Below are 72,089 nucleotides of genomic sequence, written 5' to 3' on the forward strand. Positions count from 1 at the left end.
TTAGAAGATAAAAAACAGCATTTTAATCTTTCAAACTTTAGATTACTGCTGACACAGGTCTGCTCAATAAAGATAAAAACAAAGAATGTTTCAGAAAAAACAAAATCCTCTATCCATCCTGTTATTTTAAGAGTGAAAAGCACATTTATTCAATTTCTATTCAATTTATTAGTCAACAGCAAAAAAGAGCTAGTCACTGCTAGCTAAAACCCGACATGTGTTATCAAATTTGCAGCCGTGTGTGAGCTGTTGCTGTATGATATGCTGCGGACACCTCGGCTGAAAATATTACTTGGCCGGCGTATTTAACGGTAGTATTGTTATCTGTGCTGCCCATTAAGGTATGCTACACTAATATTATGTACTCAATCTTTGTTTAGCACTGTGCTGCAGCAAGTTATAACTTAAATGTTAGCCGAAAAATGTGTAAACTGATCAGAAACTAGCTTGGGTTGCCATAGCACCGGCCTTGCGACTACCGAGTTCGCGCGGCAGAAATTTTCCTGTTTAAAGTCACTTCTACCTCTTAAATTCATATAATTGCGGTAAAAAACGAAAGACAAACCAACACCAAGTTAACTTAGGTAGTTTTAATACAAGACGTTTCTTTTTTTCCCAACACAAATGTGAAGGATAGCCTTGTTTTTGCCCAACTTCCAAGTATAAATTCGATGCGGAAAATGTCCACAGCTGAAGCTATCACAGCTTGAAACTAAAAAAAACACTCTCTCCACTTTAAATTTATACTGAGTATTACACTAGGAAATAAATTTTAGCATCCCTTTCATACTAATTTTGATCAAAGATCTGTTTCAACACAACTGATGACTTAATCTCCGTCAAACCTTTTATGAAAGTCACAGTTCTTTACATGAAATACATAAATACATTCGTGAAACACACAATATGAAGCTTATTCCGACTTAAATAGCATTTTATTGAGTAAAGCTTAAGCTAGCCAAGCTTTGGCAGAAAAAAGTGCGACATACCTCTCCAAGTGCCTTGGTGAAAAAGGCGGAAGGAACGTTCAGCGTGTTTTTATACCCTGATGGAATTACTGTATTCTAGAATTCATCTGGACCAATCAAATTCAGACGCAACCTTTGTTTCCCTGACGTTAAAATAATAATAATTTATTTATTCTTTTTTTTTTTTATATATATTAAAATTTTTGATAAAAGCCTAAATCATTAACACTCCGATGCATGCTCGTGTTAACAGAAAAAAAAATGTTTTACTTCTGTTTACTTTCTGTTTTCAAATATTTTTTTTAACACACGTCCACTCCGGTAGCTTACGTACGCTCGCGCATTCAGCACGAACACGACTTGTTGTAGAAATTGATCAAATCATTAATTATTATCAAAGAAAATTCAAACCGGAACCTGACTAAGTAGAAAGTTTGATCGGGCAACTCAAATGCAGTGGCGTTTTCTCCCGGAGGCCAAGGGAAGCCATGCTTCCTCTCTTTTTTTAGACTGTAGCTGTGATTTAATGAAAATATTCCTTTTTAACAGTTTCGATACTTCTTCTGTGTTTTGTCACCGTCATCTCTTCCTTATCCCTCTCCTCTAGTTATTGAGCATTTTACAATGTGTAAAACAGCGCCCTCGTAAATGTTCTGTGGCGAATGCGTGGTGAAAATATGATACTGCACGCTGTTGTCCGCAAGGAAGCCAAGCTGAGTTGGCATCCCTTGGTGAAAAAAAACAAGAATGATTAACCAATCAGATGAGGCCGTGGTCATGACACTGCTCATCTGTGATTGACCAAGACTGTGCCAAGGGAAGCCACCCCGTCTTTGGCCTCAAACCAATCAAATCACAGTATCGTCATCATCGAGCCACTGAATGAAATCAGGGAGGTTAGCACATTAGCAGTGTGCGTGAAGCGGCCGGTTGTGTGTCTAAGTGGGCGGTTGAATGAATTAATAAGATGTTTAAGCTAAGTCAAGAGGACAATGTACATGTGTGAATGAGTGAGTGAGGGTGGGAGAGCTAAAGGGCGTGTGTCGGTGTTCAAAGTAAGTAAAACGAGCGCTCTCTGGGCGCTCTAACAGGTCCGTTACATGAAATAGCGATACAAACTGCAACATAGCCTTTTATGTACCCCACTCCCTAAAAAAAAATACAGATAACCAGATAACAGGCTTTGTCTCACTTGGCTTCCTCAAAAAAAATCTCCACGCCACGCCACTGCTCAAATGCCGAAAAGTATAAGCGTCTCTCTTTAGGTGAACTCGTGATGAACGAAACCCATCCCGACCGTGTGGGGGCAGTACGGAGCGGAACTTTCTTATTAGTTGTGAGATAATGGTGAGATGAAGAAGAAGCCATAAAGGTATCAACAATTGGAGGCGTGAGGTGAGTTTAATGATATCTTTACTTGGAACTTTAAATACTGGTATTTCTAAATCGTAAAGCGAGGTTACAGCCTGAGCCGTTACTGCCTCTTTGCATCGTTTTACCCTTTAAAGACATGGTAAACACATCTTCTAATCTAGCAATCACTCATCAAGTTCTCCCGTTCAGACAGCAGGAGAGGCAGAACAAATGGAGGTGGGGTTAGAGTCAGGTGAAAGGAAATCCACAAATTGAAGCCAGATCATTTTGCACTGCTTACATAAAATAGAAGGCACAAAAGGAAAAGTTCTTAGCACATCTATTTTTCAGGCAGGTGCTGTGGAGGTTCAGGTATCCCGTAGAGCAATTTCAAAGTAAACACCCGCACACCGTCCGACTTGCAAATAATAGATATTGTTTAATCTGCAACGTTTCCTAGACCTTCATCAGGCCTGATGAAGGTCTAGGAAACGAATAACAGAATTTTTTTTATTTGGTAAACAGTCGGAGGGGAGGAGGAGTTTGTATGTTGAATTATCTTTGACTAAGAGTAACATGAGACTGACCGAACAGTTTCTCTTTTTCTCCTCAGTCCAACTCAGAGCTGTGTTTCCACCAGCTACCTATGGTCCCCGGCCTCAGCCTCGTGATGCCTTCAGGAGCCGTGTATCTCATGGTCAGTACTTGAAGTGAGTGTTTATTGGACATGGCAACAGTCGTGTGGTTTCACATCACTCATTTAAACTTTGGCATCCCAATGGATCAATCAAAGATTCTTACTGATACTTAAAACACTTGTATGCATAATTGTTGTTCTCTATGCTTGGTACTTTCTCTAAATGGTTTGTGCTTGTGTGTTTGTCCAGGTGGGGTTTGGGACAGATTACTTCCCAGATTTAAAGAATGATGTGGACTTCACTGAGAACCTGGTGACCAAGCGATCTGTCTCTTTTCTGCCTGCTTCAGTAAGAAATACTCCTTGTTCATCCATTCATCTGAGTAAACACTTACATTCAGGATAATGGTGTAATTTATTTCATAACTCACCTTATCTTCATCCTGTCCTCCTGCAGGCATTTGAGTATCCAAACTTCCCTCGTGTTGTAGTGAGGGTACCCGAGGAGCTGATGATGGAGGCCTCCCATTGTAGTCAAGTTAGGGGTGTAGAAATGTGAGTCAACACTGTGCTAAAACTGTCACAGCTGTGCACATCTGATGCTCCATCCGTGGTGTAATTTTTGATGAAATGAGCTGACATAATGTTTATATTTTAGACAAACAACCTGTATTTGAAACTAGAGGACAAGGATTAGCCCGAAAAATGGTGGCTGGTTTGGTCCAGTGTGGAACACATCCCTAATAAAGCTGGAAGAAAAAACTTGGTACATTACATTAAACTAAAAAGAATGAGATCCATTTGTGCTGCATACAGTTTACAGGAAATACAGACAGAAAAAAAGCATGGATTCATCCATCCTGCTGCTGCTGCTGCTGCTGCTGCTGCTGCTGCTGCTGCTGCTGCTGCTGCTGCTGCTGCTACTGCTGCTGGTGTAATGGTGTGGGAGAGATTTTCTTGACTCACTTTGAGCCCCTTAGTACCCACTGAGCATGGTGTAAAGTTCACAGCTTAGCTGAGTATTGTTGTTGACCAGCACCTTGTTGAATCTGAGACCAAGAATCAGCCGGACACTAGCATAATTGGTCCTTGGTTTAAAACAAATCAAGTGTAGCGTTAGTTTTGGGCAGGCCACGACATCAAGCTCTAACAGCTTAGCTGTTCAGAGCGGGCGATGTAAACAGCTCTAGCCCAGCCTTCTCCCTGATTCCTCTTCTGGCATTTTGCAACCCACCTCCACCCCAGCTCCTCCTGTCTTTGTATTCATGTCCATTGCTCTGCTCTGTCTGGGGTTTTATATTTGCTGCTGTGCTCCCTGCTTATGCCGTTCATGATGGCTCGTGATGGGCTGGAAGGTGTGCTCTTCCTGCATCAGGCTGTCATTGTTAAAATCAATTAATTAGAAATGTATTAGGTGCTATATTTATCACAGCTTTTGAAACATATGTACAGCAGCTCAAACTTGCACACAACTGCAGCTAAATACATTATTTATTTGCAGCCATTACAGCCTAATGGAGCATAAGAGCATGAATGGAATTAAACAGGCAGTATTTACATGTGAATTAATACGTATCAACAGCCGTTCGCCCTGGCAGGATGAGATTTTTTGACAGAAACTGTCGAAAACATGGACAAGACACAATGGGCAAAGATGTATGTGTGCGTTTTTGTCAACAGGGGGCACCAAAGTCAACATAAAGCCAAAGTTCCTCTCAGCTGCTCTAAATTAAAGTAATTCAAGCTTTATATTAACAATGTTTTTATACACACAATAATAAACCACAAACCTGTGACTGCACAGTGAGATTAACAGACTTGATTATAAGTGATTCAAATTATGATTTATTGATTGTTCCATCAATATATGGTGAGATGTTTTAATAGTTTCTGAGATTAATGTTGAATTTTTAAGGTAAATGTGATGTTTATAAACATGTTTGTATATTTGTGTGTCTATTGATGATGAGAGCTGATCCCTAGAATAAAAAGCTGTTTGTACACTGAGCTGTTCTCCTTGTCTGCAGACTGACTGAGAATATTGTGGCGTGTGTGCGCGCTCTACTGGAAGCTTTAGAGAACTACAAAAGTCAGCCTTGAGGTTTTATGCAGTGATGGCTGATTGGGGCTTTGCTGAAGCTGTGACACTTGCTTCAAAACATGTTTCGAGGCTTCAATGACACACAGTGCTCCAGTGGGACATCTAGTGGTCAATAAAGCAAAGAGCAATCCATGCCTGTTACTGGCTCATGGACTGTTTGGGATTTAATTCACCTGCTCATTCCCCGTAAAGCTACACTTAATGATTGGATGTGTTCAAGTCGATACACTAATGATAATTTTAAAACAACTACGAATAATGACCATAAATAGTGTAAACTATGTTTCTTATTCAGCACATATGTCTGTAACCCCTGTATGCTCCACTTGTTTGTATAAAGAAATGCTTTAATGGTTCTGCTACATTCATAAGAAGTGCTCTTCAAACAAAGACTGATGTCATTATCACATGGGGCTGGTGCAAACAGAGATCCACCCTGCTGTTTGAACTTAGCTTCATGGGAACCCTGAACAAAACGTGACTCAAACAACCCTGACTTTACACCATCATGCCATCCAGAAGAAGCAGTGTTAAAAAAAACAAGATCTACATGAAACCCTTTGAAATTTAAAAGGTTTAAGGTGTTAAAATGCTAAGAGTCCATTTGTGCTGGAGTGACTTAAATACAAACCCTTGATTGAACAGAAATCACTTTATTAACGTTTCACAAAAATAAATCACATTTATTTTTTTTACAACATGAAGTGTCACTTACAGTAGACCTACATTCAGATGTCCGTTTGAATTTTGTAACAGCTGGATTGCAGTCAGAGACTGTTCTTAAAGTAAATCTGTCCACACTGATGGATGTAAGATGCTTGATACGTGAGCATCAAATGCTGTTACACTGACTAAATCATCCCGAGGTGCTGACTTCACACTGCACTCTTTGGTACTTTGAAGAAGTGCATCTGAAGTTTCTGCAGCACGCATCGTTGTGGTAGAACCTGTAGGACAAGGCCGAGAACAAACAGCATCAGCATTTATTACACGACATAATGTGGATCATGAGACAGATCAACAAACCTGTTTGTACGCAGCTCCCTGTCAATCTCCTCCAGAGTCTTGCCTTTGGTTTCAGGAAGCATGAAGTGGAAGAATACTGCAGCTGCCACAGCGATGATCCCATACATGAAGAAAACCCCAGACAGGCCGATTAAATCTGTGGAGACAAAGAAAGAAAATCCACTTAACTCTGGTAACATCTCAAACCAGGCAGGACATATGACCAGTCCTTAGAAAACTGAATCAGTGATTAGTGAATCCACGAGTTGTCCATCCTAACAGCTCATTTTGACATAATTCCCATGTCTTAAAGGGTTTTTAAATTTTGTTTTACTTTGCTAAAACTCATTACAGGCAATAACAGTTAATGTGAAAAGTGACACACATTGCATTAGATCATTCCATGGAAATTTTCACCCCTGCCTGTTGACTCTGTGGCAAATATATAAGTTTTTCAGGCATCTATAAAACCTACAAACGCCACAGAGACAATGAGGAAGATGAATTATTATTTCTGTTTGTTTTCATGTGTTAAAACAGGGGTGTTCAAGTTCTGTCACTAAGTGTGGTCAAACACTCTTGTTCCATCATTACAGACTCATGAAATCTGACCTCACCTGTCCCTCAGGTGTCTTTTGATGCCAGATGATCAGTGATCAGTTTTCCGCAGTGTTATGTGCTGCGTAAACTTTAGCAAACTCTGCTTCTGACCAAGGAAAATGGTTTCCATTATGGGATGATATGGGGAAAATATGTCAGGATTTTTTCTATTTTCTTTTATGTCAGGTTCAGGATCTAGATTTTATCAGGACTGTTTTTATGATGTTTTAAAGACTTTTTTTGACCTGAAAACAACCCAAATACTTCTTATCCTGCTTCCTGAACAATATTAATGCAACATGATGGATATTTTCTGCGCTATTCATAACTTTAATCCTATTCTGTACCCTCCATTGTGTTTTTTGGTACATTTTCACATCAAAATAAATCCATTTATTTAAAGACACTAGCTGTAAGAGATGGTGAGTTTCTTCAGAATGTACAGATATTTAGCTTTATACAAGTAGCCTATGCACAGTCCAAATGTAGTTTAGTAAGATTTTACTAGATATTTTTTGTGAACCTTGACAGAAAATGTAAATATACACATAATTTAGAACACAGTTTTTTACAGATCCAGAATTAATACATCATAAGATGAAAGCTGGGAACCGCATGAATATGGACCTATTCTAGATCTATTCTATTCTTTTCTATTCTATTCTATTCTATTCTATTCTATTCTATTCTATTCATAGTTAAAGGTTGGGAGACATATTTATGTTTAAAGCAACTTTCAGTTTCATGGCTTTGAAAACCATGCACGCAGATGGCACTAAGGACGGAGGGTATGACCCTTCAGATTTACAGTGACCCTGACACCCCCCCTCACCCCCATTCCCTACAAAAGAAGATAACATTGCCAGTAAAACAGAGGTTGGACTAGTTGGACTAATTCATATGATTACAGTGCACATGGAGACTCCGGTGTTTGAGTGCTGCGGCAAAAATTCTGTTCATGGTGTGAACAGATGTCTGACTTTTGGTGCTCTGAGTCAAAATTTTAAACAGGACGCCGGCAAAGTTGGATCTCCAACATAAAATAGTTGCATGAATCTCACCAGCCCAACACAGACTTCATGTTATGTGCCAGTCATGTCAACAGTGGTTATGTGTTTATTGTATATTTGAAATGCTGAGTAGATGTGCTGAAAATAAGCTAATGGGCAGTTTGACAATGGTAAATTTTAAATTTGCTCTCACATAAAAGTAGGCTAAATGTTAAAAGAAGCTTTTTAGGCTGTAGGTGATTTTTCTTATTATTATTTTTATTTACAATGTTATTTTAATAAGCAACTGTTAAGTGAAATGCTAACATTATCCTCCTCGTCTTTGAGTAATTCCTGTCGACAGTGAGACAGACCGTCATCAGTCAAGAGGGTCTGCCAGAGGCCAGCCAGAGTAGAAAAAGATGGCATGAGGACGGAAAGACAAGAAATAAAGACAGAAGAAGCAGGGACAGAACGAAATCTCATCTGTGCCCTTGCTGAAAACTCACCAATAAAATTCAGGAAAGTGAAAGTGACCAGCAGGTTAGCAGCCCAGTTGAAGCAGTTGGTGAAAGCAAACGCTCGCCCTCTGATAGAAGCTGGGAATATTTCACTCAGGAGGAGCCACGTCACTGGAGAGAGAAAGAAAGAAAAGCAAAGAAAATTACTTTCCTGCAGCACAAGGCGTTAAGAAAAAAATTCAACCAACTCCAACAAATGTTTAACCATCTCCAGAGACAGAGGGGTCACCAATTTCCAGCATTGGTATTTTGGGGTTGCAGGCTACAACATTTGGGAACCTGATTACAGACTTTCATCAGCTGAAAACATGTGATTGTTTTAAATCAGTGACCCATAAACATGTTTAGTGAGCAGGTTTTTATAGCAGGGTAACCCACTCAGGGTGAGACAAGACCCCCTGCTCATACATCATCCTCTTAGTCACATAGCTAACATCACATCATCTTTTACATATCCAGGAATATGGCTTTCCACCCCTTTTTTCTTCTTTCTTTTTTGCTTTTAATGCTTCTTATACCTGTTTCACATCTTTCTAATATTGAGAAAAATATACTCACTTGGTCCGAATCCAGTAGAGTATGCACTAACGACAGCCATCATACACAGGAGAATGATCCAGTTTACCACAGGGTTATTGACGTAACGTGAAGCATTTAAAGGAGAGTCCGTTAAGCTCTGTCCAACTTGATGGAGCACATCCTCAGTCTGTGTTTGGGTGTAAATGAGTCCTTGTCCTTCATTAAAAGGTGTTTCAGTGACTGACTGATTAAAAAGAGAGGGATCTGTTCTGTTCAAACCAAGGGTCCCAGAGCTACAGGGCCACTTAGCCTCCATCATGGTCTGTCCGCTCAGCAGTCCAATAGTTATCAGACACAGTGCCATGACTGAGCACCCTGTGATGATCAGAGGTCTCCTGCCCACCCTGTCTGAGACCACCATGGAGGCCAAGGTGGCGATCACTTTGACAAATCCCAGCACCACAGATGCCAGCACTGCTGAGGAGTCGCTGTGAAACCCGACCGAGTAGAAGATGGTTGAGGCGTAGAAGAGCACGTTGGGCTGACCCGTGAACTGCTGGAAGAGCACCAGACCCAGACCGATCACAGTCCGAGTCCTCATGTTGTCTTTACGCTGGAAAAGGTTCAAACTGCTGTACTGAGTGCTTTTGTTTTCAGTGCTTTTGGAGTTCTCTGATTCTGGGTTTTCCTTTATGAGGTCTGTTTCTGTGTGAGAGCGCTCTCTTCTGCTCAGGGATTTCTTCATGCTTGATGGAAGAAAGCAGACACACACCAGCTGAATCAAAGTGGGGGCTATGGCTATTCCAAACATCCACTTCCACCCACTTTTCACGTCAGATAGTAAGTAGTTGATGGCATAGGCTGCCAGGATCCCCACTGTGACTCCAGCTTCATACAGTGTTACCATGAAGCCCCTGCGACCTGGAGAGACCATTTCAGAGACAAAGATACAGCAGGCCATGGAGGACAAACACATGGCAAAGCCCACCATGATCCGACCCACTATCAGTGCAGGGTATGAGGTGATGAGCAGGACCAGGCTGCCCATCAGGATCAAGAAGTTGCTGAAGATGATGGACTTCCTGCGGCCGTGACTGTCAATCAAATATCCTCCCACCAAGGAGGCCAGCAGAGCTCCTATTAACAAGGAGCTGACCAGAGCCTCCTGCTGCACACATGACAGGTTGAACTGTGCCCTGAGCTGCAGCAAGGCTCCTGAGATGATGCCCATTTCATAGCCAAAGACCAGGCCGCCGAATGCCGACACAGCACTGGCCAATATGAGGATGACATTACCTGAAGAGGAAGAAGAGGTGGTTTTTAGAAGAGTAAGAAATCTTCGGTTAACACAAAAAACAACAACTTTTCTTTGTTAATGTTTGAACCATAATGAGTTTATATTCCTGATTAGATCTAAAACTGTAATATCCAAAAATTAAAGCTTAACCAGGGGAACCTAAAGAAGGATTATTTGTTTATCCACAACACTGGATGCGCACGCAATTTGGGTGCAGAAGCACTGTGGAGTATAATGGTTTGGCTTCATTGGCTTCCTCCTTTAACCTCAGCTCTTGTCTTAAGGCCTTCATTTGCAGAATGGTGGTATTGTCTGTTTTTGGGGCTTCAGTCTCAGGTCTCAGGGTTTCGTTAGGTCTTGAGCCACTTGAGAGTGCCGCATGTCTTTTTTTCAGTGCCAAAATGACCCCAAGGAGGTCATCCTTGGTTTTTGATATAATATTAAAACATATCCTGAGTCAGGATGAAAAGAGGGTTCAGGTGTTTCACCTCTTCTCTGAGCTCCCTTATCTGTCTTTCATAGTAGGACCTTTCACTCTCTTCTATCCTCCCCTGTCCTTCTACCCGAGTCACTCGGCCTTCAGTCTTGATGGTGTCAGTTTTCCCTTGCACCTTATTCTTTTTCTCTAAATCATCTCCATCCCTTTGGTATGGGGTCTGGTAGCCTCTTCTCCCCCTTTAATAAAGAGGCAGGAACTCGTCTCTCAATGCTACTTTGTCAGACATTGTTAGTTTTGCTATTGATGATTTAAAAAAAAAAAAAAAAAAAAAAAAAAAAAAAAAAAAAATATATATATATATATATATATATATATATATATATATATATATATATATATATATATATATATATATATATATATATACACATTGTTTTTAAAATCAATTTATAAACAATAAAAACACTTAATATAAACAGACAAAAAACCATTAATCACTAAAATAGGAGCACAGTATCAAGCTGGGTTAAAAGTCAAGAAATAAAATGGGTCTTAAACAAAACAAAATTTTGTCTCTGGGTTTTTTTTCTGTGGTTAGTAAAACGAATGTTTAATACGCACTAAGATTCAGCAGCTTTCAGATTTGCCTCATTAGCGTTTCTATCAGTAGATCCTGAACATGACAGAGCTCCATGTTAATGAGATGCACAGCTGCTAAACAGCTGAAGAGAAACAAGCATTACATTTATTGAGACACTGGATGCAATATCAAAGGTGATATGTGATGTTAATGATTTTTTTTTCAGACTTAACAAGGAACATTAAATATTCAATTTTAAACCTTGTTCAGTTGTTCATCACCAAACACCACGCCTTACTGTATATTTATATTAAAATGTTTCAGTTCATACTACAAAAACTAAATCCAAGTAATTTTATTTTTATTTTTATTTTTGTTTATCTTCTTTTTTGTAAAAATCAAGTTCTTAGACATTACATGAGCCACATTTACCTGAAAAGTTGAGAGAAATGCCTTATTTCAAGATATTAAAAGACACAAATTGACACCTTAAGATGGAGGTGTAGTGTGTAGAAATGGGAATCTTTAGCTATAGCTAACCCTCAAACTCTAGTTAAATTGTTTCTTTGCTCATCTTTAATGGTGGTCCATTTTAAGACGTTACAACAGCCTTTAAGGACAATAAACTCCTGTGATGTGTAATAAGTCTGACCCTCCATTAGAGTAGGATGCTGCTTTTGTCTCAACTCATTGATCTTCTATGGTATTTCTATAAGCATTGAGTTGGCTATCATTGACCTTGTTTGTAGATTCAGCAGTGATATTGAATATATTTATTATTTGCCTATTGCCTATTGGCTCTCAGCCAGTTCGATAATTCGAACAACAGAAGATAATCTTTAGCATTCATGAATATTTTTTGCTTTACTGTCTTTGCATCAGAGCAGCAATCAGCACTTTAACCTTCAGGATCATATTTCTGTCACTGATAAAATGATTTGTTTCAAACTTACCCATGGTCCTTGTTCTGCTATGTGCACATTTTACTCAGACTTGTCTCAGACAACATCCTCTGTGGAAAAAGTAAAAAAAACAAAATCAATGATAAGATTATTATCCTGCAGCACCCTCCTGGTCTGGTCTGTGAGTCCGGCTCAGAAAATGATGAGAGAGTCCAGAAGAGCCTGCCGCAGCCCCGTCGCCCTGACGACCATTCTGTTGACTGTCATGATTTCATTAGGGAGTCCACTTGAGAATGGATCAACAAAACACACAGCTGTGAGCAGCGAGCCTGTTTGGCCTTTTATAAACACCACAAATCCCATCAGCTGATAACAACACAGGAGTGAGGAATTTAGCAGCAGGAGGACTTTGCAGCCATGTGATGAAAAATCAACATCTCAGCTCCTGTTTGAAAGATTAATGAATCCCCAGAAACGCACTGGGAGGAACCAGAAAACGGGATCATTTGATAATGAGCTCATTCAGGTTTTAGCCTGCTTTAGACAGTTAATGCTGAAAATGCTGTAACAACAAACGTCATCAGACTCCTTCATTCAACATCTAAAAAATATAATGACTGCTGACACAGTGAATTAAAACAATGAAAGAAACAGCAGCAAACACTTAACTAGTAGTTTCTCAGAAAACACAGGTGAAATAATGTCTGTCCTCAGGAGGGAGACGTGACTTTTTACCGGCAAAAAAGCTACACATCAAACTATTACATGCTGTGTAAAAAGAGCGTGATACTAAAATAAACTTGTGATATCTGTAAGTTAGTTAATAATATCTTTAAAAAAAACTATAAACACAGCTTTGAATTTGTTTGACTGAGGTCCTTCAATCCCTGATACCCTGAATCTTTTACCACCATAAAAAGTTGTGCAACTGGAGCCAATCCTTGCTATAGTAACTAGAGATTGACCAATGTGGTTTTATCAGGGCCTATACCAACACCAGTTATTAGTAGTCAAAGAGGCTGGTATTTTGGAGAGGATATTTGGATATCTTTGGAGCTGATATTTATTTGGGGTAAAAGTGAAAATATCAACATCAAAGTTTTGAATAATACAATAATACAAAAACTTAAAAAAATTGCTCCCAAAAGCTTTCCATAGTCAATTAAGTTTTCCTAAATTTCAGCATTGAATGTAATTGTATCTTTTACTTATCTTTGTTCTAAGGTACTCAAGTTGTTATACTGTGGGTGGGACAGTGCTGGAGACAGAGTAGTGACTGCAGACAGAGAGGCCCAGCTGCATCAGAGCCAAAAATAACACAGTTTAAAATTATTTTCTCAATGGCCATTGGGTAGCAAAAAAGTCTAATGCTGATATGCCCCAAAATGCGGATAATTGGCCCAGCCAATAACCAATCCATCCCTAGTAGTAATATGGCATAAACAGAACTCTAAGCTACTGTTTATGTCTTACTTTTAATAGAAAATGTCTTCTTAGACGTGATTTGAGTTAAACTCATCAGACAAGACAAAAACATTTCATTTCAAGGAATTAAAAGATATAAAATGAGGCCTAAATTCTTTACCAAGAGTAGATTGGGTAAGATTAGTTTACTTTTTTAGTTTCTTGTGCCAAGACATTATTTCACTACATTTTACAACTATATTTTCTCCTGAGGAGTTCAGATTTGCAGACTCTATCCTCATTAAAAGTGTTGCTTTATTCCTGCTGTTGCAGGATCATCACACTTTATTCTTTTGTATTTGTTTTGTTATTCTTAGTCTTTTGTCGTTTAACCTATTTTGATCTGGTGGTGGTTTTCTTCATTTTTACATCCATTCCTTGATCCTCTGTCATTTCTGTGGCTTTAACCTTGTCCACCTCACGTTTATTTTAAGTTTTTTTTTCTCAACATTCCTGTTAAGTACTTTGTGGCCTTGCTTTTAAAAGTACTTTATATATAAAGTTTATTCATTATATCACCAGATTTTACTTACCCCACTGACAGATGTTGTTTTACTCTCAACCACAAGCTGTATGATATATGGACACAGTCCCTTTGACACTGTCATCTGTCTCTGATACCAAGTATTGCAGTTTTTTGTCAGTGGGGGCCATTTTGGAAATGCTGACTCAAGAGGTGGGCTTTGAGCTTCCTCACTAACAGCTACAGGGTGCCAGAGCTGTCAATCAAGTGAGCTATGTCTCTGATTGGACGGACTTGTGATCTTTTTATCTTCTAAATCGCAGAGTTCCATAAAAATTAACCTCTACACAGTGATTATGTGATAATGAAATTAAGATCCAGTCCCAAGCTGTTTTTTTAATCAGACTGTAAACATGTTTTCCAGTGCTGTAAAGGTCTGCTTTTTGCTTGTTGTGTATGTGGTTTACAGTTTTTCTCCAGGCTCAAGTAGGCACTCAATGACTGGCAGTTTTGAGCGTTTCCATTAAGCTTCATACTTTTGGAATAATGTTTGCCACTTGCTCTTAACAAACAATTCAGATGCCTTTTTTGAATATTGTTCAAAACATAAACACTTAGATTTCAGTTTTTGTAGTGCAGAGGACAACCAGGACATTCAGGGAGACCCACACACAGTGACCATCCAGGTGTGAACCAGGAACCCACATCATGTGAGGCCGCAGCACCAACCATTGCTCCTCCTTTGTATATCTTTTCCGCTCTTATCCTCTTTGCTTTCTTTTTTTTTTTTTTTTTTTTTTTTTTTTTTTACCCACTTCATTTAGCTAACCCTCTTTGTCCCTCCATATCTTAGTCTTTTTGTGTCTTTTTGTCTTTGTGTCCATTATTTGTTTTTAAGCAGTTATTCCCTTGATCACCAGCAGGGGCAGAGCCTTTTAATAAACTTATTTGGGACAAATTAATAGGTCAGTAGACTATGACTCAGTGTTTGTTGTCTCTCAGTATTATTGCTTTTTTTTTTTTTACCAGCCGCTCCAGCAATTCATACGACTGAGTGTCCTCAAAAACACTGAAAGCTACAGAGACTTTCGTGGTTAAGATGTGCTGTTGGTAGGTACCGATGGGGGCTTTATGTAGCAGCCTCTGCCAACAATCGATGAACCAGGAAACAACAAGTTCATTCCCAGGCCTGAGGGACCTTAGTTACAGGAATAAAAGTTAATTGTCGCAGTAAATATTCTAAGTAGGTCATCTACATAAGGCAGCTGTTGCTCAGTGGTTTCTCGGTTAGAGGGTTAGTAGTTTAATTCCAGCTCCCACAGTCCACACGTCAAAGTGTCCTCCAGAAAAACGCTGAAGCTGAGATTCCTTGCAGTAGCGTCTCTCAGTAAGAACTGGTGCACACTTAATGAAGCCTCTTCTGAAGGTAAACAGGTGAATGCATATGTGTGTGAGCTCTTTCAATGAGCTGTAAATATAATCCTTTTACTGTTTATCATTTACACAACAGAAGAAGAAGGCACTTCTGGGTTATAACAAAAAGAATACCTGTGAGATCTCATCCACATGTGACCCGTCACTCTATGAGCTGCTCTTTTTCTCAGGTCATCTGCAGGTGAGGCAGGGTGGAGCCACCAGCTGCACCTCATTCCAGCCAATTAAATACTCCTCAAATATGCAGCTCGGGCATCTCGGCTCTGCCACAATTACAGCATGCCAACCTCTGGCTTCTCGCGTTTCAGTTTCTCATGTTTACTTTTATTTGTCTTCTTCCTGAACAAGTGAGCATGCAGTGTCCTCCTGCCCTGACAGTCCTGACTCCAGCTCCCTGCCTTCTCTGTCCCCACCAGGTCAAACATCCTGCTCTGCTTTAACCTGCTGTCTTTGTTCTCTGGTCTTCAGAGCTTTGGTTCCCTTGACTTTCCTTTGCACAATCCAAGCCTCATTCCCTGGACCCCATCCTCCAACCTCATTTCTACAATCAGTTTTTAAAATCAAACTTTTTAACTGCCTCTAATCGTCTGTACTGTAGTCTGTACATGTGTTTGCCAGTTTCTGGTGACCACAATAAGCTCCTATTAGGTTTAAAGTGTTATAATGCTAAACCAAACAGAGAGACGTGCATCTAGACCATGTCTCAATCCTTGTGCCCAAATGTTGCATTATCCTTTTTAAACAGTGCATTACTAAGCGGATTTGGCAACTTGTAAAGCTCTGACACTTTTAATTCTTTGGAACATGCATTTAGACTGACATTCAGCAACATTTGGAAACTTGTGACGCACTGCAAAAAAATACACTTAGCCCAGATTGAAGCAGCAGAGGCCGGTGTAGTCTGACTTTTCTGACCTAGTTGGTAAAGTTCCAGAAGTCCCAGCATCAAACAACCACGACACAACTCAACAGCATCTTAATGTTAACATTGCCCTTGCTGCCCTATAAACAATGTACTAAAATAAAATATACAGCACAAGGCTGAATGGTTTCACAGGCTCTGGAGTACTCACCATGAAGAGACATCACAAGATCTGCCTCCTACTCCTGTCTCAGGTTCCTCATATTTGCCACAGTTGTTGTCATGGCTTTGAGACGCTGGTATGACATTCCTGTGCTCAGAGAGAACTTCCTGTTTAGATACAAACAAACGTGCTCACAGTCAGCCTGACTATCAAGATACAGCTGTTCATTCTGCAGACTGAAGTTCGAGGGGACATGGTGAAGTCTCTGAAATGCCACAGAAAGCTTAAATGTGAGCTTACAGGACGAGACTGAAGATCATCAGATTAAGAAAACACTTGAGTTGAGATTTTTTTTTTTTGCTTTTTCATTATTTTATTTATATTCTTTAATGAGAATATCTACCTAATTAAATGATTATTTAATATGACTGAACAGTTGTACTGTCACTTTAATATCTATCATTAAAATTAAAAAATGTCTGGCCTCCTCTTTTTATAGTTTGTATCAGAAGATGTGAAAACATAATACTCCTAATGTAAGGAGTCAATGTTTTCTAAAGAAGTAGAATTATTGTGCCTTGATTTATGACAATAAAAAACTCTACCCGCACTAATTGCTTCAAATAACATAAACAAGAAAATAATCATGATGGCTTTTCATTATGTTTGAAACGACAGACTTACACCAAAAGTCTTAGTTTAACTCCAAATGGATCTATCTTCAATAACCTTTAAAGAAAGTAATTACAAAAAGACACGTTTCGGAGTTTTCCAGAGTCAAATGAGATGTTTTCCAGTTATTCAGCAGTATTTAGTCAGCATTTGTGCAGTCAAAAGAAGAAAAATATCAACCTGTGTGATAATCGCCAGCAGTCTGGGTTGTAAACCACAGTTTGAAATGTCATAGATCATTTTCAGTCTGTCAGTCAATCACTGGCACATCTTTATGGAAATGCCTCCAAAAGAAGTCATTGAAAATCTTTTAATAAGCAGTTGAAACAAGCTTTATATAAAACGTCTCAATTATGAGGCAAATACTGGGTCAGTTCTCCCAACAAAGCCCTTCTGTATTTGTGATTTCATGAATAAAAGCTGCTTTTCAAATGATGAAGAAAACATTAAGATGCTTTACTCCAAATAAAGGATTAATACAACAACCAAAAGCTTTCTGAGAAATACTAGGCCAGTGAGTGAAGCTATTAGCCCACTGAACTGTCCATGCAACCGGTTTAATCCTCAAATTATTTATTTGGTTATCATGCAGGAAAAACGTACATAAGTATAGGCTACCTGTAAATTTGGAACTATTTTTTTGTTTCTCATTCTGTGTTTAATTTGGCATTGGACCACCTTTGGAGGGGTTTATAAGTGTTTCTAATAAAAGTTTTCTCCTGTGATTAAATTGTTAACTGTCAGATGTTTGCTGAAGTAGTGACGTCCACGTATCGAAGTAAACATAAAGACATGAACCGTCGCCTAGTGTGTAAAGTAAAGCCCGCGTTACACCTTCAAGTCTGAATCATTTCCTCTTTAATGTCATGAAAATGACTGTTTATTTTCCTGCAGGGTGTATCTTTGTTTCAGGCCTCATTGTCGCCTTATATCAGCTGCAAAACAGCTCGTGCAGCAGTCAGTTGACCCGTTATTCATCGTCCCTGTCTGTCCTGGAATTTAAGCTGCTGTGAAGCAGGACTTATTCGTTACCTCGAACATTAAGTGCACTGAAAACTCTATAATCTCGTGTTAAATATTGGTGTTTAAAATAAAAAGACATTCGGGGGAAAGAAGTGAACTGACCGTAAGAAGCAGAGAGATGCTCCTGGAAAAAGTTGTGTCTTCAGGAAGTTTGAGCTCAGCGACGTGGCAACGGCGTCAGGTTACAAAAGGAGAGACAGACACTAGCGACGTTTGGACACCAGAGGTCGACAAATGAGAGGAATTCATAACTAAAGAAAAGATCAACGGGGGTTTCATGGTTTAAAATTTAATTATGTGTTCAAATGCCAAAGAAAAACAAAATGAAAATAAGTACGTAAATAAATAGATAATCCTATTTTTATCAATGAAAGGTCATCCAACCATTATGTGACAGTCTTCTTGCCCCGCAAAAAGTTAAACAGACATAAAAAAAAATACCAGAAAGGCAATAAAATTTTTACCTTTTTATAACTTAATTTTTAATCACTTCTGTCTGTTTTCTGCCACTCTATGAGGTCCTTACATGGCCTCTAAAAGACAAAAAATGTGATGTGGTTAAGCTGTATGCATCACAAAAAAATAAAAAAAAAACTAACAATACAAAGCAAAGGCTCCACAGTGACACGATTGTTCTGTTGTCTTGATTTTCACAAGAATTTAAAGGAAAAATAAAAAAATTCATCCAGCAAAAAAGAGTGCTGTTTGCAGACAAATTTTTCACAAGTTTAATTAACTTTATTCAACATTAAATCATTTTATGGAGGAAACACTTCATCTCTTGATCCATAGTTGAAAATATGCCAGACGGCTAAGGGGGCTACACACAGTCACATAGAGGTACAGTTTTGTAAAACAACTCAGTCAGTTAGTGATATTAGATAAAAAGCTACAACAGTTTGCTGCTCAAGCTAACAACAGGAAGTTAACGGATGACATGCTTCCTTCTTTATAAGAGTGTAGACTTTTACAAGTGCATGTTTCTTCCCATTACAAACAGTAAGCGTTTTAAACTTTTGGCAAAAAAAGGAAACCAAAGCTGAAGTTAAGAAAAAAAAAGAAGTTTCTCAGGCTTGCACATCAGGCTGGCTGCAAAGCCAGGGAGTCAGTGTTTGGTCCCATGTCCTATTTGTTTTCTCCTATTACAAGTTGCTGTGAGGATTAGAAAAAAGTGTGCTGAAATTCAAAGTTTAGATAGTGACTGAAAGCTGATTGGCTGTGATTAGTGGCATCATGTAACACCGTAATGTGGCCTGGATTTGAACATTGTCAGAGTTGAGGCTTGTTTCACGTATTCTGGAAGACTGTTCCAGACTTTAGGAGCATGAAACTGAAACACAGCCTCACCGTGGTAGGTCCTGACTCTGGGACCCAGCAGAAGACTCCTCCCTGAGGTTTTCAGAGTCTGAGTTGGTTCATATGGCTGTCACATATATTTTGGAGTTAAACCATGGAGAGACTGTTACACAAGCAGAGCTGTTATGAAGTCTATTCCCTGAGACAAACGCATTTGGTCTTTTTAAGTCAGGTTAAGACACTGTTCCTTTGATCTGACAACGTTTTTAATGGTAAAAAGCTGCTGGTGTTGGTGATTTAATGTAGCTGTTAGAGTTCAGGTAGTAGCCCTGGATTTCTAACCTTGTTATTAACATTTAAAGAGAGAGTCTCAAGGCCACTGATAACAAGGCCACAGACTATGCTTTCAGTTCTGTCTAAGTTTAGCAGAGGAAAATTGATCTGTTTAATGTGGTGACATGTCCTCCTGCTGTTAGTAACACAAGTAAAAAAAACTTTAAATTCACCTGTTTCCATCAAAAGATTTTTATTTAATTAATTAAAAAGAGCTTTCATTATTATTTTGTTATTATTATTATTTTTGTTATTATTATTTTTGTTATTATTATTATTATTATTATTATTATTATTATTATTATTAAAAATATATTTCTTTATTTCACTCCATTTTCTTATTGTTATTTGGTCTTTTTTAGTTGCAGGGTCTGAAATTTAATTCAAAGCCTCCCCCAGTGGCACGGATAATAATAATTTATCAACCATCTTTAGGATATATATATCCTAAAGATGGCTGTTATAACATCTCAGTAAATCTAAGGTGTCCTTTTGCCTGCAAATGTGTATGTATTGGAGGTTACCGCTAGGTGGCAGCCTTCCAGAAAGTGAGCACCGGAAGCACGAAGATTAAAAAAAAGTAAACACGGCTCTGGAGGAAATCATGGCGGTCCCGGAGTTTCTCAGCAGAGCAGAGTTAATTAAACAAGGAGCAGAGGCCAGGGTGTACCGAGCAGAGTTTCTGGGGAAGCCCGCGATCGTTAAAGAAAGGTTTCCGAAGCGTTACAGACACCCGGTGCTGGACGAGAAGCTGACACACCGGAGGACCGTGCAGGAGGTCCGCTCCATACTGCGCTGCCGCAGGGCGGGTGAGTGTGACGGCACGCTGCTGCTCCTGCTGCACATTTATGGACTAAGTAACGATATTAATTCATACGGCAGCTGGTTTTAATTTGTCATATTTAAATCAAGTAGAATAAAGACACACTGTAACGAACCCGATTATACTGTCCACTATGAGGGGAAAGAAGCGAGCCCTCTTGGTAGAAAAACACATTTTTGAGGGACCTGATGCACATCAAGTTGTATGAGAGGATTAAAACTGATGCAAAAGTAATAAAATAATAAAAGAGGTCGTTTCATGTGATTAATTGACGGATGAAACATAAAACCCCTTATCTCTGTGCTACAGTCATAATAAAAAATAAAACCATGACTGTATTTTCAATCCTGATAACAATCGAGATACTACCTTCATTGACGTCCTGTCTCTAAAGGCTCTATTTCTATCTTTCAAAAGCTCAGATCCAGTTTAATCAAAACTTAAAAACAGTTTTATGCTGGAAATAAATGACTATACTTAGACTATACTAAGACATTATTTCAGGTAAGGGGGGCTTCTTGACAAACTGTCTCTGCTTTTTTTTCAACTGGTGATCACTTTTACTGTTATATCTGAAGGCTAAAAGAAATAAAGATTCTTTAGCTGCTTCGGTATCTGCTTTGTTTCTGACAGTCTGAATATCTCAAATCACATTGAATCTGACATTTCCTAGTCAGACTCAGGTCACTTTCAAATGTGGTATTGAATCGGGTACATAACAAATTTCTGCGAAGGTGGCTACAGTCTGAACAGCCAGGGGGCAACTTTTACATCATTCTGAATAGGACTGCACGATTATCGCAATCGCAATGTCAGCACATGCAATTCAGATTTTTCTCCATGATAACCAAGCAAGTCCGTAGACTCATCATGACACAACTTTTTTTATTAAATCGCAAGCACAATCGCAATATTGTCCACCTAATCGCAAATCGTACCTTTTTCACAAATCGTGCAGCACTAATTCTGAAGCAGACAGAAACAGAGGCGGGAGTCATAAACTAGTTCAATTCTTTCTCTTCTTTCTTTTTTAGATAACTAGCTCACAGATTTTCCAGCTGCTGCCACACACTTTGTTAACATAAGACCAGAAATGAGACTACTGACTGCTGTCATGTTTGTTTCTGTAAACACTGTTCTGTGTGTAACATCATTGATCAACTGAGCATGGGGGTTACTTCAGGAGTGTGAGCTGTTCACATCCCAGTCCGCAGACAGGTCAGATTTAAAAATGTAAACAAACAATAAACAGGAATTGGGCATCAAGGCCCCCAGTGTGATGACTTTAACAACAAAACTAAGTGGGCTAAGTGAATTTAAGTTAATAAGCTCAGGACACATTTAAACTATCATTCTATACTATATATTATTGTTAAAACACACATAAAAAACAAACAAACAAAAAAGAGTGCAGCTCTACTTTCTTACCTCTATAACAAAGTTTATCTCTGCAAACCCTGGTGTCTGATCGGGACTAGGTACCAGGTGATATTAAATACCAAAGAATCAGATCGGCAAAAATGCTGATTGTGACATCCCTAACATGACAAATTTTCTTCGGTTCCTCGTTGGCTTTGGTTTTTTCCTGAGTCTTATCATGATAAGAAAATCCTGCACGACACTTTATAAACATAGAAATACAGGTGAACTGTTTTTGATCTCCTTCCACTCTGCTCCTTAGGCATATCTACCCCTGCTGTCTATTTTGTGGACTACACCACCCACTGTATTTTCCTGGAGGAAGTAGTAGGATCCCTGACCGTGCGGGACCACATTGCAGCCACTCAGAAGTCTGGTTGCTGTACAGGTCCAGAGCTGGAGCAGCTGGCTAAGCGGATAGGTCAGATCCTGGCCAAAATGCACGATGAGGACGTCATTCACGGAGATCTGACCACCTCTAACATGCTGCTGAGACACGGTCAGGGAGACGGGGAGTCTGACTTAGTCCTGATTGATTTTGGTCTGAGTTACAACTCTGCTCTGCCAGAGGATAAAGGGGTGGACTTGTATGTGCTGGAGAAGGCCTTTCTCAGTACCCATCCTAACACTGAGTCGCTGTTTGAGAAGCTGCTGAAGAGCTATACGGTGTCCTCCAAGAAGTCATCAGCGGTCATAAAAAAGCTGGACGAGGTTCGGTTGAGAGGGAGGAAAAGGTCGATGGTGGGATGATGAGCGATTCACAGACAGAAATCTCTGTAAATGTTTGAAAACTTGTATCATTGACAGGCTATTTTGTTCATCAAAAGAATGATGTATTTAAAGTAAAATCATAAATTTAAAAAGATCTTTTTCTACATTTATAGTTGACTTTGTCCTGACATAATACATCTATAAAAGCTATACACACAAGCTAGTAACAAGTATTAGAAAATTAGATAAACCTCATATCTTATTTTTTTAAACAGCCAAACCATTCAGTATATACAATAACACCATGATACAAAGAAAACTGGGCTCAGTCTTTTCTTTTATTTTCTATGAAAGAAGTTAAACAAACAGCCACCTTTCTAACCTCTCCAACAGACTCAGGAAGAGGAAATTATCTGGAGAGCTGAGAGAGAGCAGTTCCATTGTTCAGGTGTGAAAGCAGAATCAACACCTGCAGAAGACGGAAACCAAAACTGAAAAGAGGAGGAGGTAACATTGTTATGATCACTGCCTGAACATCAAAAGAGGGTGTGAAGCCTGAAACTGGAATCTGATCATGACCTCAAACTGGATATAAACACACACCTTATTTCCACAGAGTTCACCATGAACTGAGACACTGTGTTGCAGTGAAAGAGTGTGGTACAGTAAAAAAAAAAACCTGTTCAAATTTAAGATTATTTTGCTGTTACGTTCCTTCAGACAAATTTAACATGGATAGTTTCCAGAGAGGGGTTGAGTCACAGTGGGAGTCTCTCCAGAAGGCTGCAACAGGCTGTTCAGACCCACACAGACACAGCAAAACATGTGAAGTCCTGACAGACAGAAACCTGCTGGCTTCACATGTTTTACTGAGCTTTCCAACCTGTTAGACTGTGTGTGTGTGTGTGTGTGTGTGTGTGTGTGTGTGTGTGTGTGTGTGTGTGTGTGTGTGTGTGTGTGTGTGTGTGTGTGTGTGTGTGTGTGTGTGTGTGTGTGTGTGTGTGTGTGTGTGCGCGCGCGCGCTGCTCATGATAGCAGAGGTTTTTTCTCCCCCACAGAGAGAGGTGTTCTCCTGAGGTTTCAGGACTGTGTTTGGAGCCATCATCTTTGCTCATTGAGAGTATTGTCGGATATATTTGATGTTCCAGTTCCTCTCGGAGCTCCTGTCCCTCCGTTTCCAGCACCTTGGCGTCCTGCTGGTCTTCTCTTGTGGCTGAGTGCTCAAACTGGAAAGCTGCTCTGTGTATATGAGGAACTAAATCCTCTTCTTTAGGACATCCCTCTTTAGTTAGCCTGTCCACCATCTTCAGGTCCTTGTTGGATTTCTTTAAAGATGTTTTCAGCCACAGGAACATTGCCTCAGAAAACAAAAAAAATAACCCTGAAAACACACACACACACACACACACACACACACACACACACACACACACACACACACACACACACACACACACACACACACACACACACACACACACACACACACACACACACACACACACACACACAGCTGTGTTTGACTTGATTCAGTAACTCCTAAACAGCTCTCATCTTTGAGCATGGAAGTGTGAATTTGTCTCTGTACCTAACGGTGTTTAAGGATTCAAGGTTTTTTTTGCCATTTGGACATGGCTCAACAGTCCGGACACAGAGGAATTCTTGTGCAGGGCTCTCTTAGGGTCAAAGATGTCTCAAATTTTTAAAAAGAGAATATAAACAATTTACATAAAGTATCTAAAAATACTAGAGCACTGAGACACTAAAAAGGGGGAGGTGATATGTACAGGGAAGGTGGTGAGATGTACACAAAGAGTGTGATAAAGTAAAAAATACTTTATACACCATAAATTAAACATAATGCAGTTGGTAATATGTACACAGGAAGTGAAAGAGGGTTATACAGAATATTGCACATAGCAGTGATTCAGTGTTACAGTTTAAAAAGTGACACTGTAAACTGTCGACCCTCAGCTGAACGTGTCAGTGGATATCCAATTTACAACATCTGGTGAAACACAGAAAAAGTCCTCAGGAACAAGTCCTATTTGAGTAATTAACATATATTTATATACATATGTTAATATATTCTCATCAGAAAAGTTTTTTTTAACTCTAAATTGCCAAACGTATCGTAATTGATAAATGAGTTTCAAAGACCTATATCTTATCAACAAGATATTTTCCTGAAAAAAAGTATTATTATCATTATTATTATTATTATTATTATTATTATTATTATTATTATTATTATTATTATTATTATTATTATTTAGCTATTTCTTTATTTATTCTTTACTTAAATGTCTTCAACCCACTCAAGGATTATCATATCATTGTAGACAGATGAAGTTGTATTTTGGCTCTTTTCAAAATGGCTGCTCTCATGAAATCATCCACACACTTTTTTTCCAGGACTATCATTGATAATTTCCAAAATGCTGTAGTAAGAATATCATCTTAACACTTTTGAAATAAGTATTTTCTGTGTTGAAATAATGCTTACTTACCAAAAACTTTATTAAAAAAAGTTACCTAAACTGCCCTGTTTATCAAATGTGATACAAAAATTAAGTTACAAACAAAATTCTAAAGCAATATTTTTTGTGGGCTTTTTCAAATGGATAAAAAACCCTTTGAATTTTCTTGCTATTTTTTTTATGGTCCATATGTCTGTAATTGAGACAAATGCAGTGCTATATTTGCTTGTGCTCAATAAGTGCACACATGCAGAAAAAAGTTCACCTGGAGCAGCTTACTGAAGTGAGTCACATAGTCCAGGTGTCTCTACAGGTTGTTATGTAAGAGTTTTTAACAACAGGTGAAAGTCCAGGGGGGAGGTGCAACATTTGAACACAAGGTGTTTGAGTAATGAACAGACAAGCTCTACACCCTACCTGTTCAGAGACTCAGCCACCATGTGATCTTTAATCCAAATGAACTTCAAATAAGCCGACACCGATGTGTCAAAGTTTCCTTTCACAGTGTGTTCTGAAGACGTGATGTCTGAGTTTCAATGGAGTTCCAGCAGAAAATGATTGTTCTGATTGAAGTCCTGCTTGTTGTTCTGCCCTTACAAGGTAAGTGTAACCAGTCATTTTCATTTTCCCACTTTACAGTGGTGAACTCTGCATCGTGTTTCAGTTTCTGTCAGCTTTTTGTCACTCATGCGCTTCAAACCTTTGCGATTCCCTCTGTGCTTCCAGGCTGCTCCGGTGGAACCCTCAGGGAGCACAGTGCCTTGGTGGGGACAGATGTGACTCTCGGCTGCGTCTTTGATAAACCATCCAAGCAGGTGGAGTGGAGCGCTCTTACCGTTGAGTGGTACATGGTGGATAAACAATCAGAGAAGAGAACTGTGTACACTTTTGTAGATGGTAGAGCGCACGTAAGCAGAGCTGGCTCCGAGGTGGATGAAATGCGGCTGCTGCAAAGTGATGCATCCCTGAAGCTTTGCAATGTGACTGTGGGAGATGAGGGGCTGTACACATGCAGGAGCATCACGCCTAATGTCTACACTCAGACCATGTCGCTGAAAGTGCTTGGTATGCCTCTCTCATGTTCTGTCTTTAGCATGTTGTGATTAACATTTACAGGAAAATTAAAGTAGATGTTTGATCTCTTCCAAGCTCGGCCTTCAGTGTCACTACCAGAAAACACAGCAGTGACAGAGGGAGAGGAGAAGACAATACAATGCAACATCACAGGTTACTATCCAGACAAACTGGCTGTGACATGGCACCTCCAAAACGGCTCCAACACCGTCCCTGCAGCTGCAAGCCATCTCTTTGGTGTGTGCACCAACATGGCCGTGCACAATCCAGATGGCACCTATAGTATCCACAGTGGCATCACTCTGCACTCCTCTGCTGTGGCTGGTAGTGAAATGCATCTGATCTGCAGGGTGGAGCACCAGACCTACAACCAGCCTTACAACAAATATGTTGTAGTGACTGTTCATGGTAAGACTTTATTTTAACGGTCTTGTTTTTGTCTCATAAAAGTTTAATGTGAGGATTTGGAGTTTTATGTTTTGTATTTGTCCCGTAATGTCTTTGTTTGAGTATACAATAACAAATGCCATTCTTTAATTGTTTTTCTTTTTTTCAGCTCCATCTCTGCCTCCTCATATCGTTGGGGCTCTTATATTTCTGGGCAGTTTTCTGATTTTATCCATGGTTGCTGCTGTCGTTGGAATCTCTGTATATGCCCTCAGGCAGCTCTATAAAGGTAAGTCTCTATGAGATCAGAGCGTGTTGGAGGTGTCCAGCATGAGAAAAACTGGAGGCTTTTTATCCTGTTTTTAATTATGTTACAATATTAGAAACTTACATTCTTCTGTGGCGTAGCACCTGAATAAAAGTGGGCGGGCCACACAATGAATTTCACATATTGTGATAGCCTTTAGCGTTATGATAGGTTCTGCTCCTCAAGTTTTTTTTTTAATCAAGCAGTTTGAAATGAAGCCTGCTGCTAAATATCTAATATATAGTTCAAATGGCAAAAATGAAGAGATAAGGATGCAAATAACATATCGAGTCAATTTAACCTCAGTATCCCATGCAATTTCTAGTCTTTTTTTGTCACTATTTTTTTTTTTCACATTTCTCTGCAAAGTAAATTCCTGCACTTCTATAGATTCAGGACAACCATGGCTATAGGCTAACTCAATTATGTCTTAATGTAATTAAATAAAATCTAAAATTTGCATGTAATTAGAAAGAAAGAAAGAATCACTTCAACTGAATTTCTCTGATTTTATCCTTTTAATAATTAAAAAGCTAAGAAATTAGAGTATAAAACACATTTCCAGATACCTTTTAGCCAAAGGAACATTGGGAAAATATTGTTGATGGTACTACATCCAGAGAATCTTTTATTTTTTTTTATTTTTTTACTTACTGTGGGCCTATTTTCAGTGTAACTTGAAGTCCTACCCCTCTTTGGGTCAGGCAAAATTTAAGGGATTTTCAAAGTGTGAATACAGGGTGTATGTACATCATTCAGGGCTTATTTAAAGCAGAAAGAAGAGTGATATTTTTTTCTTGTTTTTTGAGGAATTTGGCCAGAAATTTTTCAAAGAAGAAATGAGAATCAAAGCGGTGTTGATGAAACTCTCCCTTCTTCTCTGGCCTGCCAAGACATGTTGTTTGAGTCACTTGGGATATGTTTAGGTTCCCTGGGAAACTTGAGAATATGATGATCACACCAGTTTTTTCAGTTCTTGGACACATGGTGTATAAATGCCCGTCACTTAACAATAAGTCGTAGTTTGTCCTGTAGGCGGGTTTGGGATCCAGAGGACAGATATATTAACAAAAGAAAGCAGCCTGATTGGCTAAACCAAGCCAGGCCCGCCCATAGGTACACCACTGGTGGGTGGTACTCCAGTGCAGGTGTTGTGCTGTGGAATGCACCCCTGCTATGAAATGCAACCCCCCCCCATTGCATGTCAAATACATGCAACTTGCTCAAAAATTCAATCTGATTGTTTTTGTAATCATAACTAACATACTATATTTTCACAGAATATACTGAAAGGTGTTAGTTTGTGTTTGCATATATCCGATTCCATGGGGAGAACAACATCTGTTATTTACACTTTAGAAGAGCTTGAAATACTGTAAGCAACCAATAATCTTCTCTTATATATTCCTAAAAGAATAATTAAACTGAAAAAATATTTATTTCCACTGCATTTTTTCTGTGATATTAAGGCCAATTCTTCACTTTCCCAACACATGAGTGTGTGCATGCTCCAGGAAGGGCTGCATTTCACAGCAGGGGTGCGTTCTATTGCACAACACTGGAAGAAGCAGTGGTTGCAGCCAAGCTGTGATGCTGCGGCTGTGGACTAAGTGGTAGAGTTGGTAGAGTTGGTTGCTTCTCGATCAGGCAGGCAGGGTCTGTTTCAGGGAGTAAGTTCTTAAATGAATGGGTAACTTTAAATCCCATCCATTAAGAATTTACTTCAGAATAAAGTGGTGAAAAATGTTCCCTCCTCATGCAGCTCAGATGGGCCTGAGCTGAGCTCTGCTAGGATGAGAACGCACAGCTCAGCCCGATGCAGCTGAGAGTGGAGATGCTAACAGTTCATCTCAATAGACACAAACAAGATCGTTCAAACAGTATCATGTTCAATATGCAACATCATGCATTTCTATTTCACTCCACAGCCCCACCGAATGTTTCCCAAATCACTCCAAGCATCATCCATGCCAATGTGCCGACACAGCTTCAGTGCACCATCCGAGGAGAAAAGAAGCAGGAGCTCAGGGTGAAATGGGTTCGATTCAGAGGCGTGGCAGAGTCAGCTGTCTCGTCAGAGTCTGTTCCTCTGTTGGTCTGTGAGGATGATATGAGCGACAAAGCTACTCTGAAGTCAGAAGGCAAAGAACACATATCCGTGCTGCCTGTGTGTCTGAGCGTCTCTGAGGACAAGACCAGGTACCGGTGTGTGGTACAATGCAGGGGCAAGACTGTCAGCAGGGAGGTTACAGTCCAGGTTAAAGGTGAGGAACTGGGGCCTAACTTGAGGTTTCCAGTGTAAGTAAAACAGTCAGAAGTAGCTCAAAAGTCTTTGATCTGTTTCTTACCTTCTTTGAATGACTGACCTGACTTCACTCTTTCAGTGGAGCCGTCTCTCCTCCGGATCTCCAGCATCCCTCAGATCCCCAGGGTGGAGAGGCAGCTGGTCCTCTGCTGCCGGGTGGAGAACTTCTACCCCCCTGACGTGGACCTGGTGTGGTTTAGGAGTGATGGGGAGCAAGTCGGCACCATCACACGTTATGGACCGTTCTCAGCCCAGAACAATCTGTACAGCATGTGGAGTAAGATCGAGCTGCTCATGGCCAGAGAGGATGAGAGTGTGTGCTACACCTGCCAAGTTTACCACACAAGCTTCACTGAGCAAGGCTACAGAGACGTGAAGTACCACATCAACACTCAAGGTAACAACAACACACAGAGTCAGTAAGTTACACAAGAAATCAGGATTAAATATGCAGTTAAATTGCACACGATGGTATTCTGAATGTCACAAGACTAACACAAAGTACTTCAGTCTGAAAGCTTTTCTCCAGCTTTGGCTCCAGAAAGTTTAACATCCTGTAAAATGTTGATAAAAACTGAATGTGATGGTTTGCAAAACATTGAAACTCAGTATTTAATTATAACAGAGCGAATACAACACATCACATCTCAAAACTGGAAAATAATATTTATGGAAAATACATGCTCTTGTGTTTCTAAAAAATAATGCAAAAATTGAAATTTAAGAAAGTGTTTGTCTGCCTTACTCCAGTCCAGAAAGTCTTTTTAAAGAGCAGTGAAAAAAACTGCCCGGAGGGGAAGACAAATGAGCTTGTCTAGTTTCTTCAAAAGAAAAGAAAAATATCTAAATGAAAAAAACATTAATATACTTTTTAAACATAAAACTTAAAAACCTTCTTGGATTTCAGTTTGTGCAGTGAAGTTGAACAGGGGCATGTTTGCCAGGGTGTTGTATCACCTCTTCTTCAAACAACTCTCTGAATGTTAAGGAATTGTGGAAAACAGCTTCTGGAGTTCCTTAAGTGAAATATTGTCCCGTTCTCGTCTGATACCAGACTTCAGCTGCTAAATAGTTCAGTGTCTTCTTTGTTCTATTTTTTCCTTTCATGATGTGTCAAATGTTTTCGATGGGTGATTGATTGGGACTGCAGGCTGCCCAGTTCAACACCTGGACTCATCTACTACAGAGCCATGCTGCTGTAATACATGCAGATTCTAGTTTGGCCTTCATTTGCCGAGTTATGCAAGGTTTGCCCTGCGTATGGTGTTATCTGGATGGCAGTTCCTTGCAAGCCTGTATACATGGTCTCAGCATTAATTCAGTCTTCACAGGTCTGTAAGCAAGCTTTTGTAATGTGAGTTAATAAAAAGCAGGTGGTCTTTCTCCTCTTGGAGTGGAGGATGTAGCATGCATACATCCTGAAAACAAAACTTGAATTTTCTTGACTACAGAGCTGAAATCTTATCAAATGTTTTTGTCTTATTCTAAGTAAAAATGATCTTGTTACACTTGATGTGTGCCAAATTCACCTGACCATTCCAGAAAATTGTCTCGTTTTAAGTTATTCAAAGACAAAAATGAGGTCTGAATTGCTTGAAACAGGTAAAAAAAAATTGCTTGAAATTAGAATAATGTCGTAATACAAGAAACCTTTCTCTTTTTCTATTGGAAGATTTTTCTTTCTCTTTTTACAAGCAATTCAGACCTCATTTTTGTCTTTAAATAACTTGAAATAAAACATTTTCTGGACTGGTCCGGTGAGTGTGGCTCATATTAAGACAAAAAAGAACAAAGACGGTGTCCACTGAAAATAAGCAAAAAAAAAAAAACATTTGATCAGATTTCATTTTTTTCCAGTGTGAGCCCAGGCTCAGGGTTTCTGGATCACACAACTTTATTCATCATTCAAAAGTTTGGGCACACCTTCTCTGGATTTTCTTTATTTCCTTATTCAATTTTTGTAGAGCAAGAAGATGTCTCATATTCTGGTTTTTTTTAAAGTAGGAACCTTGAGCTTTGAAGACAGCTTTGCAGACTCCTGAAATTCTCTGAGACAAATTTTCAGCCAACAGGGACAAATGATCAACTGTCTGTTAATTTCCAGTGTTTCAATAAGTTAAATTCATGTTCTGGATCTCTGTATATAGCATAAATGGTTTTGGACTGTGATGAATCACTGCTTGGTAACTGGGCTCAGTCACTGCGCAAACATAGCTGCTGTTTCTCAATGACCAAGGATCCAATTCTGGGACGTGTGTCTTGAGTCAACTAAAGAATAACACAACACAACCTCACTTACATAATAATTAAATGACAGAATCACATTTTGGTGCAACCTCAATTATGAAAAATGAAAATTGACAAATAAATATATATATAGTTAAAAAAAATAAATTGCAAGAATGTTGGTGTAGAAAATGAACAACACCAAAATGTGATAGTTTAAGAATGATTTAAACCCAGATATCAGTTGGAGAGTATGCAAAGACGACGTGTGACATTAAGAGTGATAAACTGTATTGTTTTATAGAAAATAAAAGCTCAGAATAATTTTAATGCCAATAACATTTTTTTAGAAAAGGCTGTGACAGAGGCATTTTTGTGAAAAAAATCCGTCTCACCATACATTTTTGATTACAGATACACAATGTAGTAGATTTCACAGAATCAAATTTGTTTTTGATGATGATTTTATTTCAGTCACAGAGAGGTCTGTGGGAAAAGAACTGAACTTGTCTGATGACTTGTTTCTCATGTGTGATCCAACAGGAAATGCTCCTAATATAAGGTACATCAAGTGTGAGCCTAAGGTTCCTCTGTGGACTAAGGAGTGCACTCTGCACCTGTGCATTGAGGACTTCGGTCCTGAGGATGTGACCGTGGCCTGGACTAAAAATGGAGAGGATGTTACCTCGGGGGTCTTCAACACTCCCCCGAGCCTGAACTTTAACGGCCTCTACTCCATGTTTTCTTTTCTTAAATTCATTCCCATGGAGGGTGACATCGGGGCTGAGTTCAAGTGTAAGGTGGTCCACAGCGCCCAGAGGGAGCCTGGAGATGAGAGGTCCTTTACACTGCCAGTCCTGCAGATGGCAAATGGCAGCTGAAGTCCACTCGGTGCAGACTGTTGTACTTATACATATACATGTATAAGGTGATCCAACCAGCAAGGAATGGTCTTTCTTTTAACCCTGCACCAGAAATGACCACTCTGCACTAACGTAATGCAGTATATACATGAACAGTCGGGGCATTACAGAGAAGGGTGAGGTGTGACAAGGTCAACACAGCATTTAGATAAATAAAGCAGACATATTTGCAGACAAGCTGACTGTCTAAGTCTGCCAATATCCCCCTGACAGTTTGTCTTTGCTGCTTCAGACTCTGGGTAATGTACCTGTCAAAGAGGGCTGAATATTTTAGCGATCTGAATGGGAAACAGAGGAACATTATGTGACTCAAAGTGAGAAACATGGTGGAGATAGTGCATACTACCTGAGCACTCTGGTGCGCCCTCTTGAGGTATCCTGACAATGTTTAGCTCAGAGCTTAGTATGTTTATGTCACAGCCTGGTGTGTGTGCAGAAATCACAACCACAACTGATTTAGCTGCTAATATTTCCTGAAGCCTTTGTGTTTCTGAAGCAGTTAAAAGTGTTGTTTCAGGAGCATTTCAGTTGTTTGGAGACATGGAGAAGTAGCTCTGTGTTTGCTGTATTTTTACAGAGCTCCAGTGTGGCCAATAGCAAGCTGCACAGAGCACCTCAATCAGGCAACAACAATAAAAAAATTCTGGGCGATTGTTGGGCTCAGCTGGTGGAGCAGGTGCCCCAAGAGGCAGCCACCCCACCCCCCCTTTTCTGGCTGTCTTTTCAAAAAAAAAAAAAAAAACTCCAAAAATCACCTGAAAGAAAATGAAAAATGAGTGAATAATAAAAAACAAACAAACAACCAAAAAAAATCCAAAACATTTAATGCAGCTCCTGGATCAAAACACGCCCAACAAAGCAGATGAACATGTGGTCTGTGTTAGTGAAAGAACCTCAGGGGCTGATCTAACATTATATAATAAAAAAGTCCAAAGATATTCCCCCCCTTTTGTGTGCTTTTTCATTAGTCTTAATAAAGACATGGTCCCTGAGAATTAACTTTACTCTTTGGATGATTATAACTTGTGACTGTAAAAGAAAAAGAAAAAAAATAAAAAAAAAATAAAAAAAGGCTCTGAATGTCAAAAAGGTATATGAAGACAAAAAATTACAGCAAAATAAAAAATTGTTAAAAAAAAAAAAACAAACTTGCATTTTCAAAGAGTCATGGTCATATTTTAACAATTATAGCAGGAGACATTCTTCCCAAGTCTATTTTTATTTTTTTGTCCACAAGGGGGAAGTATTGCTCCATGTCACAGAGCCACACTGGAAACAGAGTGGGCCAAAGAGTCTCCACCTCAATGAAGGACAGCAGCTTAATGTGTTCATCACGCTGAGAGAGGGATTCATGACGGTCAGGAACAATCAGTGTGTGTGTGTGTGTGTGTGTGTGTGTGTGTGTGTGTGTGTGTGTGTGTGTGTGTGTGTGTGTTTCACAATCTCAGTTGTGTTTCGCTAAATGTTTCTGCCTCTGTGCATTTCCTTTTAAAAATCATGTCCCCCTATAATTAAGCAGAGTGAATTTTATCCATCAGTTCACTTTTTAAAATATTGTTAAGCCTTTTTTACTTTTTTATTTTTTTCTGGATAAGTTTCTCTTAATGGGGTGAAAAACTAACAAAGCATGGCTGAAGTAATGTTTGGTAACTGAATAATGAATACACTAACTCTGCTTGCCATGAAAAAAACAACCTGATTTAAGTGTTCTCTTATCCTCATCCTCTCAATCTCTTTCAGTAGCTGTAACATTAATTTGAGATTACGTTATTGAAATTGAAGTTTTAAAGACGCTCTTTTGTGCCCCTAGCCTTTGAAGATGGAGTTATATTTCGTTGTGACTGGTTTGAGATTTGGTGAAGTTTATTAGGCTACGGAGAGTGTAATCTTCAAGATACAAAGTTCATCAAAAGCTCAGATTTGAGCTCAAAAAACTTGGAGGCAGTAGTTTGGACTATGAAATGCATAAAATGAAGCTTCTACGGTAACAATGGTCATTGATTTTCCTTTTTTGTGGATAATGATTCAAAATGTGAAGGCACGCATCAAAATCTCTTTTTTTTTTCTCTCTCATTTTTTCTTTTCACTTCTATTTTTTTAAAAGGCAGAAAAAGGTGAGGGCTGGTCCTTTCCTCTTCAGCTTAGTAAAATAACTATTTGCAACAGCAGGACGACTGCCGCAGAATTTCAGAAACAATTCAACCATGCTCAAAATCTTAATTAATCTGTTGGGAAGTTAGTTTGTGTGAAAAGGAGCAAAAACATAACTGGACACACTATAACAAAAAGTGGACGGAAGACATGCAAAGCTTTTAAAATGGGCTTTGATGTCACCAGTATGAACAAGTGAAGCTAAAAGAGGAGACACAGTATGTTGTTGTGACTAGGACACTGTCTTAACAGTCCAGAAAATGTGGCTTCATGATATATTGTTTTGAAGAATTTTCTGCTTAAATCAGACCCACCCAGTATTTTTTTTCGATCAGTGTTGAAGAGATGAGCTTAAAGGTGATAAAACTGAGCGTTCAGGAGACAGAAACCAAACTGACCACTTCAGAGACAGCTCTGGGAACAAAGCCTCCACGCCGTCAAACGTTTCCATCCAGAGAGCCGACTCTTCCAGGAATAGATCCAATCTGTGACTGCTCCAGCAGAGAGGTCACTGAATAGAAATGAGGTTAAAAATAAAAGGTTTTTATATAACACCGTGAAGAATTGAGCAGCTGGTACGAGTCGGATACGATTATTGTGATTTCTCACACGGCAGAGCTGAAGATGACTAAATGACAGAGATGCTCACATTTCAGATGACATAAGCTCTTGTTTCTGTTACCTCATAAATCAAACCCAAAATAATCTCTACAGTTTGACAAATATTTGAGAAAACATTGCTTAAAACTGACTTTTTCCTCATCACCTTTAACTCTTTGACTCCTTCTTTTGGTCTGCTCCAGCACAGCAGTGTCAGGTCAATCAGGATGCTCCCTTGTTCTGTTACTAGTTTTTGTTTTACCCACTGATAATTAGAATGGATCTAGTAAGTATGCATAAAAGTTTTTTGTTTGTTTGAAAGAGATCCAAATCTGTGTCACAGGTTTCCTCACCAATCAGCAGCAATTAGGAGCAGCAGATGTTCTCCCTCAGCTGGAGGCTAAAGGAGGCGGAGGTCTCTGTTCACTTGGGTTTTTGCCCCAGGGAAGGTCAACCCCATCAGTTGGTCTCCTTTGGTTACGGCTAGCAGAAAGTTTTTCATGAAATTGGAACAAATATCTGCAGAAATATGGAAAATAAAAGCTGATTTTTAAATACGACAAAAAAGGTATAATTATCTTTAACAGGTTGCATGAGGCCAGCTGGCCGTATGTCTGACACCCTCAGCATAAAGGAAGGATTTTCTTCTTCTTGCATTAAAATTGCCTTACTCTATAGTAAATATACCCTTTAACATATGGAACACAAGAGGACAAAACATAAAAAAGGTCGACAGAGATATAAGAAATCAGGACTTAAATGCTAAAGCACTAAATTAACAGACCTAAAATTAAAGCTAAGGCGTATGATTTGGAAGCTTTGTACATCTTAATAACACAGTTTATAGGACTGTTATTGTCCTACGGTCCAATCTGCACAATATAAACTCCCAAAAAACCCCGAAAAAATCCATTCAGTATATCTGCTACAAAGCTGCATACTAGTTGACCGTGAGTCCATCCAATCCCCTGTCTCCCCCGCTTCGCACCGTCATGCACATGGTCCCACCTCGTCCTTCTCCACTACCCCTCTCATGTCAGCTAGCTGCTCAGCTACCGAAGCGTCATGGAGCCAGAGAGGACCGAAACCAGGAAGCTGTTACTGTTACCTTCCACAGGGAAGGGAAGAAAACGAAAAAGTTTCAAGGAAAAGGCTGAAGCAAGGAAGAATTATGAGTGATACAGGTGCCAACAGAGACTGAATATTGGAGAAATGTACGACCGGTGGAAAAACCACAGCGGGAGATGTTAGCTAAATAACTGCCGGAGGGGGCGTGTTGTTAGGAGGTGAAGAAGGGCCATACGAGCTGGGGGGCGGGATCTTGGAACACGGAGGGGAGGGGTGAGTGAGGCTGCGTTTTTCAAATGTGTCTTATCCGCCAAACTGGGTTTCAGATCGTAGACCAAAGCTTTAAGCCTGGCTCACACTGCATCATTTTAAAAAACTTGAAGATTCTGAAACCAGGTTGTAGCACACTCATGAGGAGAATTCTCACAGGTTATCTTCTCTTAAATCTTAAACAAGCTCACTACAAGACTTGAGAATAATGATCAGCACAAACCACAGGATTTCATCAAGATTACTGGACCAGAGGGAGCGACACACCACATGATCCTACGTCATCTCACGAGGGATTGAATGTAAATAAAAAGTGATAATCCTCAGGACACACTGTAAAGACATTCGTAGTCTTCTATTTCCGCTGTCCAATGCTCCCTTAGGCTCTGCTCCTTAGTGGTCGCCACTTCTAATCGTGTCCGGTCCCTGACAGGCGGCTCTCTCTGGTTGGCATTTGTTATTGTTAGAAAAAATGGGTGGTGTATTCATCCTGATAAATATCAAACATGTTTGAAAAATACTGGTGTAGCTTTGATTAGTCTGTGACGAGTCACCTGCTCACACTGGAAGATAGTCTGAGCGCTGATGTATTACATTTCTGCATGATAAATAAAAACTGTGAGCAGAGAAAGGGACAGAGCTGAACCAAATACCAGCATTGATCTGTCACTGCAGAGCATATGCATGTAGTACAGCTACAATGCTAACGTCAGCTATTAGGTAGCTGGCTTTCACTGCTGCATCACTGACCTCTCTACTCCAAATAAAAACAGACACACCAGCAACCCTTCTCTTTGTTTGGCTGTCTTTGCAAACTGTTGTATTTTTCGCCAACTGAGTCTCAAAGTGGCGCAGAATATTTTATTCCTTGAACAATGAAACTTGTTGCATGCTTACATCAAGCACCCTAGTTTCCCATTCACCTTTGCTTTCATTGCATGTCAGTCTTTTATAAGCTTCCCTGGTGGGCCAGTTTTGGCCTGCTGACGATATGCTTGACACCCTCAGCATAAATGTAGGATGTCCTCCCCTGCATGAAAAATTACTTTACTTTAAAGTAAATAAACACTTAAAAATATGAAACAGAAAACTAAAGACTAAGTGAAAGTTTTGACCAATCAAAATCAAGTGTTTATCACAGCCAGGTAATTACATAATCAGCAGACAATACTCACATGTAGAGCTAATTCAGGCAATACTCTTGTTTGTTCTGTATCCTTGTGGCGCTTGTTTCTACCTTTGTTGAAGCACATTTTGTTGTACACACTGATCCTGTTTTTAATCTTGATGTATCTTAAGGAGCTGTTCACACGACAACGGTTTAGGAACAAAACATAAAAGTATTGTTGCGTTTCAGTTTTTTCTTTACACAAAAACAGTGTTTTAGCCGACCTAAAACATAAACTTTTGAAACCTCCAGAGTCATACGTTTCTGAATCAGCCGCCGTTGCTACATCAAGCTGGAATGTATAGTGGATACACTGATGTAACTCTCCACTTTGCACATTGTGGGAACTTAATTGCCATGCGTGAACCAGACAACAATGACAGTAACCATGGTGGACTACCGCGTTGTGTTCATGCTGCTGAATCTGCTGAATCTGCTGAATCTGCGAACTGCCTTTCAACAAAATGTGCATCTGTTGCACCACTCCTGCAATCAGCGAAGGCGTATTTAATATATTTACCAGATGATTGGCCCATCCCTACTTCAGTGGAGGGCTACCAAAAGACGCTTCTGTGTCTCTAAAGTCATATCGCCATCTACAGGCCTAGCATGCATACTACAGCATTTTCAGTCCGTCAGTGTTTCCATGTAGACACAAATTTTATCATTGCGGGTTTTTTTTTTTTTTTTGGGCATTTTCAGGTGAAACTTCACGTAAAAGGGGCCTTAAACTAGATTCTCTCCTACTCTCGTTTCTTGGACTTATGGTAAGACGTTTTGGCCCGGCACAGCCCTCTAATACCCCAGCTCCGTTTAAAATGATTGTTGACCTATGTGCTCCTGGCGATATGTCATGGATCACACGCGCCGTCCGCATGCTTGTGCTTGTGAATGAAGTAAACCATGCTGAAGCCCACCTCGGCACGGTTGTGGTCACACTGGCCATTCGAAACATGCTTTAGGGCTGAAGCCTGCTTAAGCACGGCACGCTTTGCCAGTGTGACCGCGTCCTTACTATTCCTGAAATAACTATAGAAGAACAGAACAGTAGCTATCTATCAGGATTTATCATGATATAAAAGTCAATTTAAACCGATGAAAAAGAAACATTTCAGAAAAAACAGGACTTCAACTCAAAGTAGCTCAAAAAATTTTTCATAGCACCACAACAATCAGACGTGAGAAACATTTCTAAGAGGCACCTTTTATTATTTTAGAGTTTGACAACAGCCTGTCTGGAATGACTGGGGAGACAGAGTTTTCGACCTACACTACAGCCAGCCACCAGGGGGAGCAGTTTTTGTGTCGACCACACATAGGATTTGTCTCTCTATCTCACAAAACAAGTGTATAAATATTATTCAGAAATTAGCCAGCTGTGAGCCATCACCTGACAAAATTTGAAAGTTTCTTATGGGGCAGAAACCTGGTGAAGAACCAGATTGATTGATTCAAAAGAAAAAAAATTTAAATACCTATTTAGAACATGATTTTTACAATATTCATGCATAGATACATAAATAATGTAAGCTTTCATAAAAATCACGCCTTTATTCTCAACTTTCATAGCATTAGATAGAGAAACTCCTATTTAACACATAATCCAGAACTGGGAGGTCAGTGTTAAAGTTCAGAGCCACACAGTCTTATCTAAGGTCTACTTTCTCTCCTGCATAACAATAATGAATAATACCATGGCGACTTAATGAGCTACTCACTAAACTAAATCACTCTTTAATGGATTTCCCTGGATTTTAAAAACTTTTCCATTCTTCTTTACAGCACACAACAGAAAGGGTCTCTGTTCTTCAGTGCACTGTGATGTCTGTGAGGAAAAAAAAAATCAATTTTGTTAAAAAAAGTCAGAGTTTAAGGGAGAGCCAGCTCAGAAAAAGTATGTAATTAAAGGCTATAATGAGATTTTCCTGTGAATGGAGTGAAATGAGCACTCTCATCAATGGTACAGATCACATTGTGTCTCAGGAATACAGCAGTGAAAAGGCCGGGTTGTCATATACGACAGGATACAGCTAGGAGCAGACTGCATTCAGCGTCTTTAAATGGGAAGGTGCAGGCGGATGATTTTACACCTCACTGGCTCTCCCCTCGCACACGCAGTCTAATGAAAATCTTACAGCTGAATAATGTATTCATTTGTTCGGCACAGGTCCTTGTAGAGAATATGCCTCTGTAGTTTACCTTACTTTAATTAATCTTACAAATGTGATGTTTGACTAAATATAATTTTAATGTGATATCATAAAGGAGTTGTTTATGAAAATGTTATGAGTCTTGAATAACATCTTTATCAATAAAATGGTTTTCACTGGGAGTGTGGGCGACAACTGTCAAATTCAAATTAAACTCACAGAAAAAAGGGCACACACACACACACACACACACACAGGCGTGCACACACACACGCGTGCACACACACACACACACACACACATACACACACACACACACATACACACACACACACACACACACACACACACACACACACACACACACACACACACGCACACACATGCACACAAAGAAAAGAAATTACACTTGCGTTGATACCGAGCATAAAAACAGTTTCAACTATCTCTTATTCTCTTTATGAAAACCTTTTAAAGAGGGGGTATTTATGGGGGTATATACTGCCCTTCTGCTACACCTGTAGTAGCTATTGTTGATTTACGGCTAAAAAAAAATCACAATTTTCCCCTGAAAACCATTATTTCAGCCTCTGGAAAACTTCATCTCGGCTGCTGTCTCTTTGAGGCTCCAAGCTCAACAAACCCCCCTCCCTCTGATTGGCCAGCCTGCCGGAGACTTTAAAGGGGTGGCACTATGTGCAGACCTTGGTGTTTGAGGCCCCACTCCTCCAATGTATCATGAACCAATGAGGAGATCCTTCTGTGATTACCTCATCATTCCAGAAAGTCTCATGAAGATCTTGCGCAATCTCTAGAATTGACCATTTTGAGCTGTTTACAGACAGATTCTGGAATTTCTTCAACATATGAGTATGCAGCAGTTTGAAAGTTTGCCTGTTTAGCATGAACATCCAGCATTATTGCTTTGTATCCATGTTTACAACATGGGAAAGCTGCTTAAAACCACTTTTCTTGCACCTTTTAAGAGCTCTTAGTAGATTATAAAAAGAGTTGCTCTTTTGCTCTTCATGACCTATGTTTGAAAATAACAATTAATTAGAGACTGGGTATGAGATATGAGATCAGGGTTACAAAAAGCTTAAATGTATGGACTGTGAAATTTTTGACTAAAATCAATACATCATGCCATCTCCTCACAGTGCCTTTAAAATCCATCCTCTACATCTTTTCACAAGAAATTTATTTTGTGCTCCTGTCATTTCCATATAGGGTTGTCAAATCTTAAAGCAGAGAAAAAGAAAATTGAAAAGATGTTATTTTTTATGCTACTGTAGTATCGTATCTCATTCTCAACATCATTGTCAAAACCACTGACTCCATGTGAGTGTGGACATTTGCCTCCATCACCTTTCGCTATCAGAAGCAAAATCATAACACTGCCCTGACATCAGCTGACATTGCACTGATACATTACCTCACTGATGAGACATCAAAGACCCCTCAGATCGATGCAGTCACAGCAGAACAGTTTGTTGTGCAGGGGTGAATCTGACATGGATTTTCAAAGTTTGGCTCATATTTTATCTGTAACAATAGAAAAGGCAGGCTTTAAAGTTTTGGCTTCACTGCAGGGGGAGCTGTTGTGCCGTCCATGTTTTCAGTGTCTATAGTTTAAAACAATGGATGAAAGATGTTGGTACTTGGTGTTTCTGTCTGTGATGGACCATGAGCACATGTAAGACATGGTAAGACATGTCCAATCCAAACAGACTAAAGAGAGACAATTGATTGAGGGGGATTATCCTGTGAATGGCTAAAAAGTAACGGACAGATATGATTTATGCTGTTTATGATCTTAAAATTGTGTTACAAGCACGTCCAGAACTTATCAAACACCTTCTGATATGTTCACATTGTACAGTTTTAGAACAGAGGACGGTGTGCTGTGCATAAGTGTTGTACTTTATTTATTCATTGTTGGCGTGTTACATGAATCAAAACATTCAGTGTCATCTTTCACTCTTTATAAAAGCAATCCTGCAGAAAGTGCATCATTAATTAAACATCAGATTTAAACTTAGTGCATCTTTGAGACTTTTGTCTTAAATGATGATAATGAAGTTTTCATTCTCCCTTCAACAAGTTATATTCAAGCTTTGTCTCTCTTTTTTTTTTTTTTACTTTGTAAAGACTGTTTGAACTACTGTCACCCCTGAATATCCAGGCCTGTCTGTGATTTAAAACCCTGTAGTGTGAAATTTGTTTTGATCAACCATGGCTGCAGTGATGACCCAAACCCAATGAGAGAACAAAATACGAGCCAAGGAAAACATCAGGGAAAGTCATACGCCTGCAGAAACAGAAAATCGTACAAATATAGTTTTTTCCTCACATTTTTCTTCCACAGTTGATAAGCTACAACATCCATTTCTTGAGAGCAGAGCGACGTGCTGGATTCCTCCTGCTGAAATGTCTTTAAATGTGTGACTCTGTCGCCTATCGCTCTTATAAAGTGCACACCACAACAATATCCCCTCTATACAACAAACAGTATTACTCCCTATCTTGTGACTTCGAGATCCTATAGGTGCTGTTATTGTCTCTGTCTGTCCTAGTTTCTTATTGGTTCAGATAAAATCACCCTGGCAACAAGCAGCTCAGAAAAAAATGCTTTCATAACTCCTGATTGACTTTCATTTCCCATGGTTTATGAATGAGAAGGCACCGCAGGTAAAACCACCTTTACCGCACAGTGACTCCACAGGATTCATTCATATGCTCGGTAACATCCTAACCTTGCAGACGAGACTGTGGGAATCAAATACCACAGCGGCCATGCTCTCACACGATCAGCTGACTCCCTATAAAGGTAAACAAGGCAAACCATTTAGCTTTATATTGAGTCAGCACACACGGTGCGTGAACTGAATGTGCTTTGACAGCTCTGAAGTGATGTTCCAGGCAGCATTTATGAGCACTTGATTAGGGCGGTGAAGCCGTCATTAGGGACAGATGTGTGTTTTATGGGGCACACAGCAATAAGAGGCCCTGTGCAGGCTCACATCTCTGTGGCTTGTAATCTTGTGTTGTAACCCCTCAGAGAGATTGATATTTTCTCTTTGTAAGTGTGTTTATGTGTGCGAGAGAGCTCTGTTGTGGAGGGCTCTGCTGAGGGATACAAAGACACAAAGTGCTGTTATGAAAGACAACAAGATCAGTTGTGTTTAAGGGCATGCAGGAATAAAAAGTATTTGTTCCTGCAGAACAGGTTTACAGATGAGGGGCTCAGGTTTCCAGAAACATGCGATTGCTTTTTTTTTTTTAAAGCTTTGAAATGACAAATAATGAGCGAACAACTGGCAACTCAGTACTGATCGATTATGTAGCCAAAAAGTGAGAGAACAAAGACAAAGACAAACACTGTGAGACAAAGAGTCTGTCCGTCACAAGTCTATATTAGTTGGAATTTATAGATTTTCTTTAGTATTAGTATTCACACATAATGTTCAATCCCCTCAGGTCACAAGCAGATTGATGGAAATCGAACCATCCTGCTTCAAAGCCAATTATGTTCTCTTTTTATCTGGGACGTGAAAAGGACATCTGCATAATGCTATGCAGGCTTTAGATCACAGGCCTTTTGCACAGACAGATAGTGTTATCATGGGAGCTCTGCTAATTGTGAGTATCAAAGGTCAGTGATTTCACAGGGAGGTCGGACTCTTCAGATAAAAATCTCTCATGTTCTCAAAATAGCTTTTCATTAATTACTAAATATAACTTGTGTTATTTCTTTGTTATGAGTTGCAGGAAACATTCTTCCTGTTTATGTTGTCAGAGGAAAACATCATTAAGTTAATCCAAAGCTGACTCAAAAGCTCGTCTTTGTCATTGATCCGACGGAGCTCTGGGGTGAAAATGGCTCGGAGGTGAAAATGGATGAGTAATACAAAAGAAAGTCACACCACACCACAATACACCACACCCACTGTTGTCTTTCTTTATTACATAGGTACCTCCTGGTGGTATCTCAATCACATACTGGTGTGAGAAAAACAGCGGCACTGAAGCTGTGTCTCAGAAGCAAGGTGGAGATGCAGGTGAGGAGGCTCTGCAGCTGCACTCTACACATTGCACCCTGCATCTGCATAATAACAGGCTGTATCATGAGGAAACAGCCCATAAATTTTCACTTTATACACATGACACTCTGTTGTATCTATCAGTGAAGCCAGAAGACAAGCAGCAGTTTACTAAACTAGAAGTATGCCTTAAAGATGTAAAAACCTGATGTTTCTTTTCTCAGACCGCGTCCATTGCCACTGTGGGGAATCTATTTGATCGGGATTTGTCCTTCAACTCACATAGTTAAAAAATTTAAAGGACAACCTTTTCTCACCGTCGCAATATCGAAAAACCAGACATATCTCGTCTTTGAAGGTGACATATCATGCTTGTTTCTCCTTTTCACTATGCCAGACTAGGATGCCTGTAAAGCATTTCTGCCCTCAGTACAAGTCATTTAGTTCCTTCATTGCCCCACAATAGCTTTCTCAATATCCTCAGTTTAGACCATTCTGAAGATCTCGTTGAAACGCTCTGTTTTGAGAATGACCTCCAGTAACCTCGCAACGCCACAGCCCTCTGTGCTCTGATTGGTCGGTTCTATCAGAGGGGCGGAGGGGTAGGGGAAACCCGGCGAGTTTGCTGTTTGCCAAAACTTCACTGTAGGGCATTGGTAGTACTAGTAAAATGGCAGAGTGTAGGATACGTCCTTTTGTATTGGACCCCGAGTCAGACCCCGACGGTTCTGCAGCTCAGAAGGAAGAAAATCCACCTCGACACAGATCATCTCAGGACGCTTCAGTGTGGTGAGTCAAACCGGTACTGTAACATGTATAATTTATGCGTTTATACTCGACTCTTGGTGGGTGTATCCCTTGGTGGCAGTTGTGTGACTAACTGACTTCACAGAGGAGGAGCTGCTTTGTCAGATTACTCCAATAAAAAGAAAGGATCCTCGTGTCGTCATGAAGGTCGAAATCTCGAAGCCAAATGTCAATGACCTATTTTCAGAGGCATCAAATCTCGTTCTAGGATATCAGAAAAAATACAATATCTCATTTTTTGAAAATTCAGGGGGTTTTCAACTATATCATTTTATATGTAAGTATTAAATCACGAATCAGCATGATATTTCCACTTTAAGGAATGCGTAAAAACCACTCCATGTTTTTGTTTCCTCTTGACATAGTAACGGCGTCTCAGCCGACCTAAAACGCAAACTTGCTAAAAGCCACTTCCGGACAAGACAGTTATAGCCCAAACTACAGGCCTGGCATGCTTTCAACAGCGCTTCAGTCCCCCAGCGTTTCCGTGTAAATGCAGACTTTTTTCATGACATTTTAGCATTTTTGGATAAAACGTTGTCTTATAAACAGGGCCTAAGTCTATTAGGACTCTTCACCTGGTTCAGGACACTGACTAGGACCAGGAGTCTCATATGTCATCGTTCTAACTTGCAAAGCTCTTAGTGGCATCGGGCCATCTAAACCTCAGGAGCTCATAGTGCCAGTTGATAGTGATTTAAGCCTCGTTTCCACCAAGTAGTCCGGGTCGGTTCAGTACAGCTTGTCACGGTTTGGTACATTGAAGCCCAATCCTATTTGTGTTTCCACAGCAAAACTGTGCCCTCTTGTGGTAGGCAGCATGTAAGTTGGATGCCGAAAGCTGTTAAATGATAGCATGACGCTGTAGCAGCACGACACAGTTTACCTCGCTAATAAATCCAACAAAGAAGAAAAATGCGACACAGTAAACAAAGAGCACAGATGGAAGACATGCAGCATTTCATCCTCTCTGTGATTGACATGTAGCTCTTTGATACAAAGCATAATCAAGCTTTGTTTCAGAGAAGACTGTGCGCCGCCAGGAGGTATACAGCCGCTGTCGCACGGTAAGTGGCGATTCTACCAACCAATCAACGGTCTGCAGTGTGTTGCTCCACCTTCTGAGAGCGGACCAGTCTGGCACCCATACGAAAGGGTCCCAAAAAGTGGGACAGTTCATCATGGTTATTTGGGGATCTGTCCAGGGGAAAGTCAGTGGAAACACCACAAAATGCGTGCCGCACTGAGACGAACTGAACTGGTCTGCTTGGTGGAAACGTGGCTTTAGACAATCAGGGGAAGACTGAGACTCAAGGCTCCTGTTTCCCTCTTTCCTCTGTCAGTCTAACCCCTAGCTTAGTGTCCCATTAAAGTCATTAACAATGGATCTCTCTGGAAGTCCCTGAGCTTGTCTTGTTGGTTCTTCTAGATTGTTGCTGCAGACTGCCTGCTGGTGAAGACCTGCTAGACTGCTTCGGCTGCTCCAGCCAAAACACACCTGATATCTCTGGCCAGACACAGCACTGGATCAGATTAGTTTCTCACACTCACACTGGATCCATGTTGTGTCCCTGCTTTGGCAAGTCATAGCAGATATGCAACATACAACATGATCTCTGTGTAAAGAGTCATACAGACGCCTGTATTTCTGCACTTTGACCACTAGGAGTTCCGGTTCTTTCACCATATATTCTGCTTGTCTCCATCAGGCAGGTTTGAAACTTTTCAGTGTGCGTGGCGTGGCGTGGAAATTTTTTGTGTGAAATGAGCCACACAAGGGAGTGTATCGACATCATTCCTCCGCACACACCCCCTTCTTGTTCTTTTGGTCACTACCCACAACTCGTGGCCACAAGTGAGGGTTGGAATGTAGATTGACTGGTACATTGAGAGCTTGGCCTTCTGGCTCAACTTTCTCTTCACCACAACTGACTGTAAAACGCCCGCACTACCGCCGCCGTGAATTGTGGTTATAGGATAATTCTTTATTTACAGAGAAGGCTCAAATCAGCACAGAGCCTTTCTTAGAGCAGCTGTTGAAAGTCTTCCCAACTTCCCTTTGAGCCCACATGAGATTCTGAGAATGAAGTCTTCACAGTTTTCAGATGAGTTAAGATACAATGAGGTGCTTAGGCCTGCATGAAACATGAGCAGCAGCATCTAACCATCCTAAAATGACTCCATCTCAGTTCTCTTTGCTGTGAGGAGGGAGTGTGTGATGCTCAGCTGTTGATTTCTCAGCAGGGACCCAGCTTCTCTACAGGGCAGCTCTGACTCTGACAACACAGCTCTAACAGCCTGCAGGGACTCACCTCCTGCTCGCTGCCTGGAGCTGCCTGTAAAAAGACCAACGGTAGTCAGAGCACACAGCTATGGTGGGGCTTAAAGTTTACACATTACTGCCTTTAAAACACAAGTGAAAAGTGACTATAAGTTATGAAAGTATCTCAGCAGAGATTGTAATGCTTCAATTTGTCTCATTTTTTGTGAGGATCTGTTCCTCTCTGGCTCATAAAGGCCAAGGATCCAGGAGCTGTGGGTTTGATTTCAGCATTAAACTCAACAAGGCTCTTTATGTCTGTCTATATCTAACTCAAAAAGGAACTGTAAGGACGATCCTCCTCAAATAATAATATCCAGCAGTTCATCCGGTAACAGCTCAAAGTTTGAGGCAGAATAAAATCTTCAAACCTGCACATCCAAATCCTGCTTTCATGAGAAGGTTTAATTAAAGGAGACAATTTTATCTCCAAGAACAGAAGTTTCTGCCTTTGCAGCAGCAAAAAAGAAATCTGTGATGATTTCAGCTGTGTGAATCATGGTTCACTCATAGTTCACATTGACAACAATGCTTCCTTCCAGACAGAGCAAACATTAACTATATTTGGTGCATGACAAGAATAAGACATGGTGGTTAAACCCCATCATCTTTCTAAAAGAAGCAGTGAGAACAAGAGCAAACTTCAAGTCCAAGACACCAGGGAAAAATCCAAGTCGAGTCCAGTTTATCTAAAATCCTCAATGTAAGCATCATTTATTACAGGGAGGGTGACTGCTCCACCCCAAACTATTGACTGACTCGTATTGGAGCAAAGTTGAATTTCCTGATTCTAGTAAGATCTTGTTGGTGTGTTTGTTGGTTTAAATTATCAATGCAGTAGAGCACTGTGTGTTGTGCTGAAATACACACTGCGTATATGTCGATGAACGAACATGCTCATTGATTCTGCTGCAGTGAAATCACAGCAGGTACCCCTCAAACCCAGAAATACCTGCAGCTTAACTCCTTTAAAACAGAATTTTAACTAAAAAAGAAACTTGGACCCTTACGTTCATTCACCACCATCGCTAATTTCACTGCAACCAAGTCTCTACTGATGTTGGCATCCCTTTAATTTTCTCTTTGTGCAGGATATCTGTCAAAGTTAGGAAACGGTTCTTTTACATATTAATCTTGTTTCCTTGCTATTGTTTGCATTTACTTTGAAAAGGGATCTCAAACTCAGATTACCTGAGGGCCCATGAGCATCCAACCTTGTCACAAGGGGTCCACCTCAGATGTTCCAACTGTATTTCTCATCATTAACTTTTTCACAGTAATTTTTGGCTGTTCTTGCCAAAAGCTTGCTGCCAGACACCTGAGAGCTCTTCTTCTCAGAGTGTGGGGTCACATTTGCTCTGAGGGAGAGGGCAGTTTGAAACCCTCAGTACAGCTTGAAGATGGACATCACTAAGTCAAACCTGTTCTTTGATTTGCTCCTTACTCTCTTTAATAAGTGCTGTTGTGTTGGAAAGCTCTTTGGTAGTGCACTGATCTCCCTAGTTCTTTGCATACTGCTCAGCTTGCTTTGAATAATGCCACGTGATGTATACTTTATAATTGTACTTAGGAAAAGAAACTTTGTTTTTGTATATGAGACTGGTGTAATTCTTCTTAAACTCAGCAGAAATAATCATTTTTTCGCTGCTCTTCAAACACTCTGTGCCTGATATTAAAGGTCCCATATTATGCAAAATCACTTTAAGTCTTTTAGTGTAATTTGTGAGTCTTTGGCTTTCCTCCCAGCCCACAAAATGTGATATTTAATGACAAAACCTGTACTTAGTAGTACTTGTGAATGTAAAATCCTGACCTAAAACGAGCTGTTTGGATTTTGGGGATTTGCCGACATAATCCATTCCCTTTTTTGACCAATCAGGAGCGAGTCTGACCTGATTGGTCCACCGGAGCAGATACCCCGAGTCCCCTCCCCACCCACTCCCCTCCCTGTGCTGAAGAGGATGCCAAAGTTAATGAGCCATCACTGCTCTGTTTTGGGCTGTAAACAGTGACATAGTTCCATGCTCAAGCTTCTCATCTCCGAAGAAGACAAGACTAAGACAAGAGTTCTTTTATCAAGGAAATGTGGCAGCTACACTCAGTAAAACTGTGCATGTGTGTGCTAGCCACTTCAAGGTCGACTGCTTTTCCAGCTTTGGACAGTCCAACAGAGGGCTAGCGAAAAGACTGGTCCTGAATCCAGGAGCATTACCAACCATCCACCAACAAACCTCAGACCCTGGAAATGTGAGTATTTTAAATGCTGTGTGCTGTGGAGCAGATGTAAGAGCTTTTCCTCAGTGCCCCCTGTCTCTGTGTTAGCTTCAGGATGCTAGCTTTAGCTGCAGTTAGCGTGTTGTTTTAGCCTGTAATGTTATGGTAAACGAGCTTCACTGTTTACAAACATTGTGCATTAGGAGCTTGTGGCGCCGCTCTCAGTGACGTGGAAGAGTGTGACGGTATCAGCGGTGGCTTATTTACATATGAAGGTCACACCCACTAAATCAGACCGTTCTGAACAGAGGGGCTATGAGAGCCTGGAAACAATGCTGCTGTGCTTGATTTATTGGCTTTTTGGACCAAAATATGTTACTACCATTTCATGAAGACATCAATGATCCATATTAAACTGCAGAAAAGGAGCATAATATGGGACCTTTAATCTTTCTTCTGGCCTTTGAAAGGTGGTGGTGGCGGCAGCGTATGATGTCCAGTTTAGCAATGCTGTAGTGATGGTGAAGGCTTAAGTACTGACAGACCCTGATGCTCGATGGTAGGGACGGCCGCTCGCTTAGAAGTGAGTTTGTGTGCTCCTGGTCTCTTGCGCATTGGTCCACCCTTGAGGAGATAGGTTGGAGACATTCGTTTGAGCTGGTCTTGCACCATTTTTCACCTGGGACCTTGGGTAAGACTGTCGTCTTCTTCCCCTGGCCTTTGATGAAGACATCTTGATTAAACAACATTTTGAGGACGTTAGCAGCATGACAAATGTTTTGTCCCCCCTCATGGGTTCACAAGATGATTATGCTGTGTTCAGGGTCAACTTGGAAATCAGATGTTTCCTGCCCATGGATTTCACTATAAAATTGAAATCATGTGGTGGGCCAAATGAAGTGCTGTGGTGGGTGGTATCTGGCCCACAGACAGTAAGTTTTAGACCCCCGCTTTAAAATCTTTTAAAGTAACAAGCACAATGGGCCTGTCTCTTTATCCTGGAAATGACTGCAGCGCCACAGAAAAACATATGTCAGCCAATGACGTGTCAACAAGTTAAAAAATAAATAAATTTAAAAAATGCTGCTTTAAAATGAAAACAGTCTCAAGTCTGAGTCATTAGTGCACAAGTCCAAGTCGAGTCACCAGTCCGGATTTACTGCACCACATTACATCTCTTGTCTTGTAATGTCTCCTCTCTTTCTCTCATTTCTCCTGTGTAACTGCAGTATGATCAACTTATGATCCACTGCAGCTCAACATTTATTAGCTTTAATTTCAACACTGTTTCCTCAAATTAGAGAGCCATGACACAATTTCCAAGAAGAGAATGTAAAGGGACTAGAAACTGGGGGTATGACTACAGCTAAACCAACTCTAACAAGCAACAGGGACACTTTAGGTGAAAATAGATATCTGCAGGAGCTGACTTTGTAACAGTCGAGGAACAGTGGAATGACCTTTTGTTAGTTTTGCAGAGGAGAAACACCTCTAGATAGTGCTATGTTTTTATCCTTAGAGTTTTGTTTTGTGAGCAGACTCACTGCAGATCTGAACCTTTTTGCCTCTCAACAGAAACGTGTGGGTCCATGTGACCACTGAGTGATAAAAAAGTGTCTGCACAAACAGGTTTTATCAGGTTGATGTGTAGCTCATTAACACTATTCCCAATGAAAATTGCAAACCAGTTTTGCTAACTTAGCATTCTACAATGCTCTGAAAGAGCATATATCAACCAAGAAACACTGATCCAAACTGTTTCAACTTCTGTATTAAAAACTAATTCTGCACAAATACTGGCGCTTATCTATAGCTTCCTCTTTCCTTTGGCTCTTCAACTCCCCCATCGTGACTCAGACTTAGTTTCATTTGATTAAAAATGTAGATAGAGGAGAAATAAAATCTCCTCCCTGCTTTATTCTTACCTGGGGCAGTTGTTGGAACATCTGCAGACTCTAAACTTCCTTTTCTTTGCACAGCCCCGGGCTGAAAACAACACCACATCATCGCCTGGTTGGAGTGACTGAGCCGTCGTGGGCTGCAGCAGAGTTGTTACCCACTCTTCATAATTTGATTACAGGGGGCAAATTGGAATTATTGCTACAAATTAGGTACAACCATACCTGAAGGCGAAATGTGACCTATGTTGAACATAGCTGGAAGGGAGCTTAAACAGGTCCTGTTACAGGAGGAATTATCGACAACAGCACCTCAGGACTTCTAATGTGAATAAACGTATAAACAGGAAATGCTCAAGATTTATTTCTTAGATAATTAGTCAAACCACGAGGCCTTCAGCCAATGAGGTGAGTCCACAGCACATGAGTTGTTTACAGGTTGGGAGACATTGTAAGAAATTAAAAGGTAATAAACATAATGGCTGATAAAGTTCCTCTTTTCCAAGAACAAATACACAAAAGCAAGTGCTTTTAAAAACCCTAAGTAACCAAAAACAAAGCAAACACAATAAAAATTGTTACCAATCATGGAGTAAGTGAAATTTTATCAACCAATTTACAACAAAAAAACAAATAATCGAGCCAAAGTATTTATTTTTTGGAGCACACAAGCTTAAGCCTTCATCTACATGTGCCAGTTAAAAAAAACCCATAAACCAGGGCTCTGTCTAATTAAGTGTGTACTGGAGGCAGTGCATTTAGAAACAGAATCATTTAACCTAAAATGAGACAGAAATTCAACAAAATAAGGCAAAAACATCAACACAAATTACTTCCAATAGAGACAGCGAGGCCATGTAAAAGCAAAGACACTACTCCAGCCTGCAAAAAAAGAAAAAAACCTGGAAGAAGACTTCACATTGTTCACATGTACATCTATAAATCAGAGGCACTGCACTGACCAATAATTCACAAGGCATTCTGTAACATTCCTCCAACCAGGCTCTGGTTTGGGGTCCCTCACAGTCGCTCTCAGCTAATTCATTGCCTGCAGCATGGACATAGGGCAGATCAGGATTCTGTCTGTAAGATTTCATTAGCCGAGGGAGCAGAAGAAGTTACAGCGTTAAAGCTGAAATACACCAGATGGATCTGCAGTCTGTCTCTGGTCTGTCACGGTGACGGATCAGATAGGTTTCCATTCAAATCAATGTGTCAACTTACACTGGATCTGCTTTGTTGCAGTCTGTCTGCGTGGCTGGTCTGTCATGTTACAGGTAATATGCAACCATCCTGTTTTGGTGGAAGTGGAGCTGTGATGTTTAAATTTAGCGTAGGGAAGATCGAGTAGGACAGGAAGTCTTGACCAGAAACTACCTAAAAACACCCAGTGACTTTCAAAATAAAGCAAACGGTGTCAAAACCAGATTGTATTTAGCTACAAAGAACGGACGTAATGAGGGGAGCCAGACCAGGAGTCAACAGGTTTGAGGTTTTTCAGCCCACCATGAATGAAGAGAGACTTACTCGTGGGTAGTGCGGGAACTCTTCGGTCTGTGACTCCAGCTGTTTTTCAGTCACGCTGCCTGCCAGACTGAACATGCAGCTGGTGTGAGTTGACAAACTCAGTCAACAAGCTACAGAATGGTGTTAGACTACGGACATACCTGGTGTATTTGAGGCGCTACAGCAGTCTTTTTCAACCTTGGGGTCGCGACCCCACGTGGGGTCGCCTGGAGTTTCCAGCAATTGATAAAAAAAAAAAAAAAAAAAGGGTAAAAAAATACTAATATATTTTTTAATGATTAAATAGGCCCATGTATTTCATTTAAATTAAAACACCACACATTATAATTTTGTTAATAATAATCATAAAAAAACAAGTTTAACCCTCTCGACTGGATGTTACGTCGGAGATGAGATGCGCTCTCTCCACCACAGCACCGGACTTTGAAAAAACAAAAACACAAATAAACAGACTCCCACCGAAAAAATCTGATAGCCAGTCGCCAGAAACTTGTGATGTAAAAAGGGAGTCACAGCTCAAAAAAGGTTGGGAACCACTGTGTTACAGTAACACTTTAGGTATCTGAACAAGGAGATCCTCCTCACTGGAGTAGAAGTGGAGGATCAGGGATTCCTCAGGTTCCTGTGTCCTGGAGGGTGTGACGATGTTTGTACCTGTGGAATCTACACTTGAGGAACCTATAGAGAGGCGATGCTAAACCCACAGGTGTAACTTTGATTAGATTTGGGAATTTGAGTACATTATGTTCATCTAATACAGGAAATGTGGGGAGTGCAGAGTGGTAGAAGACATGTAACCATTGACTACTGTGATAAGGACGTAAGTCTCTGTATATGAGGTGGCCCCTTAAACCTCTAGGCTAACAGCTCCCTAGTGATATATTTCTAAAGAGACAGAAGAACAGAATTTTTTTTTCTTGTCGCATCTAACAAGTTTATTTCAACCCGGGGAGACAAGTTAATGATTTTCCTCCTGTGTGATTTGTGAAATGAATTATTGTCAGCCTCTCTTTGACGCTTGTCCTCCACAGGGAGAAGGTGTGATGGAAGGGTGTCTGCCCTGAGGTGTAGCAATATCTATCCCCCATGGAGTCCAGACACTGATGGTGGTGCTGGCTCATAAGGGTGGAGAGATGACGCAGCTGAACATACAGCAAAGACTAACCCAGGCTGTGGAGGATGGAGGAGAAGAAAGCAAATCATAACAGTATTATGTTGGTCTGACTTCAAGAAACTCATCAAAGAGCATTTTTATGTTTACATGTGTTTCAAGGGTTGAGTTTTATTCTTACCAATGCATAGAGGTTTTTTTTTTTTTTCACATCATGTAAATGAAAGTATATGAGGGATTAAATACTGTCTTAAAGAGGCATCTACATGAGCAAGGCATGTGTGCTTAAACAGCTTTTAGACCATAGACTTTTAATGGCTGACAGAGAGTTTAGAAGTGATGTTCATTGCAATAAATAGTGGTAATACACAAGTTATGACCAAGGATAACCATTAGGCTGATGAATTTGATTCTATTTGGCTCAGCCAATCACAGCTTCTAAAAGTGTCATCATGTCTATGATGGGATCAACCCCGCCTCCTCACCAAGAAAAAAGTTTCTGTCCTTTTCTTGCTCAGAGTTGCCCTAAGAGTTTTTCTAAATCTGAAAAGCTTCTTGGAATGTTCGTAAATTATTGACAGACGGGTATCATGGTTTTTCAGGCTCTAAACCTTCCCTCCATTACCCCACAGTAGCTTCACATGATAAGCAGCTCAAAGAAAGTCCCTGTTTTTCTCACTCTGGTGTTTTTGAAAACTCTTTTATCCGCCTTTTTCTAAAACACTTCAATTTAGCCGCTGCCTCTTTAAGGCTCTTCTCTACATAAATCCATTCCCTCTGTTTGGACAGCCCTGTGAAAACTCTTTGGGGGCGGAGCTATGACCAAACCATAGTGTTTGAGATCCACCTCTCCAACATATCATGAACCAGTTTGAAGATCCTTTTCTAATGACCTCATCATTTCAGCAAGTCTAAAAGTATTAGTCTTACCCAGTGGGGAACCTTCAGGGACTTCTAGGCCTTCAGAGAAGGCCTCAAAAAATCTGGACCAAAATATATACGTATCATATATATATATATATATATATATATATATATATATATATATATATATATATATATATATATTCTCATTTATTTGAATAAAATACATTTAATTTATCATATAAGTTTTGAAATTAAGTGTACAGCAAAGTTCACTTCAGTAATGAAAGGGTTACTGTCTTGAAACATGTTATCTTTATCGGAGCCCTGTTTGCTGGCTCGTTAAGAGGTTAGGACTTCACGAAGGCCAGGCTGTGTTTTGGTTTGGAGAGAGACAGGAAAATTGACCAATCACGATTTGATATTTTTGGGGGGCGGGACAACAACAGAAGAGCGTAGGCCTTCGTGAAGTCCGAACAGTGGGCAGAGTGGTGAGAGCGGTGAAAGAAATGGCAGAAGATGAAAGCGAAGTTGTGGCTAGCTTGTTAGCATTTTTTCAGCGTGTGTGCGTAAAAATTTCATCTGGTTGCGCTCGTGCGAGTGGATATGTCTGAATACTCCATCTATCACAGGCACTGTAAGGGACATTGTGGATTGAATTCTCCCTCTCTTTCACTGGCTCAGTCAGTCTCCTCCACCTGAACTCTCCCCTGTTCTAAAGAGAGAGCGCTGTCGCGTACACACGCAGCTTGTATGTGCATCACACACCGAAGTTAGACAGAACTTCATAACAACACACGTTTCACTATTCCAGAGTCAGCCTTCTTACTATATGATTCACGCTGATCTAAACTCTCCTGATTGAAGAACATGCTGCGTAAGAGCAGAGCTACGTTAGTTTAACTCACGACATGTCAACACCAAAAAAGAAAGATAGAGAACAGCTAAGGCTCTGATACACTCTTCATCAACAAGTGCAGCACAGTTATCCGTCTCTGTCTCTGAGGTCTCCTGCAGCGTCTTTGGATCAAAACAACTTAGAGGGAGAGGGTGGATGGTTTTTTGAGTTTTCGATATAACGCCCAAGTACGGGACTTGATTCACTTTCAAAAAATATCAGCGATCACGGGAGCATGCTTTAAGTGGGGGGACAATCAGGAGAAATCACAAGCCAGGAGAACAGCCAGAGAAGGGGTTTAAAAAATGGGAGACTCCCTCCATATTCAGGAGTGTTGGCAGCCTGCCAGTACTCTCGATGGGTAAAAGTAACGAGTTTATGTATGACACAGATTGACAATTAAAACCTAAAGACATTTTCTTCATCATTTTAGGTTTTAGTAATTTTTGTAAACTCACTTAGTAATGTTAGTCATTGTTTTATGTAAAGCCTCTTATTTATTTTTATTCAATTTATTCAATGAAAATGTTTTTGTTAACTACTTTTTTCCGCGATGATTTCTTTTCTGGGCTGTGAGGGCTGAGGTGAAGGCCCAGCTGTAGTACTCACGGTTCGCCACTGGTCTTACCAATATTGAAAACAGACTATTTTCATATAACGATGTTGCAAGGTGAGGATCTGAAGGATGAACACAAAGGATTGTTACTTTATATCCATGTTTAAAATACGGGAATGCAGAATACCCCTGCTTTAAGCTGCTATACATTTGCTTTCAGAAAGGCTTCTCATTGTGATGGTCAGAATCAAAAGATATTTGGTGCTCTGACTTCTCTGGCGTCAGAGTATCCTAGAATTCCTTTTAATACCACTAAAACATAAGCAGCCTACAGGCCTTTGCACACCAATGGCGATGGGAATAAACGGCACAAAATTGCAAAAAATTTTGAGGCATCATATTCAATCTCCGCAGCTATTCTCCACCAAACAATGTCCTAGTAATCATTGTCTTTAGATTTTATATCTTTTGTTGAACCAGATTCAATGTTGAATGTTTTGGTATGTGACTTGTCAACAAGGAGTGTTCTGATTGGTCGGATATGTACTTGTCGCAAGCGAAACTTTGGAAAAATTAACCTCAGTCCGAAAAAATAAAAGCTGCAATTTCACTCAGTGAAAGAACGTTGTTGGAGTGAAAGCTTGCATTAAAAAACAGTAGGTTTGAAAAAATATATATATTTGTGTGAAAAATGTGTGTATGGTGTGCAAAGGGATTGAAATTATGAGGTTTGCAAAATGATGCTCATGAATAGGGAGATATATGCAAAACAAAATCAGTCAAATGTCAAACAAACCATACATGTTATCTGTCCAAACCATAGACTGTATAAAACATGTATGTAGTCTCCCGACGTCACTCACCTGTTTCTGAAATGGAAGCACATTGGCTATGGCGGCCATATTGGTAGTGGCAAGGGCTTCTGGTACAGTTATAGAGCTATTGGGCGCCACATGACCCTGAGCTGTGCCTCTGATTTGGTGAGCTCGCAATCTAAATATCCTATAAACGGCTCACTTAGAAAAAAATTCACCCCCCGTGCAGTGTGTGTTGTTAGTAGAATTAGGGACTCAGACATGAGACGTTTTTTGAACCAGGCTGTAAATAGGTTAATTTCTGCTTTGATAACAGCTTTTTTGGCGTGTATGTGACTTCTGGTACTTCAGGAGCCAGCCTCAAGATGACACTGGAGAAACAGCAGATTTTAGCACTTCTGCATTGTCTCAAATTCTTAGACCCAAAGTTGCCGCTTGGTCCAAACCAGATGTTTTAAACCAACATATACTGGGGTTTCCCATATGTTAAGATGAAATTTGACTGACAAATGCTTACATTGACAACACTGCTGGTTACTTGTCCTACAGAAGTTTCAGGGTGTGACAGAAATGTTTGCTTCTGCATCCATAAACCTCTTTGACCTCCACACTCTAAGTCTGAACAGCTCTAAATAAACTGTGCACCACTGAACTGTAATAAATACTCTTATTAAAGCACTCAGAATGTGGTATGTTATCCAGAGGAGAGCTGACTCTGTCATTACACACCCTCACAGGCTGGAGATAAAGCTTCATGGGCTGTTCTGGATGAGAGAAACTTTCCCCTTTGTAGACCACGTGTCTTCAGGCATCCTGAAAAACATGCAGAGGAGAAATGATGCAGATGAGCAATGTTCCTCTTGGCTGTCTAACAACCCCCACCAAGCCCCACCGACATACACCCAGCTGGCCAGGAAACACACTCACATCCACACGGTAACAAACTATACACACACATACACACATTTGTACACTATCACCGGCCCAGACTCCATGATGGCACAACCATCTGCCCCCAGCTACAAATGGAGAGCGAGTTCTTTTTGACCCTGAGCGAGATGTTTGGGCTAATGGAGCTGGAGCGTCTGCATTCACCCAATGTGCCAGCTCTCATTAGATGAAAACAGCACACACACACACACAAACACAGGCAAACACACACTGTACAAACAGACACACCATGCAGAGGCCAGACCAGCAATGTTTACGCAGAGACAACAGACTGCATCAGGAAACTCATACTCTTTGTGTTGTTTTTCATCATTTCATTCACATAGGTGCTATTTTATGTCATACTGTTATAATGTTTTTATTCAAGGTGTATAATTTAGTTAATTACCCAGAAATTAACTTTGGCAGCCAACAAAAGCAGCCAATCTCCATTAGTGTTTCAACATTTGCAGAAAAAAAACATTACTTTGAGCGGTAAAAATATGTGAAAAAGCCAAACAAATGCACAAAATGTTCTGCAAAAGCTGGAACAACTGCATGAAAGGCAAACCTGCTGCATTTAACAGGAAAACAAACAAAAAAGAAGCTGCAAACGCAAACATTATGGCTACCGTAGCAAAGACAACACAAGCCAGACCGACCTTGGCTATGACTCAGATGATGGAGGAGGCAGAGAGGGAAGTCTGTCATTGGTTTGTTCCCTCCTCTGACCTGAGAGTGGATTCTCTGGGGGGCAGCACCAGGATGCAAACACGCCCCTGTACCCGGGGCCTGACACTGGGCTGAGTCAGCCAGAGCTTGCTGCTAACTGAGGCCTGTGGTTTATAAAAACTACTCTTGGCAGCACAGCGGCTTCTTTGCCAGGTTTGCCGCAGGCATCGCAGCACTGCTTACTGAACTCAGGTCTCTGGAGATGGAGGGGAAATTGATGCCTCCCACTCCTCTACCATCCCCATCATGCCTTTGTCATCCTTGGTGTCAAAGTCCAGACCACTCAGTGTAAATCTCTTCACTAACATTACTGCTCATTATCAAACCCTACCACTGGTCCAACAAACATCTAATGCCCCGGGTCGGAAACCTCAAATGTCCCAGGGGTCTTAAGGCCCTGTGCTGGTTAGACGAGTGAACACAAACAGCTCCTGTCCTCACAGAACCTCCGCAAGCAGTTAGATGCTTCCAGCTGTGCAGCTAACGTGGATCAACTGATATCTTAAGACCAACCTGTAAGCAGATACTGTACCATGAGTACCTGCCCATCAGACGCCATTTCTCCATTCAAATCCAGCAGATGCCTTTGAAATGTTGAGGTCATAGTAGACTTTGAGCCTTGGCTTAGGGTAGCTGTGTCTACTGTTATATGGTCTGAGCATATGTAGATGAAAATGACCAGACTCAATGGTTTCCCTCAGTCACCCTAGACTCATACTAACTCTGTTAGAGTTGCTCCAGTTAAACAAGATCTAATTTGTGGTAACCAATCGACTGACTCTTGAGGATGCAGAACTGTACAATTTAGTCAGTGGGGATGGTGAATATCCACAATGAATTTAACAAAAGTTATTTAGATATGTTACAGATGAATCATTAATGCAGCACACACCACTCTCTGCTAACTGATAATGTATTCTGACACTTTGAAAGGTGATTTTTCCTCACTGTATTCAAACTCCACCATCCAAATCTTGGACTGTGTTTTATTCCATACTGCAGAAAACAGGAGGTCCTGGTGAGCTAAGCAATACAAGTGGAAACTTGTAGGATGACACACAAGAAGCCTGAGCTGGGGTGTCAAATTTATCGTATTCATCTTACGGTATCCATATAACTGCTGTAATACTGGAGGCACAATGTCATCCAACGATGCGTCTGCACAGCGTGAGAGGCACGTTAGCTTCACCTCCACAGGATATCCACATTTTGTAGGAGCACTGCTTTAACACAAACACTTCAGCTGCATGCATGAGAGGAAAGAAAATAGACATGAGGTGTAAAAATGAGCCTCAGGTCACACTTACTCTGCTAAAGCGAGGATAAAACCATTGTGCTTCCTTTGTAGACAGCTGGATTGACACAAATAGGAGTTTCTGTTTCTTTGGATGAGTGTGAGACAGACTGAGGAATACCTCTAAATAGCTCTTGAATGCAGTTTAACCCCTTTCAACAGATGTACAAAACCAGATTTAAGGTGAGGCGGCCACCAAAAGCATTAGGAATTAAATTCTGGATAGAACAGATGTCCTTACCTTATTTACATGGCACTAACATATCATGAAAACCTTTTCAGAGCCTGTTTTTCCAGCACAGATACTCCCACAAAGCCATCTAGCTTTGCAGCAAAGTGTTAAACAGGCTGAAATCCAGACCATTAGGCCTCGCCACCTGCAGGCAGAAACAAAGCCCAGATCCAACTGGACATTATGGTCCAAGAGTGACACAGAGAATACAACACAGGACAGCTCAGGCTACAGTCACTGCACTATGACTCAGTGTAATTCCTCGTAATAGTTAAAAAACAAACATGTTTGGTGTTTAAAATCAAACTCATGCATATAAGTGCTTTTTCTGAAAACTATTTTTATCACCATCAGTGTTTAGTCAGATTGGGTTAAGAGCTCCATCTGGGGCCCAAGCTGCTCGCTCCCGCCAGCTACTCGTCTTATTAGCACCTCTTAGACAATTCCTGCCGTGACGATAAAGGAAAGAGGAAGCCCAGCCCACCTGTCCCATCTGCTGCACGCTGATGTCAGATGCTGTCTGTTGTTGGAGTTGAAGCCTGTTCGCCTCGACATGGAGCTGCAAATACTCTCTGCAACTGTATCTAAATCAGGTACCAAGCAACAGGAACATGTCAAGTAAAGCCAACTCTTTGTGTATCTATCAGGTCCAAGTAAATGGAACTTAGGAGTTCCTCTACCATCTGTGCCTGCTGACAGGAACTTTAGTAGTTACAGCCATCATCACGTTTAAAACTATAAAAACTTTTCTTCCACGTTGCTGAGTACACCACACAGATATGATGCTTCTTTTGTTTTAGTCAGACATCAGCAAAAAACCTCCCTTAAAGCCAGGCCAGGGCAACAGGAGGTTTGAAATCAATCAGTTCTGAATTCAGGTGTTGCATATTACAAAATTGGTGCATTACACAGCTCATAAAGATGGTTGTGTGTGGCAGATGTAACGATAAAGATGTGATCTCAAAAGCAACACTGCAAAAACTAAAACCCAACCAAGTTTTTATGTCTTATTTTAACAAGAAAATGACCATGTTAGACTTACAGGATTCATTCTCTGAACAAGTGAAAAAAAGTCTTATTTCAGGACAAAAATGGAAGCTAAGTTTTCTTAAAGGGGCTGAGAGATGAGATTACCAATGCTGATATAGGTTATTTTGAAAAGCTACTTTTTAGCTTCCTGATTGAGTTGAGCAGGACCAGGTTGATATTACGACACGCCTAAGTCTCTATGACAGCACCATGCTGGCTGACTAAGTTAAGCCGGGAAAAAAGAGATCTGTGTTTTTCTCTGCTGAAAATGATTTCTGTGATTAATTTTGCAGTGATGGTAAAGACTGGAGCCTAACTGTCAGACAGAAAAAGGACAGAGGAGCAAAGGAAAGCTAAACAGTAGCGTCACAAAGCTCAAGCTAAAGGCTAAAAGTGCTAAGCTGTTAGTTATAATGTCCAATCCAACCCACAGTCAGTAGTTATTCTGCAGTGGTCTGTTAAAACTTGAGAGTCTATCAAAAATAAAATTAAGAGTGAGGTTATGTTAGCTCTGCTTGGTAGATGACTGGCAGGATATAGCTAACCAGGATTCAGTAACATTATGTATCTTACAGAACCAAGCTGACAGTAGCGCTTAACCGTCATTTACTACTGTACGAACTGACAGTTTGCTAGTTGTCACGTTAGCCTCCAAATACGAGCATTAGGCAGACAGTTGTCCTACCACAGGCTATGCTACTATAGCCGGCCACTAAACTACAGTACAAACTTACAAAGTTTGCTTGATGTCATGTTTCAAACCATAGCACTACATGACTGTACTGATAAATACCTTAACTCATTGTGTTGTTTCCGCAAAAAAGTTGTCTTGAACAAAGAAAATTTGTTTCGATCCAATCTCCATTTTTTCCAAGACAAACACAGGCCCTGCTGCAGTCATATCTTCACGGCTGACTCTGTGAGACTACGGGCCAAAAAGTGGCACACTTCAACTAAAAACCGATCCTCCTCACAGCATCTTTGAACCAAGTATTTTAAAATCTTGAAATTAAACATTTTACTGGACTTGTCAGGCGAATGAGGCTCATATTGAGTCTAAGACGGACACTGAGATGGTGGAGATCTTGCTGCTGTAAAGCTCAGTGGAGAGAACAGACAGATGAGAAAGGCTGTTCATGCTTGGATTAGAAAATATTTGGAGAGACAGGGTCAACAATAGTTATCTATTCTCCAGCCTGAACCACAGGTGAGATATCAGCTGTCACTGTTAATATCTGTCAACAGTTGTATGCTAGCTTACCTTAGCCTCAGGGTTAGGATTTGATCCCGCTGCTTGGCAACACTGTTATCCACTGTTTGACTTCTCCAGAAATTATGAATATGAAATATGTTTGGATCTCTAATGTATAATTTTGTTGTAAATATAAATGTTTGCACGGTTCCTTTATTAAAAAGGTTAACACATATGAACCTCCTCTGGGTGGAATAAACAGGGTGTATTAGGGTGTTGTGTTGGATGACTACCACCTACCACTCAACTCTGTTGAGTAGCTTTGTGCCTACAGTCTGACCACCGTGAAATTGAACCCCATGGATGTTATTTTAGATTAAATGGCGGATATTGTGTTTTTTGGAGGCTGCGTACTGTTTCTCCGGTTTCCCTGCAGTTGCTTTATAGTTTACAGCTAGAAAAAAAAAAAAAAAAACCTTCTCTCTTCCACACTGGTGTTTTAGAAAAACTCTTTTTTGTTCAGCCTCTGTCTAAAACACTTTATTTTAGCTGCTGTCTCTTTAAGGCTCTCACTCTACAAACCCCCTTCTCCCTGATTGGCCAACCTGAAGGCCTGTTGGGGGCTAGCCATAGGAAGACCCTGGTGTTTGAGGTCCACCTCATGAACATATAAACTCATTCGGAGATCCTGATCTGATGACCTCACTTTTTAGCAAGTCTTATAAAGATCTCATGAATATTTTGTGCAATTATGAGAATGGAGCATTTTGATCAGTTCACAGGCAGATTTGGGGATTTTTAAAACATATGAATATGTAGCAATTTGAAAACCCATGTTTTGTTTGAATATTGGTGGAAATGAGGTGCTACCTGTCTGTCTCACCAGAATACCTTAATATGTATCAATTGTCAGTTGTTAAAACACATCTGTATAATATTGTTGATAAAAGTATGCATACATAAGCCATATATTCTTACAATATGCAGCACTGTAACTCTGGATCTGTGTTTGTATATAAGAGCTCTTAATAGAGCTCTTTAAAAAAATATTACACAAAAGCTTATCTCTAACATGATGTAACTTCTCTTTGTTTTAAATTTGCCAGGCGTCGCCCTGTTGGCTGCCTTTTGCTGCAGCTCTCTCTTCTTTGTCCGTTTCTTGTAATTTTTTTTTTGTCTCTTTTTCGTAATCTTTGTATTTGGAATGGATCATTACTCTGTATGGCTCATTTGTTGGTCATGGACACCAAACTTTTTGTGGCTTCAGTGATATTTTTACTACTTTTTCTCCTGTGTTTGATCCTACATGTAACCATGGCTGCATTGTTTACATGTAAAATCAGCTGTTAGCAGCCCGTAGCATGTCAATGCTAACTGGTGTAAGGCCTGATGTCTTCCCACAATGTGGGGAGAAGGAGACACCAACCGACGCCACATTGGAAGAACTTCACCTGCTGTGAGCAGACAGGATCCAGGAGAGAGGCTGAACAGACTGCTGAAGAAGCTCAGTCCTGGACCCTGTGGAGGTGGAGGCTGGCTGAACTGGAGAATGATGGACAAGCTGTCATCATCTATTTTCTCATGCCTTTTTGCACTTTCTATACACTTTCTTACTTTTGTTTTCTTGATTGCTGCTGTAACTTCAATTTTGCTGTACTTGTTACAATGACAATAAAGTTCTATTCTATTCTATTCTATTCTAAATACTTTTTTTTTAAATCGCTTAAAAATCTCCTTCCACAGTAACTCAGGCAGGATAAATCAAACATTTCCTCCCGTGTTGATTTAAAAAACACATTTTGCTTGAGAAGAAACTCTTGTCTTCACAGATTTCACTGTTAACAAAAACTGTAACAATTACAAGCACACTGCATTTTGATTGACAAAAATATTAGAGCCACACGACTCCACCAACAGTTGGTGTTACAGCAGTGCCTGGCAGGCCCGCTGTGCTCTGTCTGACTGAACCATGAGTTTGACATTTTGAAGAAACATGTTGGACAACTGTGGTCCCATGAGGCTTCTTATTTTAAACATGAGCGAGGCAGCCCTGACTGAAAGGTACAGACTCCTGCAGCTTAAATACTGTAATTTATTAACATCACACAGCGACTGCGTGTGCTGAATAAAACCATAGTAGACCAAACCCAGTGAAGATGAATCAGAATTCAGTCTACATGCTGAGACTGTTTTTTCCCCATGGATTTGACCGTTTTTTAATCAGCTGACTGATTCATGTTAACCACATGTTAGAAAACAAAATATCAGCCACAGTGTCTGGATTCAATACCCTGTACTGAGAATTAATGGAGCACCTTTATCTTCTGTATCACAGCTTTCAGTGATGGGTCCTCATTAACAACAAGTTTATCTGTTCATTTTTCTACCTGCTGGCAGATGAGGAGCATTTTCAGTGCTGCTTTCTGCCTCTCACAGCCCAGCCGCAGCAGCAGCCACTGGAACAGTATCTAACTCTGCCGACACAGAAGCAAATGTGACATGTAGTTGAACATTATACCACATCCAGACATGAATTTAAAAGATATATCCCCATGGTAACATCCACTGTCTCACTCCCCCCACTCTCCACCACGTACACACTGACACCCACAAAGAGAAGAATAAAAAGAAGTCAGTGCCAGAGGGCGGCGTGAAACAAAAGCCTCCTCCCGGTTGTCAGAATCAATATTGGCATGTATGACAAAGACGGAGGGTCTCTAAAGAAAACTGCGAGATTGAATACGGTGCTGGAAATGACAAGTGACAAGCGAGCCGCTGTCTGAGGCTGACAGACGAGCTAACGACCAGAGACCTCCATGACAGATGCTCTCCAACACTTCAAGGGAAGAGAGGACGCTGGGGACCGAGATGACAGCACCCACAACCACATTAATTCTCCTAAAAAACAAAAGACCAGCCTCGGAGAAAAGGAAGCTCTCCACTTGGCCCCTCTGGTTCTACATTTAGAGAACAAACAGCCCCCCTGCTTTCATCCCAATTGAACTCCTCTTAAGAAACAATGGATCTTATTTCTTTGTCTCCTTTATTTCTTTTATGATCTTGTTTCAATTTGTAGGACTGAGATGCTGACAGCACATTCAGAAGGCTCATTAACATAAAGTCGCACAGTAAAAAAAAAAAAAAGGTCTATGTGCTGTGTCTGACTTTAATGTGCTCTAACACACAGATTTGCTCTGTCGGCAATATCCTTTGTGTTTTCTTAAAAGTGTGAAAAATGTGTATTTGCGAGCACATACAGAGCTTAAAGCTCAAATCAATCCAAAGTAAAGAGGCTGCTGCCCTGTGGGGAGACATGATGAGAGTTTGCTGTTGGAGGGGGCTTTAGCTTTCACTGCTGATTCCCTACAGCAACAAAAGTCAAAATGAAGACATGTTTAAAGCATTAACTAAGTAACATTAGTTACTCTCTATCTTGTGTTTTCACATCTCATGGTTTTCATCATTCATGTGCAATCCAAAGTGTAAATACAGCAAAGCATCTGACAAAAAATAATTTCCTACATCATAATACGTTTCAAAACTGAATGTTGTCTTATCCTCAGAAAATAAAAAAAGACTGTGTTAACTCACAAAGTCTCAATACTTGTACACTTCATGTACTGAAATGTTGAATCATATGATTTGTAAACGGAGCATTAACTGAACCACTTACTGCACAAAGTTCTGACATTTTTTTCCAGAGAGCATCTTTAAGCACTGCATCTATTGAAATGCATTCTTGAAGTGGTAAAACAAATTGCCAATTTCTTGAACCTCCTTCAGCACAAGTTCAAAAACCTAAGCTGCTGAGTTATAACCAATAAAAGACAGATTTGTGTCTGATGGTGCAAAGAAAGACGGCTTCAGGGACTGTTTCCTAAGATCTTTTCTTCCTCTTTAGACCTCACTTCTTCTTGTCCTTGGACTGTAAGGTCTGCTTGTATCTTCAGAGAAAGAAGGCGCTCAGCGTTATTTCTCTGTAAACAGTCACGATAAAAGAAAAAGGTTAAAATGACTGCAATGTAATAGTCAATATCTTCCTCAGCTGACAGAGATTTATTCACACAGAAAAGATTGCCTCCTGAGAAATCCTTCAACAAAGTGTTGTTTCTGAAGAAGGCTGAAACACTCAGAGTGTTTGTTGGTGCGTTATCTGCAGGGGATGTTGGTTCAGCTAGGCCTCTTCAATGAGGAACCGAGGACAGGCACAGTAGCTAGTCTATTATCTCACCAGGTTTTTGTCTGCCAGCCCCATGGTAACATTTCAGTGAGAGGGGTGAGCTGATGTGTGGAGGAGAATTTATGGGGAGCAACTGGGCAGGGCTAATCATGTTCATACCAAATGCAAACCCAGGAGAGAGACATGCAAGGAGTTAATAAAAACACAAGAAATCTGCACACTGAGCTGTCAGGTCTCATTATTCACGTTAAGTTCACACTTTAAGGTTCCTGTTGTCTTCCTGTTTTAGACATCTTTCATGTTGCTTCATAAAACTTCTCCTCCTGTCCTGATGTGTTTCCTGCCTTTGTGATTGATGTCCCCACCCTCATTGTTTCTACCTGCAGCCTATTATCTCATAGGAGAGGTGGAAAGAACACTAAAAAATTGTACTCAAGTATAAGGACTGTTACAATTGTACTCAATTACAAGTAAAAGTACTGGTGTTAAAATGATACTTGAGTAAAAGTACAAGGTTCCCTTTATCAAAATCTTTTCAGAGTATCAATTACTTTTTAAACAAGGAATGTTTTATTATATATATAGATTATGCATGTGCGCATACACATACGCCACTAGAAAATAATGTTGCCAGTGTTGCAGAAAATTTGCGACCACTCATAATTTGTGACCCCAGCACTATTTGCATGATTCTCCTTCTGTGCGTTTGAGAGTTTGACAGAAAGGTACATGAAGAATACTTGTATCAACATCATTAACTTACCAAGACCCAAACATCTCAAGAAAGACTGACTGAGACATTGATTTCCACATGTAACTTATTTTGACACATAGGCTTTATAACAGCTTATTCAACATCTCAGAAAATGATGGAAAGCGGACAAACTGATGCATCCTGAGGCTGTCTTTTTTGTCCCTCTGTACATGAAACATTCCTCCAGGTATGACCACAGGCACTTATCAGGTATCAACTTGAGAATCAACTCTGCTGCGCTGGTATATTACCTCAAGACACCTGTGCTTGCGGTGGCAGAGTTTTCCTTCCCTTACATCACTGGGGCAGTCGCGATTGGCTACAATATGCTGATGGAAGGTTCAAATATTGATTAAAATGGTAGGGCTACTTGGTGGTGAAGTGGAGTGGATTATACGGTGTAGATTGTACTTGAGTATGAGGAAACTAAACACTCGAAAAAAAAAAAATTATTAAAGTATACCAAAAAAATTTACTTAAATACAGTAACGTATTAATAATTGGTTACTTCCACCCCTGATGAATCATCAGCCTCTAACTTTGTCCTGTGCTCAATCGTTGTCTTCTCATACCAGCTGTGTTTCCTGAAGTTAGAGTCTTGAACCCAGGTTATATCTTCTTTTGTGTAGTGTATCTGAAATCAAGGTTATTAGAGATTTTTTTGTTGTTACTTCCCTAACCTTTCATTTTCCCGCATTGCTGTGATTTTGTTTTGTCACTTTTCTACCCTTTTGCCAGTATTTTACTGTGATTTTCAGGAAATTCTTTGATTATTTTTTTTTTGCTGCACCTCTTGAGTCTTGCGCCTGAGTCCTTGAATTGGTTCATGTGAAAAGCATTGATATAAATGCAAAAACTTTTATCATAACATCCATCTCCGTTGTTTTGTCCACCAGGCTACTATTGTGTATTGTGCTGCTGTGGCTGGTCTCCAGCTCACGTTAAACATGGCTGACTTTGTACTGTGAGGGACATAAAAAAAATCTACTTTATAAAATTTCAGGGGCAAAGCTCCAAAAAGTACTGGAAAATTTAATAAGTGCATGAATGAAAAAGGCTTTTGATTGTCATACCTTCTACATAAGAAGTAGTCCTGTTCTCCAAACTGTGTGTGTGTGGCTACTTGTAATTTTCTGCTCTCGCCCCATTTTAAATTTGAGCCGTTAAACCTCTGAAATGAAATGTCTGCACACACAAGTGTAGAGTGGCAATCACATTCAACTTGCTAAAAAGTCTTTAGCTGCTGAAAAGCTTGATTTCCATCCAATTCCCAATTGGCAGCACGGCAATTTCAGCTCAAGGAGGACTATTTTATTTGAAGTGGGCATGCTGAAGAAAAACAAGCAGCACTCCGCTTATAACTTGGCAGATATTTCGATGAATATTAAATATTGTACAAAGAACAACAAGATGTGTGTTTGTATTTCTTGGGACTTTGTCAGAACATAAAATTAAAACTAGTTTAGCGAGATATGCACAATGTGGAAAATGAATTCAGGAGAGCCGCAGAAAACTGTAAAACATTAAAGCTGACTGCTTTAAAAGTGATGTTAATTTAAAACATTATTGTTATGGCCCAAAGTAAAGGCTAGAGTTGGATAAAAAGTAAAAAAAAAAGAAAAAAAAAAGAAATTTAAAAGTTACTCAAAAAAGAAAATATGTGAGCAGCCCTCAGAATTTAAAGCAAAAGAAGAAAAAAAAAAGACTGAATGTTTTTTTCAAAACAACCAAAAAGAAGCTCCCCATTGTCTGTTATCATCATGTATTGTGTTGCAGAAGTAGCTGAAGCCGCAAATGCACCCATTCATTCTAAAACCTTTTTCAGAAAAAGATTCAAGTTTGAAAAGCTCATTTCTCTATGGGCCCACTGCACATGGTGGATTTTAAATGGATTTTGTATTTTTGAAGATATAAAAGTTGTAAAGTAGGGGAGAGCGGGTTTAGTTGTCACACTTTTTACTCTGGTGTGAATTGCTCATTATCAAAACATCTTTCAGTAGTTATTTTGACATGAAATTGACACTGCAGATGTTGGCTTGTATATTCCAACTCATTGTAAGGAAGATGTAATTGACTATCAACGACACTCTTGCACATTGAGACAACCAACCCATTGTAGGGATGGTTGTCACATTGTTATCCATCCATCCATTTTCTTAACCACTTATCCTGTTCAGGGTGGCCGGGGGCTGGATCCTACCCCAGCTGTCATTGGGCGAGAGGCGGGGTACACCCTGGACTGGTTGCCAGTCAATCGCAGGGCTGACAGAGACAGACAGACAACCATTCACGCACACACTCACACCTAGGGGCAATTTAGAGTGATCAGTTAACCTGATGAGCATGTTTTTTGGACTGTGGGAAGACGCTGGAGTACCCAGAGACATCCCACGCATGCACGAAGAGAACATGCAAACTCCACACAGAACTGCCACTGTGCAGCCCCACATTGTTTTTTTAATGGGAAATAATATTTTGAAAAGGTAAGAAGACAGAACTAAATTTGAAAGTTTAATTGTATTGAAAAGTTGTCACTAATAGGATTTGATTTTTTTTTTTTTTGACAGCTTCTTCCCAGCCACAGTCAGACTGATAGCAAAACAGCAACTACTGGACATGTGTAGAACAACCCAGCTCTACTTCACTCCACTGTCATGTGCAATAATGTCACTTTTAATGTTGTTATGTCCAGTGAAAATGTGTGACACCCTGTCTGTGAAAACTTGTTTTTGTGTGCAATAGTCTGACTGTGGAGTACACACTCCCCCCATAAGTGCAATATTCTCGATATCCTCTTTCTCCTCTGTGTACATGTCATTCTTATTGTGTACGCCTAACCATCTACAGTGTTTTTTTTTCGTGCTCTTGTGTTTTTGTATATTATTTATCATAAATTGTTTTGTATTATTTATTTGAAGTGTTTTTCTTCTCTATTTTTAAACTGTTTATATTCTCTATTTTCTTTTACACATCTTTGACTCTGAGAGACAGCCCCGCTTGTGTCTGGACTATCGGTCCATGTACAAATGGTAAATAAAAAACCTTGAATCCTTGAAAGTTGATTAATCATAACTAACCACGAACAGGTAACACATCTTTAGATCAGCCTACAATGAATATATAAGACAACTAACCCCAAAGAAAATGTGATGACCAACCTCACCTGGAATTCCTTGCTAGCATCAAGGCTTACAACCCAGTAGCAAGTAGTTGGCTAGCTAATAAAAATCTAAACTTTTGCTTTCCCTTCACACTTTTCAAGGGTAAAAATTGTTGTGTTGTAAATCCACTATGTAAATGTCTGGAAGTAAAATACTTAGGAGCTGAAAACTTACAACTTGACATGAAAAACACAAACTGTCCACTCACTTCAAGTTCAGCTGTCTGATTGTAGAAAAGTCAGTGTAGCTAAGCTCTGATCCCATTTCTGTAGATTACCATACCACCATTTGAGATACAGTGCCCTCTGGTGGCAAGATTTAATGGGTGTGACAACCAACCTGGGTGTCAACTGACCCCATTCTTCCCTAACAATGTTGGCTGTTCATCCTCAACGTATTTAGAGTTTTAAACTGCCAAGTGTTCATATTTTGAAGTTTGAGCAAAACACATCTTAGTGCTTTAAGAAAAGTGTCTTCCCCACACAAGAACCAGTACAGCTCTGGGGTTATCAAGTGAGCTCCTTCTGACACTTGTGCTATGTTAAGTTAGGCCCATGACACCTTAGAGAGGCCAAACAGCTCCAACATGTTCATCAGTAGAACAACCCTACCCAGTAAGAACTGTCACATTCAAAGGACTCAGGCTTTGCACAGGCAACCTACACTACCTTCAGTATCCTTATCCCCCAACCCCTAAACCCAGCAAACAAGAGGACTAGCCTGCAGTAAGAGCTTCGAAAGAAGACAAGGAAGGCGGAGCTAAGACAAGAGGCCAGTATAGACCAGAACTCATCCCAGCCAGACTACACTGCGCCCTGGTAAATGGCACAAGATCTTCCCAGGATCGTCATGGGACTTGCTGTAGTGATAAGGTCATTACATAAGGATCTCCCAGCTGGTTCATGACTCATTGGAGAGGTGGGCCTCAAACACCAAGGTCTGCCCTTAGTTCTGCCTCCAATAAGCATCGAGGGAGCTGGCCAATTAGAGGGCAGGGGGTTTGTTGAGTGGGGAGCCTTAAAGAGACAGCAGCTTTGATGAAGCTTCTCAGCAGCTGGAAAAAGAGGCTTCTGAGAGAAAAAGGATTTTTTTATGCTGTAAATCATGTAAAGTTACTAGTGCACCAGTGGGATAGAAAAAAAAGCCTGATTAAGCCTATACCCCTTCTTTAATGTCTGCCTCCATGTTTACTGGACACCATAAAAACAGACAGGATAATTAGTCTGATCACACCAATATTATAGGATCTCCCATATTCCCTGCTTATCTGTGTGTCTGTAAAACTTCTGTGTAATGTAGAAATAACAGGATTCAGCCTTTTTAGAGCAGCAGTTTGAAAAGAGTGATTGTAGCATTGGGGGATTTCAGTCTCTTGAATCTCTCTGTGGATGATGGAGGGTGTGTTTGTTGAAATGGGGTTAAGATGAGGCATCGTCAGTGCAGACTATGGGGATAATGGCGTTCCTCATGCCACTTAAATATTTCCGAGTATACAGAGCAGCTGTAACACTTTGGTAAATGTTATGCATGGGGTATTTTACAAATTCATAAACTTCTCAGCAGCTGAGTCAGGTGAGGTTGCATTTGAAATGTTTCCCTCGCAATGCAAAGATGGAGGTCAGAGAAATGGCAGACATAAAATCACTTAGTATGCTGATTTCCCTGCATCCTCTCCGGCAGGGCCTTTAACAACTTTTGTCTCCCCATAAAGGGATTCAATTCCCGGGCAGAGGGGTACCAGGAGCCGGCAATAATCACGCTTCTTCAAAAACCCTTAAGCTCATGTTATGATGAAGGCAAACTGTCAAGTGCTTAATAGAAAAACATTTTGTGCTCTCTTTTTGGGAAA

At 40.2% G+C, this 72,089-nt stretch overlaps 2 protein-coding genes and 1 gene segment (V, D, J or C); 2 read left to right on the top strand and 1 right to left on the bottom strand.

Moving 5' to 3' along the window:
* Positions 1–5,771: 5,771 nt before the first annotated feature.
* Positions 5,772–18,183, bottom strand: slc2a10 (solute carrier family 2 member 10). Of its 2 annotated transcripts, none has more exons than XM_074674273.1 (7): positions 18,095–18,183; positions 16,346–16,444; positions 11,963–12,021; positions 8,733–9,989; positions 8,163–8,285; positions 6,086–6,221; positions 5,772–6,006 (listed from the first exon to the last, which is right to left on the bottom strand). In XM_074674273.1, exons 3-7 carry the CDS (start codon positions 11,964–11,966, stop codon positions 5,916–5,918), a joined length of 1,611 nt encoding a protein of 536 aa, XP_074530374.1. In that variant the 5' UTR covers positions 11,967–12,021; positions 16,346–16,444; positions 18,095–18,183; the 3' UTR covers positions 5,772–5,915. The 2 variants fall into 2 exon arrangements, with proteins under 2 accessions (XP_074530374.1, XP_074530366.1); XM_074674265.1 differs by having other exon boundaries at positions 16,346–16,464.
* Positions 18,184–20,152: 1,969 nt separating this feature from the next.
* On the top strand, positions 20,153–23,382 carry tp53rk (TP53 regulating kinase). 2 transcript variants are annotated; one of them, XM_074670868.1, is made up of 3 exons: positions 20,153–20,430; positions 22,126–22,639; positions 22,968–23,382. In XM_074670868.1, exons 1-2 carry the CDS (start codon positions 20,226–20,228, stop codon positions 22,611–22,613), a joined length of 693 nt encoding a protein of 230 aa, XP_074526969.1. In that variant the 5' UTR covers positions 20,153–20,225; the 3' UTR covers positions 22,614–22,639; positions 22,968–23,382. The 2 variants fall into 2 exon arrangements, with proteins under 2 accessions (XP_074526969.1, XP_074526890.1); XM_074670789.1 differs by lacking the exon at positions 22,968–23,382 and having other exon boundaries at positions 22,126–22,847.
* A 1,447-nt stretch (positions 23,383–24,829) lies between these two features.
* LOC141790620 (immunoglobulin heavy constant mu-like) lies at positions 24,830–33,062 on the top strand. The segment is given in 6 exon segments: positions 24,830–26,119; positions 26,204–26,536; positions 26,685–26,804; positions 28,751–29,086; positions 29,207–29,524; positions 31,897–33,062. Coding segments are annotated over 6 exon segments (1,974 nt in total).
* Positions 33,063–72,089: the final 39,027 nt, after the last annotated feature.

The sequence above is a fragment of the Halichoeres trimaculatus genome, unplaced genomic scaffold (assembly GCF_033239565.1).
Source record: "Halichoeres trimaculatus isolate MK-OKI-2021-1 unplaced genomic scaffold, fHalTri1.1 fHalTri1_scaffold_1, whole genome shotgun sequence".
NCBI classification, from domain to species: domain Eukaryota; kingdom Metazoa; phylum Chordata; class Actinopteri; order Labriformes; family Labridae; genus Halichoeres; species Halichoeres trimaculatus.

Coding starts and splice junctions, on each gene's coding strand:
- slc2a10 (XM_074674273.1), bottom strand. Junction 6,222..8,162: donor CACTTTCCTGAATTTTATTG/GTGAGTTTTCAG, acceptor TTGTCTCCACAG/ATTTAATCGGCCTGTCTGGG. Junction 6,007..6,085: donor AGGGAGCTGCGTACAAACAG/GTTTGTTGATCT, acceptor CTTGTCCTACAG/GTTCTACCACAACGATGCGT.
- tp53rk (XM_074670868.1), top strand. CDS start 20,226: ATGGCGGTCCCGGAGTTTCTCAGCAGAGCAGAGTTAATTAAACAAGGA. Junction 20,431..22,125: donor ACTGCGCTGCCGCAGGGCGG/GTGAGTGTGACG, acceptor TCTGCTCCTTAG/GCATATCTACCCCTGCTGTC.